Below are 60948 nucleotides of genomic sequence, written 5' to 3' on the forward strand. Positions count from 1 at the left end.
GAAAAACAACAACAAGAAAAAGAATGAGATCGATCTGTATATGCCAATACAAAATGATCTCTAAATACGTTAGTGGGAAAAAAAGCAAGGTTCAGAAGTTTGTCGAGTATGCTACCATTTATGTGGCAAAGTATATGCACTGAAAATGTCTAGAAAGATACATAAGAAACCGCTAACAGCGGTTTCCTCTGATAAGGAAACTAGAAATCTGGAGTGGAAGAATTACCTTTCATTTCATACCCACTAATGCTTGTTTTTTAACAGGTAAATACAATACTATTTCAATTATTTGATCCCCAGATCAGAATCTCTGGGCTAGAATCACCACGATGAAATCAGCAGAATCTCACAGAAACAGATGTAGCTCTTGTGTGTGGGATTTAAAAAAACTAGCAGGGAAGGGAAAGAGCCCCCCCTACCAATATTCAGTGACCTAAAGGATACATCTGGAGGGGCACTGAACTTTGGGAGAAGAGCAAGACTTTCAGAGTCAAGTCCACCGGTGCTTGAATCCTGACTTTGTCACTCACTAGCTGTGTGACCGCAGGCAAGTTCCTTCACCTCTCTGTGCCTGTTTCTTCATTCCTTAAAAAAGGAATTGTTACACTTGTCTTCTGTTATGATGATTAAATTACATAATACAGGTAAGGTGCTTAAAGCCCTGGCATGTAGCAAGCATTTAATTAGTAGTAGCAGGAGAAAGGTTAAATTATCGTACCCTGGTGCTCTGGAATATTATTATATGGCTTTTGAAAAGAATTACATAGGGCTACGCCTGATAACGTGCAAAGATCTCCAGGCACATTCTTACGCGAAGAAAGCAGTGAGAGACCAGAATGTATAACAGGACTGCAACTTGCGGGAGGGCGGGGGGCGGGGGGTGGGGTGGGGGGGTACCTATATTATTTATGTTTCGATTTTGAATTTTTTAAAAAATCAAATGGCTACGAGTATTCAAAAGTCTGGAAGGCTCCATACCGATCCGTAAACGGTGGTTATCTCTGGAGAGGAAGTTTGGAGAAGGAAGGCTTGGAGGAACTTTCGCTTTTTACTTTATGCATCGCTATGCTGTTTGAGCTTTTCACGACTAGCGTTGACCACTTTTGATTTTAAAAGAAGTAAAGTCTTTTTCGTTAGAAAATTAATGGGAATTAGGAATCTGGCGCACGCTTCCTCAGCAGCTGGGCCGGGGAACTGGGGTGGCAAAGCACCCACTCCCAGCTCTCCGCCCCAACCTCCCTAGCCTCCCACCCCCGCGCCCCGGGCCAGCCCGCTCCAGCCGTGGAGGGCCGCGGGGTGCACACGCGGGCACGGGGGCCGCAGGGACGGGGAGGGGGGAGGGGATCGAGGGGGGAGGGGCCCGCGGGGGTATCGGTGGTGGAGGGGGCGCAGGGCGGGGGCGCGCGGGGGCGGGGGGACTCGGAGCCACGGGGGCCACGGGGGGCGCGGGGCCCCGGGGCGCGCAGCCCGGGCAGGCCAGGCACCCGCTGAGCCCGCGGGCCTCGCTGCCGTGCCATCAGCGCCGCCATCAGCCGCGCCGCGTGCGGCCCCGCGTCCCCCGCTGCTCGCGGCCGCGGGCCCCCGGCAGCAATAATGAGGCAGAGCGCCGTGACTGCGGCCCCGGGCTGCGCCGCCGCCAGCCGCGCGGGCCCCGCATTAGTATTTTCGAGGCCTTCCTGTCTGTTCTTTTGTGCTCATTTTCCATCCCGAATGCTCGGCACATCCCGGGCCGCGTCCTTAGCAGCGGGGCCACCGAGGCAGAACGCGGCTGCCCAGGTTTTGGGAAACCAAGCCGGCCGCGGGCCCGGCAGCCTCCGGGGCACCCCTGCCTCCCGCCCTGCCCGGCCAGACCTCCTTGGGGCCGGCCCGCCAGGGAAGGAGAGGGTGGGAAGGGAACCGGGAAGGGGCGCAGGCTTCGCCCCAGAATATGCCCTGAGCGGGGTCTTCTCCCTGGAAAGCTCCCTGCCATCGTCTCTGCAACTCCGGCCGGGGTGACTGGAGTGGGCTTGGGTCCTGGCTCTGCCACGAAATGATATGCAGCCCTGGCCTACAACCTCTTCTCTGTGTGCCTCGATTTCCCCACCTTTAAAAATGAAGCTGGGTACCTATCTCATCGGAGTAAATGCTTGTAAAGCACTTATCTTCGTGCTTGACACATTATCTAATTTATTCTTCAACAATCCTGAGAGGTGGGTATTAATACTGTCACAGTAAATGAGGCTCAGAGGGGTGAAGTGGCAGAGGTCTTGACAGCTAGGGAGCTACCGCACTGCTCGAGGAAGCAGCCAAGAGCAGAAGTATTTGTCTCTGAGGTAGACCGAAGCGTGCACTTTGCGACTAAAGTTTTCTGGCCTAGGAAGCAGATCAGGAACAAATGAGCTCAAAGGAGGAGGCTGGAGAAGAAGGCTATGCTTGGGGTGGCACTTTTTAAGAAGGGGCTAAGAAGCCCTGCGGTTCAGATGTAAGTGTGCATGCACCTGCTGCCCCAGCATCAATCAAAAAGCGCTGCTGCCTCTTTCCACCATTCATGCACCAAGTATATGCTGAGCACCTGCAATTAGCCTGGGGAAAGGGATTGGGGGGGAGGGTGCAAAACCTACTACAAAGCTACAGTAATCAAGACAGCATGGCACTGGCATAAGGCTAGACATAGATCAATGGAATAGAATGAGAGTCCAGAAACACACCTTTACATTTATGGTCAATTGTTTTTTGACAAAGGTGTCAAGATAATTCTATGGGGAAAAACTAGTCCTTTCAACAAATGGTGCTGGTACAACTGGATAGCCACATCATCATACACAAAAATGAACTGAAAATAGATCATAGGCCTAAATGTAAGAGCTGAAACTATAGTATTCTTAGAAGAAAACATAGGAGTAAATCTTTGTAGCCTCGTGTTAAGCCATGGTTTCTTAGATATGACACCAAAAGTGTGTGTGCATACACACACAAAGAAAAATTGAGCTACATCAAAATTTAAAACATTTGACCCAAAAAAAGAAAAAGAAAAGACAATCCCCAAAACAGGAGAAAATATTTGCAAATCATATATTTAGTAAGGGACTTATATCTAGAATATATAAAGAACTCTTACAACTCAATAATAAAAAGATGCATACCTGATATTTTTTAATGGGGAAAGATTTGACTAGATATTTCTCCAAAAGAGATATACAAATGGCAAGTAAGCACATGAAAAGATGCTCAACATCATTCATTAGGGACATGCAATTCAAAAATACAATGAGCTACCACCTCAGACCCACTAGAATGGCTATAGCCAAAAAGGTATGATGTGGAGAAATTGGAGCCCTCATACACTACTGGTGGGAATGCAAAATGGTGCAGGGATTGGAAAACAGTTAAACATAGAATTACCATATGACTCAGCAATTCTACTCCTAGGTATATACCCAAGAGAACTGAAAACATAGGTCCACACAAAAACTTGTATATGAATGTTCACAGCATCATTATTCATAATAGCTAAAATGTATTAAAACCCAAATGTTCACCAACTGATGAATGGAAAAATAAAATATGGGTTATCAGTTCAATGAAATATTCAGTCAGCACTGTCCCTAAGTGTACGAAGTGCTCTGTATCTGTATTGAACGAGTGACCAAATGGAAGGTGAAAGAATGACTTCAGCTGAAAGCCGTCCATCTACATTCCCCTGGGTCCCTGGAAAACATCTCTAGGCACAAGCAAAGCCCTACACTGAAGCATCATAGTCACCGCAGAAGGAACCCTGGTTCCCCCACCTCCTGGCTGCGAGAGCTTGTGCTGCCCTCTTGGAGCACGCTTACTCACTTGTCACAGGGTCGTCAGTGCCTGCCCACTTCCCTCCCAGGGCTGTGCGACTCAAATGAAGTGTGGCAGGTATTAAGTGCAATCTTCAAACTCAAGTGGCCAAGGAATCTTTTTTATTTTCTTTAAGTAAATATAAGTCCAGCTCTGAAGACCCAGCCCTCTAAACCATCGGAAATTTAATCAGGCATGACTGGGGCTCTTCCTTGCCCCAGGGTTGTTCTGGGATCCTTGGGTCTTGGGCAGCACCAAGCCTCATAGAGGCCCTCTGGTCACTACCTGCCCTACTTGTTCCAAAGGACATGCCTGGGAGGCCCAGCCTCTCAGCCCCTTCGGCCAGACAGCTCTGCTACCCCCATGCCACATAGCCAGCCTTCTGAGGTTGTGTTGTCTCTCCTAGAAATGGGTCCCCAGGATCCCCTTGGAGGAACCCACTACCCTCTCCCATTCCAGGTTCATGAAGGCTCTGTCCTCTCTCTCTCTCTCTCTCTCTCTCTCTCTCTCTCTCTCTCTCTCTCTCTCTGTGCTTTCCAAGGCAATCCCTACTCTCTAAGATAGCCAGCATCACTTTTTCAAGGAGCTTTGGCTTTTACAGAACAGGAGCCCTCTCTGCAATCAGCTCCTGCTTTGCCCCGTGCAAGAGTCCCTGAGGCAGAGGAATTCGAAGGGCCAGGCTATTGGCTTGGAGCATAGGGATTGGAGAATAGGAAAAAAAAAAAAAAGTACAATGCATTCATATGTCAAAAATAGATCCTGCCACAAGCAGGCACCAAAAAAGCTCTAATAGATGGTGAAGGGCCATGCCTTGGGTAGGAGTTACACAGCTTAAGTGGGGCTTCAGTTACCTCCACGTGGGGACATCATTTGGGAAATGCCTGCCACGGTAGGCCATTAACAAATAATAATTTGTGGAAGGGATGAAAGAACAGAAAGGTCTGATTTCTTCAGTCTCAAGCAGCAAGCTTTTCTGACTTAAGCAGGGTCTTCAAAATCCAAAAATCTTCACACCCAGCATCAGCCTTTGGGCTCTCTTTGGTTTCTCTGTTGTTCTAGATCGGGGCAGGATCTTCAGCCTGAGTGCCAGTGCTGACTGCCCCAAATGAGCTGCTACTTAGGAGAAAACATCTTGCTGAGCCATCCTGGGAATACCCACACCCATCCTAACATTGAACTAGTGCTTCCAAATGCCAGGCACCCTCCTCCCTTCGAGATGGTATTTCACTTAATCTGCAAGAGAGTCCTACTGCACTCCTCTGTTGACACTGAGAAAACTATAGCACAAAGAGGTGGGTTCAACCTGCATCTGTCTGACTCCAGAGGCCGTGTTCCTAACCTCCTTCACACATACTACCTCCAGTTGTTTTTAAAAAGTCTGGAAATGTACCCATGATGGGAGAAGCACATTCAGTAGCTTCTAGCAGAAGTCTGGGGAGAGGGTCACTCAGCACAGGCCCACAGAGAACCAGTAGGGGGCTGAGTCACAACAGCCCTCGTGTGTGCGATACTGGCCCTCACGTCTCGGACTGCCCTGTGGTTCTGGGGCTCAGAATACAAGATCAAATGCCCAGGTAGTCCAAAGCATGTCATACTTCTGCTCAAACATCTTCAAGGCTTTCCCATCACCCCCACAACCAGACCCCTTGGCCTTTTCCAATCTGCTGTGGAACAAGCATTGGTCTGGACTTGGCTTCCTCCGCTGTGAAATGAGCGTCCGCATCCCTCGGCCCTTCCAGCTCAAATGGCTTGACTCCATGGGTATCTTTGCAGCCTCATCTCCCAGAACGTCCCTTTGCGTTTTAACCAAAGCACTTCCCTTGCCCTGGAATCCTCATGCCTTCTCTCCCCTGGGTCTTTGTTTATGATGACCCTTCCTGTAAAATCTTCTTCCCTCCCATCTCTGCCCACCCAAATCCTCCTCGTACTCCTAGCTCCAGCCCTAACATCTCTTCCTCCAAGAAGCCTGCTCCGATCCCCAGAGGAAGCATCCCCTCTGAACTCTCCCAGCACAATGTCTGGGGCTCTCCCTTCTTTTTATGGGGTTTTATGCCATTGCAAGAGGTACAGTATTTTTTGGGTCAAGGATGCAGGTTTGGGGACTTCCCTGGCAGTCCAGTGGTTAGGATTCCATGCTTCCGCTGCAGGGGTCCCTGGTTCAGTCTCTGGTGGAGGAACTAAGATCCCGAAAGCTGTGTGGGGCAGCCAAGAAAAAAAAAAAAAAAGATGCAGGTTTTGAGTCAAACAGACGTAGGTTCAAATGCCGGTTCCCCAGACTGTTATGATCTTGGGCAAGTGACTTAATGGTGCTGAATTTCACTTTCCTCGCATGTAAAATAGCAATAACACAGCATCTCCCTCAGAGGGTCATGGTGAGGGTTAAATAAAATGATGCACGTAAGAGCTCAATAAATAGTTGGTATTAGTATCGTCTTTCTCTTGATGCAAGCTCCTTGAGGGCAGACATAGCATCTTCCTCATCTCCTTAGAGCTCAGCACAGGGTCCTTCCTGAACGTGGTTAAACATTTTTAGAATAAATGAAACAATCAGAAGTAGTTTCAGGCTGTACACCTATGTTCATAGCAGCATTATTCACAACAGCCAAAAGGTGGAAGCAACCCAAGTGTCCATCAATAGATAAACGGATAAACAAAATGTGGTATTTACATAAAATAGAATATTATTCCGCCTTAAAATGGTAGGAAATTCTGACATATGGATGGATGAACCTTGAGGCCATCATGCTAAGTGAAATAAGACAGTCACAAAAAAAAATAACTATATGATTCCACTTATACAAGGTACCTAGAGTAGTCAAATTCATAGAAATGAAAGATGGAATGGTGGTATCCAGGGAGGAGGGGAGGAAGGAATGGGAAGCTGTTGTTTAATGGATACAGAGTTTCCATTTTGCAAGACAGACAGCATTCTAGAAATTGGTGGCACAACATTGTGAATGTACTTAACATTATTGAACTGTACACTTAAAAATGGTTAAGATGCTAAATTTTATGTTACGTGTATTTTATCACAATTAAAACTAAATAAGATAAAATAAAATCAATAACTTGTTCAGACCTTTAAAAAATAGTACATTTAGCCTGAATCCCTCAAGAGTCTCAGTAGGAACAGAGCAGCTGAAAAGATGCGCTTAAAGTTTAAAATGTTTGGGTATAAAATCTGTTTTAATGTCTGTGAGCCACTCATATATACATATGCTCCAAACGAGCCCATTTTTATTCTCCTTTCTGCTCCGAAGGGTGACATAGAGATCATCAGCACAGGAGGGCTCTGAATGACCTGCTGATTACAGGATAATATTCATACAATGGGGTTAAAAGCACTGGCTGAAAAGTTCTTTCATAAAACCTGCTACATGAGAAGAGAAAATAATTTATGAGAACATGAACAATTAGCACTTTGTAAAAAAGAAATAATGCACTTAACTTGATCCCTATATTTAACATCTATTACAGATTATCCTCATGAATGAAACTCGACCTGGAAATTAACAAGGGATTTAAATTACATTATGCAAGCGAAAGATAGAAACCAAGAAGCCAGTGCACCAGCTCAGGACTTCCAATATGCGGCTAGGATGGCATCTGTACAATGAAGCCTGACCATTTCTTCACATTTGTCTGAGCTGCAAGATGTTGCTGCAACATATAAGAGCATTTGTTTCAGCCCCAAAATCCCATGATAAAAATCCCTAGGTAGCTGCAAGCACAAGGTTGGCACCCTTCATTTTTAAAAATAACTTCTAGGTCATTTTTTTACTGATAAAGCTAACCAAGAGATTCCCTTTAAAAGGATGTCTGCACTGCTTCTAGATCTGACTCTGGATCATTTCCATAGAACCATTCAAGTGAATCTATAGGGCAAGGCTAGATCAGAAATTGTATTCTGGGTCACCTAGTTTCCTCCAAGTTACAGAGCATTTTATTCCCCAAAATGAGCAGCTCAAAAGGTGTGCAATGGGTCTTAGAAAACAAGTGCGGGCTATAGATATTTATGTGCGCTTTTTTAAAAATAGTTACCATGTACTGAGTCATACTCTGTGCTAAGCAACCCACAACCCACCAGGTCAGTTTTATTATCCCCATTTTACAAATGAGAAGACTGAGGCTCAGAGAGTTCACTTACGTTCACATGGGCACATCTGGGATTGGGACCCAGGTTCCTCTGTTTCCAGAGCTCACTGGCAGTCACTACCCTTTACCGTGGGGGGCAGAGATGATGGCAGAAGCATAGAAACCCTCAAAGAAGACAAGTACAAGTCCCCCCCGCCAACCCCTGGAATGCCCCAGAGCCTGTATCTAGAACCAGAGGCTGAGCTCTCTGTTTGTCTCCTGATACAAAGCATCCTGCTGCTTCCCAGGGGACATGTCAGGACCATGGGCTCTGATGCTGATTGCTAACAATTGCCCCATTGGGAGGAAGCAGAGAGCTTCCTGCCATCGTTCAGACCCCCTGCAAGATAGGGTCTTGTTCACAGCCTCATGGGAGATTTGGCTTTTTGTTGTTGTTGTTGTTGTTTTTTCTATCACTGTCACTCTTGCTACATCCAAGGTTTTCTGGTTATTGTTCCTAGTGCTGGATCTGGGCACAATTTACCTCTTTGCTGAGAGAAAAACTTGGCTCTTACAGTCCTGGCTTGGTGTGTGTGCATGCAGAGCCGAGCCTTCCCCATTGTTATCTTGGGAAAGAAAAAGTAGATGTTAACCGTTACCCCTTGAGAATTCACCTTGCTGTGCTGTAAAAGTCTGCATTATTAACATTCCAAAATCCTTCCACTCTTGTACGCATCTTAGATGGGAGTGAATTTTTGAGAATTCAAAAATGTGGAGAGGATGGAGGTGGCAGAATTTTATTAAATTGGCCCAGGGCAGTTTTGAAATTTGAAAGTTTCTCACTCTCCATGGCTCTGGGCCAACTCACAGCCAACTCGGCTGAGCAGCTTGTACAAAGGTTTCTCGTTGGGTAGCCCTCTCCATCCTCACAGAGGGTGAAGGGCAAGTACAGTGGGTACTCAGGGAGGACAGACTTGTCCAGCTCCAGCTGGGCACACTGGAAAGAGGGCACAGTGGCAAAGGAAGACACTCCATAAGACTTCACAGTAAGTGCATTAAATATTAGTTAAATTAATGGATCCTTTTTTAAGACAAATAATTCTAAGGCAACTTCTCTTTTATATAAGCCAGCAATGAAACTCAGCGGTTTCTTCCTCCTCTGATCTGGCTGACCCATTGGAAAGTAAGAGATGGGGTTTTTTTGTTTTTGTTTTTCACTCTATTTTGAAAAAAAGAGAAACAGGAAAACCAAACAGCCACTCATTGCAAAACTGTAAAATAATTGTAAAGGGTATTTCCCAACATACAAATGTGCTTTGCAGCAAAATAACTGCAAGTTTCTGTAACAATAGAGCAGAGTGATTAAGTCCAGGGCTTTAAAATCGGGAGGACCTAGGCTGAGTTCTGTCTCTGTTCCTTTCCAGCTGTGTCACCATAAGCAAGTTAATTAACCTCTCTGAGCCTCAGTTTCCTCCCCTGCCAAGTGGGGAATGACAATAGCACCTACTTTATAGGTCTGCTCAGAGGATTAAATAAGATAAGGGAGATAGAGTACACAGCACCTGGCACATACTAGGTGCCCAAGAAATGTTAGCTGCCTCATATTATTCTTTTCACCATCATTATTGTTGGTGAGGTCGTTTTTGAAGTACACTGGCCCCCAGATGCAGTAGCATCCATACATCCTGCCCTGAAGCCAACAGCTGGGATTTGGTTTTGCATCATGAACTAGACCCAAGCAACTGCAAAATAAAGGCCCCTTCCAACAGGAAGAGTTTCTCCTCCTCAGCCCTCACCCCCACCCCCCTGGTTTTGATCTCAGAATTCCCAGCTACTAAAGATTTACTAAGGACATTTCGGGGTAGGGAGAAAAGAAAGACAAAACAGAATCTATTCCTGTAATTAACTGCTTAACTAGAGCTTTCAATTAATGGAATATTTTAAAGAAGAGAGGAATGGATACCCACCATCTCTGATCTGTCTTCTCAGAGGTAAGTTGTTCCCTAGCCCAAGCGCAAAGTGCCACCTCAAGGAAACACAGGTGAGTCCTGGAAGGAAGACCCACGTGGGTTAGTTGTAAATGGCGGGGTTGGGGGGTGTCAGCGGAGCCCGGAGGGGGAGATGGAAGTTTTCGCAAGACTGCCACAGATCGGGATGAAACCGAAAAGGATGGTCTCATTAACGCGAAGTAACCGGCCAAATTAACTGACCCAGGGTCCATATTCCCCAAGCATTTGGGGAAAGAGAGTTTGCCAAAAGCCGCAGCGCCCGGTGTGGGAGGCTGAGCGCAGCTCCCTGCAGAGGGAGCTGTGCTGGCGCTCCCCCGCCCGAGTAGACAGCCATCCATCACTCCGGGAGAGGCAGCGGCGGGGACGTGAACTCGGTCACCTCCTCCCCCTCTCTCCTCCCCAGCAGGCTCCGAGGAGCCGAGGCGGTGGCGGCAGCGCGAGGAACAGAACGCGCTGCAAACTGCTTGGCTACCCCTTTGCAAGACTGACGCCGCCGACACAAGTTTTTCCATTTCCCCAAACAGCCTCTCCGGCTGCCAATAAAGACGGCGGCTCTAAGCCCAGGCACGCGGTCAAAGGGGGTTTTATCCAGCGGGTTCGGAGAGGCCCTCTCCGCCCGGAGCGTGCGCTGGGGCCTCCGGGGACACTCACCTTACCCCTCTGTCTGCTGGCGGCCACGCCGGGGACCCGGGCCGATTGGGCGGCTGTGCGGAATAATTACCGAGTCATTCGATGGCGGGTCTGATAGGTGCCAGGTCCAAGTCCCCTTCAAAATCGAATTCCGCAGCCTTCTGCGTCCGGCGTGGGCAAGGCACGGTTAACGCCCGGGATCCCACATTCACAAGGGTTCTGGGGCAGGTGTGCTCTGAGCCATTGTGGCCCAAGCCGAGTTGACAGGCTCTATTAGAGAGCGGCTCTCTCATGGAAATTGTGGTCTTAACAGAGGGGTATGTGGTGGATACCAATTATTCGCACCAATCTACACTGCCTGGCAGGCCCCTTTCCCTGCCTGACTGATGCGATCAGGGGATGTTCTCAACACCATTCTCTAACTCCACAGACCTGTCCTCATCAGACCTGACCTGCAGGGCCTGGATTGGGGAAGGCATGGCCTGGAGACCCACAGCGAGGAAAAACAATGCCCCTTCAATGCCTGACCCAACTCCTAGGACCTAATGACCCATGCATTCTACCCAGAAGCCTCAGATGCCTCTCAAAATCAATGCAAACTGCAGAACTTTGCAAGGACTGTCAGATCTAAAGTAGAAAAGTCATTTGAACAGGTCTTACGGCAGCAAGAGTCCTGGTGTGGGACACCTGGATGCCTGGGAGCGACCTTGACAAAGATCTTCCCCCTGGATCCTCAGTGTCCCCACCTCAAGTGCCATGATAAGGCCCAATTTCCCAGAACCTGAAGCAGATCAGGTCTGTCCCTGACCAGGGCATAAAGATGGCCGCTAAGCCAAGACAAATTCAGGTGGAGCCCCCTTCCTCCTAGAAAGCAGAGAAGCCACCTGGAGAGAAGGAACTTGACTGCAGAAGGGAGGAGAGAGGGTGTTTGTAAACCTCACCTGCCCAGGAGGCAGCTCCCAAAAGAGTAACACAGGACCCTGAAGGCAGAGCCCCTAGGACTAGGACTTGGATCCCCAAAGAAAGAGGCCAATGAAACAAATCCATGAATTCGTATCATACACTCCGGAGACATCAGGACGGACCCCAGCCCCCTGGGTCCCACCTCCCCCCTACTCTGGGAAGGACAGTGTTTGCCCCGTCACCACGGCCACCTCCTCTGCACAAACAAACCTCTCTCTCCAGTGGCTGGGCCCAGGTCCCGAGGTGTGCCAGCCAATCGCTTTTCCCCAGAGGTGCGGCCGTGGGGATGGGGAAAGGAGGGGTGACTCAGCCAGCCACTGTGCGTCTTGGGTGGGGGAGCGTCGCCGTGGCTAAGAGGCCGTCAATGACTGAGCCAGGGTCACTAGTGCGAGGCTCAGAACGCCCAAGTCTGGGGCCCAGAGAAGGGAGAAGGCTTAACCGTGGGCCACTTCTAAAGAGACCGGATCAGGATAGGTCCGGTGGCCCCCCTGCGGGCCCTGCACGCGCATCCCCGGCTGCCAGAGTTGAAAGCTCCGCCACCCTGCGGAGGTCCTGGAGCCCGGGCCGCTGCGCCCTCGCACCCCGCGCCGGGAGAGCCCGGAACAAGCCCCCGCTCATTCCAGGCAGGGGAGACTGGACTGCTTCCAGCAACCCTCTTCCTTTGGTCCCTTGGACTCTGTCACCCCGGGCTTGCGTGCCCACGGCGGCGCCTCCTACGGAGCAGCCCGCGGGGCCTCCGGCCGGACCCTCCTGAGCTTGGCTGCGGCCTCCGGTGAGGCCCCGCCGGCCGCGGGGCGCGGCGGAGACCAAGGCTGCCATCTAGCGGGCGCGGCGGGTGGGCGCCGTGAGGGACCCGAGCCGGGCCGGGGCGCCGAGGGCTCCCGGGGTCCACTGCAGCCGAGACGGGTTTGGAAGCCAAGCATTCGGAGCAAACTTCAGCACGAGCTGTGTGACCTTGGACAAGTCCCCGACCCTTCTTGAATCAAACCTGCTTTCCTGGTAAAACGGAGAGGGTACGATTTCTCCGCTCAGGGTCGTCGGGAAACACGAGACGGGGAGAGAGGCGCATCCCCCTTCCTCCAGGCCAGTCCTCCGCGCGCCCGCTCCACACCCCACTCCTGCCCTAATGAGTCTTGAGCAAACCCAGTCCCCCAAAGACGGCAGAAGAAGGCGGCGCCACGGAAAGCCAGCAAAGCAGGAATCCACACTGAACAGCAGGATCCTTTTCTAGGAACTGTAAACCCAGAATTGTAAATAAAATGCTAATGATTTATTCGTGCTCAAACTCCGGGGGCTGCGTCGCAGCTTTTGAAGACAATTCCAAGGGAAGCTTTCCAGGAAGGCGGGCCTCCCCGCGGCGCCTTCCAGGGCTCTCCCGGGGGCTTAACAGGCAGTAGTTCTCTGCGGAAAACTCTGAACTGCCCTTGACTGAGACCTGGATGGGGTTAAAGGAGGACTGGTCTTTTTCCTTCAGTCTACACCTGAGTCAGTCCCCCTCAGCACACATTCATCATTCATTCCACAAATATTTACCCATCACCAAGTACCCACCAAGCCCTTAGCTGAGTCCTGGTGGTCAGAACAGACGTAGAATTCACATCTGGTTGGGGAAGGTTGACTTAATAAATGATCCCAGAAATAACTCCATGCAAATTACAGTAAGTGCCTCAAAAAAAAAGAAAGAAAGAAAAGTATAGATTTTTAACTTCCAGGATGGATTCCATAAAAGTTCTGGAAGCTTCCAGGGGCTCTGGGGGGTGGGGCTGGGGGTTGATCCTGTAATGCGCTGTGAGGGTCCTAAATATTTTAAGATATTTCTTCAATGGATGGGCTTTAAAACAAATGAACAAACAAAAATAATTCAGCAAGATGCATATATACATCGGCTGCTGCCATGGTAGCCGTCGTGATGCCTGACCTGGCTGGGTAAGACGGGGGTCACTGAGCCCATCAGACCGCTGTCCAGCCAGCCCAACCCACGAAGCAGCACAGACAGCCTCACTTTCAGCTGCTTCTCCCACCAAAGCAGGAGGCTCAGAGCCAGCCAGAGAAGCTTCGGTGGCTACAAACCCTACAACTCAGAGCAGGAGACCTGGAGCAGCCCCACCCAGCTCTCCAGAGCTCTCTGCAAAAGCACATCGCAGGCTGTGTTTATTTTTAATAAGACCTCTCTTCCCCACATTCCTTTTTATGTAATTTCTTGAGAAATGGTGAGTTTCTGGTTAACACTGACCTTTCTAAGGTCTTTTTGAATATAAGACACAAACATTACTAAGGATGATCAAGATTCCTGCCTCCTTCACTAAGCTGGTTTTTGCATTTGGGAGACCTCCGTCAGCCCACCAAGGAAACAGTTCCTTCATGACTGGTCACTGAAGACCCTTTTGTAGAGGAGATTCAGGCATCCTGCAGAGGGCTGCTCTGAAGAACCTTTATTCTTCCCTTCAGTGGACAAATGTTATTGATATCCTGCTGTGGACTGACTCTATACTGGGTCCTGGGAATGTAAGACAGATAAAACAGCTCCTGCCCCTAGGGGGCTCGCAGTCTGTGTCACCCTCCTCCTTTGCAAAGCAAGGAATTCTGGGATTCCCTTCCCTGGCCTGGCTGTGTGGAGATCTGGACCCCAGCACAAACCTGTGTCCTTTAAATTAGTGTATGTTTTGAGGGAATTCATAAAACAATCAGGTCCCTAATGCTATTTTTTTAAATAAAGGATGGCATATAATCAGGAGAGCCAGAACCAAAGCCCAAAAAACAACCTCTCTGGGGCACACTTGTTCCAACTCCCACCCTCTAGGCTGAGCTATATCATGCTTATTTCACAGGGCTGGCTTCTAATAGGTTTCTTTAAGACAATTTCCATGTAAAAAAACATACGAGCAATGAAAACAAATGAAATTCAGCTACGGGAAACAACATGGATGAATCTCATAATGTTGGAGCCAAGAAACAAGACACAAAAGAACACATACATACAAGATGATTCCATCTATCCAAAGTTTAAAAGCAAGCAGCAATAAGCTATTTGAGTGGGAACATTATGCAAAAATGCAAGGACATGGTCAAGGTAGGATTACTTCTAGGAGGGAGGGGGTTGAGATAAGGAAGGGACATACAGTGGGCTTTGGGGGAGTGGGTAATACTCTAGTTCTTAACCTGGATTGTGGCTGCAATAGTATTTGCTTTATAAATTATTTGTCAAATCGTGTCTGTGTTTTATTCACTTTTCTATATATGTGTGATAGCTCACAATAAAAAACACATTCAAGAAAAAGGAAGAAAAGGAACGTCCAGCCTATTTTTTAAATGGATTATAATTTTTTCAAACAGAATTCTTCAGTTTGGGTGTCTCTACCCTGCCTGAATTCTCTATAACTGCTGTATCAACCTTCTGTTTGATTCTCTCATGTGACTGCAACAAGTTCTAATCCTGATTCAGCTTTATAGATACAGGGATGAGGAAGAGCTCAGCCCAGGAGACTTGACTTCTAGTTCTGACGTGTTACTAATTCACCATGTGACCCTGGGCAAGTCCCTTCCCTCTCTGGGCCTCAGTCTCTTCGAGGGCACAATGAGGGAGGTAGAGGAAATGATTTCCCCAGGCCTATAGTTATGTGAGAGGTACCTAGTATGTTGGATGAGGTTTTCTCTGTTCTAGAAACCCCCTTCCATCTCCCATGGGACCCGTACCCTGGAGCCAAGCAAATCCCACAGTGATGTCACATTGCAGAGGAAGTGAGTGGTGAGTGCACATCCTAAAAGCAAGGCCATCAAACACCCAAAGTGGCTGTCTGAAACTGCCACAAAGGCTGTTCCTGGGGGTTGGGCACCCCACCTCTCACCATGTCCCTGAATCCATACCCAGAGAATCACAGCACCGTCAGTTCTCAGATGCCTCCCCTTGGCGGAGGCAAGAGCTGCCTTTGGGCTTGATGGCCCTTGGGGACATGAACACCGCTAAAATCCCATTGATTAATCGTGTCCCACCCTTGGATCAATGGCTGGCATTAGGCGAGCTTAGCACAGTTTTATTACTCTGACTGGCCTCTTGCAGATGTTATAGATGAAGAAATAAAATGAGGAGGAGAGGGAAAAAGGACAAAATCATTAGTCTGAAAGGAGCAAAAGAGCATCTTCTCTATTTTGTATTCAGATTTAGAGCTGCACTGGGAGCACACACAACAATCCACTTTTATGCTGTTTCCAGAAGTTCAGTTCAGCCTCCTGACTTCCCACTTTACCTGATAGCTAAAATCCCAGGAGCATCTGGTCCATAGCAATGGCCAGCCTGGCCTCTGAAGCCATTCCAGGACCCCGCCAAACACCTACGTTCCCATTCATTCATTCGTTCATTCATTTCTCAAAAGGGCAGAAGGCTTTTGCCTGATGTAGAGAAACAGGCCTAACCCTCCACCAGATAATCCATCTTGAAAGGGTCTTATTTGCTCTGAAGGTACTGGTCCTTCCACAGGACTTGTAGAGAAACCTGCTACACACACAGTCGCCACCTTGCCAAAGCTTTGGTTCCAGCAGAGGAAACCCACGGCCTCTGCTCACTGAAGCCCTCCCGAGAGACGCTTTGAATTAAGACCAGAAATGCTTTTAAAAGACTTGGGTCCCTGGCTTCTAATGATGACCTCTTCCTTAATTTTGTGACGGCTTCATCTGCCTCCTTCCATCATCTAGGTAGCTATAAAAAGCTAAACACCTCCTACTAACCCCATTAGGATGAAAGCGGAGGATTTTATTATTCATATTTAATAGGAAGAGGCTCAAACTCCCCCAGGAAGTGTAAAAGGTAGGGTTTTGATGTATCTGATGTGGAGAGGTTGCAACAAAGCAGAACCCCGGAGAATGGGAAAGCCTTGTTGGAGGACGAACAGGAAAGACTGGGGTGACCGGCTCTGCATGGAAGGCAATGATCTCAGGCAGCGACCGACTCCTCCAAGATGCAGACTGATTTCAGAACCTGCCTGGGAATCCAGGAATAACCCGAATCCCCTAGAACACCATCTCCTGATAATTGTCTGTTAAACATTTGCAACTCACACACAAAGGTAACTAATCGGAATGGTTCCCTCCAGGACCACGCTGTTCATAACAGTAATAAAGCCCCTGCCACAGACAGCATCATTACCCAAACGCCATTAATGTCAATATTCATATCAAATGCCATCTGGCAAAGGAGCCTGCAAACCTAAACCCCTCCTACTCTGGGATTTTGCAGCCTGGTGGGGTGAGGGTGACCCACAACCTTCCTCCTCCGCAGCCTGATGCTTAGGACGGGCCTGCCTGGGAATCCAGGGCCCCGCCGGCAAGCTGATCCCAGGAGGGGACTGAGGTATACAAGGAAGAGCAGGACACGAAGGGTAAAAACATCTAATTTATTCACTGCCATTGACTTTTCTTCAAGTCTTAATTATGACGATGCAACCAACTGCTCCTTCACATTGTCATAATAGGAAACTGATTGAGTATTTATACAAACCTCAAAGGGATCATTGTTTGGAAGAGAAACAGAACTTAACCGCCCGCCAGTCCTCGGGGTTGCCTTGTAGACAGCGTCACATCCAGAACCCTATACTTAAGTTGAAAGAGCTTTCTGCAGGGAGTAATTAGGTGACCCCAGAACACAAGTTCTTCCTGGAGAGGGAGGCTGGGTGCTTCGGGCACAGCTCAGCTCCTCCTCTGGGCTGGATCCTGTTTCCCCAGCCACTGCATCCGTGTCACTGGGTGGCCTTCTGAGAACCAGGGACCACTGGGCCATGAGGCCATCATCCTTGAGCGTGGGCATGTGAAGGCAAGGGAGAAGGAGGGAGCCTTGTAGGTGTGGGCTTGTCAAAGTGGTGCTGAGCACAGGCAGAAAGAAATACAGGAGCAGGCTTCAAGGAGATCCTCACAAACCACGCTGAACCTCATTTTTCCCTCTGTCAACTGTATCTATTATGATTATAAATATGTATAACTGAATCAATGCATACCTGCTGCACAGGGTTATGGCGAGATTTTTTTTTTTTTAAACCCCACATTTGTTTTATTTATTTATTTTTGGCTGTGTTGGGTCTTCGTTTCTGTGCGAGGGCTTTCTCTAGCTGCGGCAAGCGGGGGCCACTCTTCATCGCGGTACGCGGGCCTCTCACTATCGCGGCCTCTCTTGTTGCGGAGCACAGGCTCCAGACGCGCAGGCTCAGTAGTTGTGGCTCACGGGCCTAGTCGCTCTGCGGCATGTGGGATCTTCCCAGACCAGGGCTCGAACCCGTGTCCCCTGCATTGGCAGGCAGATTCTCAACCACTGCGCTACCAGGGAAGCCCAACAGGCAGATTCTCAACCACTGCGCCACCAGGGAAGCCCCTATGGTGAGATTTTGAGTGAAACAGTAGTGGTGCTGATGATGATAGTGATGATGTTGATGGCTACCATTTATTGAGTTTAATATGTGCCAGGTACAAGGCTGAGTGCTTCATGTTTTATCTCATTTAATCCTCACCACAATCATGTGAGGTTAAAAAGTATTGATCTCCATTTTATACAAGATGAAACAGAGGTTCAGAGAAGTTAGGTAAGCTACCTAAGCTTACCCTAGCTAAATAACCTAGTAAGTAAGAGAGCTGGAGTTTGAGACCAAATCTACCCAGCTCTAGTGTCCAAGCACTTGCCCACTATTCTGCCCCCCTCCCAAAAGCATTTTGTAAGCTCTGATATACTGAGCACAGGATCTTGAGTGAGAAGGCCAGGTTTCCAGTCCTGGCTCCACCGATTCCTAGCCGTGTGACCTTGGGTTTGTCACTTTGCCTCTCTAGGTCACAGTGTATCTGCCTGCCTCACTGAGTGGCAGTGATGCTCTCAGGAGATGAGGTCTGAGACTAAGTGCTCTTCCTAAAGGGTAAAGCACCGCACAGATGAAAAAAGCAGCCACGACGAGCCTCGCTCCTAGGAGAGCAGCGTGGACCAGCAGGAAACAGCTGGGAAGCAGTGCAGCAACTGCAGAGAGGAGTGGCTTTGGGGAAGCACCAGGGAAGGAGGCTCTGTTTGAGCCCAGTGTCTGAGGCAGCCTGAAAGCAGAATGACCGTTTCCAGCCACTGCGGGCTCTCTAGAGAGCAGACAAGGGCCAGGGAGATGTGAACTGGGCCCCAGGCGAAGGACAGGCCTTTGGCCCCTCAAAAGCCTATCTGGGGACAACGCACTCCCAGAACCAGGGGCCTGGACAGCGGGAACGGGAACAGAATTGCCCTTAGCTGCAGCTGCAGCAGCTTTCATACTGAGACATGACTGGCTGGCAGCAGCATTTAGAACTGCTCTGACATGTACTGTCTCAGGGAAAGTGAAAAATGTATCACAAGGCAGGAAGCTCTTCTCTAACCCCACTTGTAAATCCTTTTGCAAGAGATACAGGACTCAATAAAATCAAAAGACAAAACAAAAAGAAGTGAGCTTCCCAACATTGGAAGCATCCATGCACAGCCCACCAGGGCTGTCCCAGGGAGGAATTCCTTCATTGAGAGGGAGGTCTTCAGTCCCAGAAATGTACTTCTATAGCCACCCTTTGTAATCACCCAGCACAAAGTCTTCATATGGGAGACGGGGACAGACTTGGAGAGGAGACACAGCTATTTTCTGGAAGAATCGAAGTCTTTGACACCACTACAGTACTGTTCCCACTCTATGTAGCTCGTATGATAAAGTCGAATCATCTCATATCCCCTCTCATTCCCTGCATGCCTCTTGGGGCCAGCATGGTGGACTCGTGCCAAGGATGGGGTAAGTTTGGAAGCCAGGACAGGACTGGGGTTCCCTGGCCTGGGAGAGCAGAAGACACCACTGCCAGAGGCGAGCAAAGTCAGAATGCAGCTCAGACTCCGGAGCAAAGAGACAGGTCCAGTGCAGCAGGTCAGGATCTAATGGGAAATCTGTGTAATTGCACCAAATGCCAGCCAGCATTTATAGCTCACCTTTACAGCCAATGAGGACGTGATTCGTGGCTTGGTCAGCCCTGTTCAAAAAAAGACCTGGGTAGGATGGGTGCTTGGAGTGAATAGGAGCAGTTCCTGCCACCAAGTACCCAGGTGCCAACACCCTGACCTTGACCACCCACTGGACCCTCTGAAAGCCTTGGGCACATCTTCTTTGACTCCAACCTAATACTGCAACCCTGGCAGAGGGAACTTTTTCCTTTTCTACTTCTCCCTAATGCATTCAGGCACAAAAGTCATTAATACTTCACAAAGAATGAAAAATCAAAGGAGGAAGACAATTTTTTACTGTATTTTTTAAACATTTGGGTAAGAAAAGTCAGATGTCAAAAAAAATCCCCATTTACATCTTTTAAAATACGAGCAATTAATATTTTCCACGGAGGTTCACGCTCCCTCTCTTCATTCTGTTTGCAGGGTATTGTTAAGCCATGCTTTGTAATTTGTTGCATGTTTAAATATTCAGTCTGTATTTCATTTGGGCTCCACATTTAATTCAGCCAACATGTTCATTTTAAGATCAATACTGTCATAACTATGTTGAAAAATTAAATTATTGTAACTTTATTTACATTTCTTAAAAGTACTGTGAAAATTATTCTTAACCAGGACCTAATCAATGTTAGAGTCTAAAAATATGCCACTCTGCATGAAGCTATAAAAAGATTAATGTACATTTTTTTACAAGAAATTAGTAGCTTAATGAAGTGGATAAAAACGCTGTCACAATTTTTATTGGATCTAAATTGCATAGTAGTGGAGGTACAGTAAGTGCCTTCTACATAATGACATAATGAGTCATGACTGGTGCTGGAAGGCTAATTTGCCCTTAACTGACACAAAACCAGGGAATTAACATCCCAGTCGCTCTACGCCAATAGCAGATGCATTATTTCATTGCACAGCAGGGTTTTTAACTAAACTCTTAACTGTAGAAATATTGATCTATTCTTCTGTGAAATGATGAAATTGGAATTTTTTAAAAGGACATCTTAAATTATGGCTGCTGCAGTGACATTTGTTTTCACAGTACCACATCTGCCGACAGAGCAGATGCAACAAGAGAAGTTTGATGAGGTTCCTACCTGTGTCACAGAGTCTTTAGTCAGAGGAGAGAGGAAGGGGAAATTTCGTATAAGAGCAAATGCTGGAGTTTGAGAAAATGACAGGCCGTCTACAGGAGCCCCAGTTCTGGAGAAAATGTTCTTGGGCATTGTCTCAGCCCATGAACTGGTTTACTTTGAAGAGTGTTTAGTGCTTGAAAGTTGTTTGGGGTAAAACATCATCAAAACAATGATATTCAACTTAAGTCTGAAATAATAATTTACTGGTTCAAGGTAGTCTGGGGGTAGTTGAAGGAGCTAGAGACCCTTGTAAGAGACAAGTATAAAGTTAGAGACACTGTACTTACCATGGTTTCAATTTTGTCATACATTCATTCATTCTGCCTATATTTATTGGGCACCTACCAAGTGCCAGAGATGGATAAATACAGTCACTTCCCTATGGGGGCTAATGATTGCTTCTGTCAAACAGTACAATGCAACATATTTCTTTGTTTAATCAAGTGAATTAAAATTCATCTTGCTTTGAAAGTTTTGCCATAAACCTGATACTAACGGCAGATACTTTGAGCTATCACAACCCAGGAATTTAAAAGAAAAAAGAACAGTGTACCGACCAGCAGATATACATCTGACACCTCTCACGTGTCTCTATTGACATTTTTGGTTAGCATCAAAAAATAATAATAAAGATTGGCAAAATCAGATTCTTTGTGACGGAGGAGCTGGGACACCAAACCTATTTATCTCAATTCAACAAGCTTACATTATGGTCATGACATAAGCCTGGGCACCCAAAGTAACTACATGTGGTTGGATCCAGTGGGTCTCAACAACACTATCGGACAGTGAGTCACAAGGGGACAGCCTTATTTAATTGGTTTGGGATGGACCTGGTATCGCTATTTTTTTAAATCAGCCTCAAGTGATTCTAGAGTGCAGCTGGGGTTCAGAACCACTGCTAAAAAGGCATACAACATAACAACAGCAGAGACTGCTCAGACCACACTAAGTTGGAGGACTTGACGATCAGGCTCTGACTAGGAGGGAAAAGGAAGAGAGCCACACGTGGGCCAGGTGAGGAAGCACAAAAGAGGAGCAATTTGATGCACTGGAAACTGCAGACAATCAATTTAGTCCCCCTACTCTGAGTCTAGGACCATGCTCTACTGCATGTTAAAAACCACTAAACTTCTCTTCCTCATCTTCCCTTCAATAATTATAGGATATTTTTAAATGCATATATATATATATATGGTTAATTATAAAAAGGATACATATTCATTGTAGAAAAATTGGAAAACACTGTTAAAAAGGTAAAAAAAGGAAGAGGCTTTTTAAATGTTATTTTAAAGATGTATAAGAATCAATCAATTTTAAACCATCCTAAAATTGACTGCTAAAGTATGGAAGATTCTGTCCTTACACTCTCATCCAGCATCATCCCTTGAAAAAAATGTCCATTTGATAAAGAGAAAGGGAAGCCCATTGTTTTTTTAATTTGCATTTCTTCTATTACTTGTGAGGTTTTATGGTTTGTCATGTTTTGGGCCTCTTCTTTGTGTGTGCATGCCACACACTAATATTTTTTCCTTGTTTTATTTTGGAATGTGTTTCTTACTGATTTGTAAAATTATATTAAGAATATTAACTTTGTTGAGAGTTTCCCTGGTGGTCTAGTGGTTAGGATTCAGTGCTTTCACTGCCGTGGCCTGGGTTCAGTCCCTAGTGATGGAACTGAGATTCCACAAGTCACTCAGCGAGGCCAAAATCTATATCTATATATATATATACATATATAAACTTTGTCTATTACACATTGGCAAGCATTTTTTCTGGTTTAATCCTGTTTTGTTTACAGTACATTTTGACATAAAGAAGCTTTCCATTCTTACGGGGCGGGGGGGAAACAATAAACAGAACTCCTTGTTAAAGGAGTTCTCTAATATCTTTCTTATTTCTCCTCCATACCCTCTTTGAGTGTCGACAAGCCCCTGGGACTTGGAATTAGAAGATCAACATTCCCTTACCAGCTGTGTAATTCAGGGCACCTGACTTCACTTCTCTCTGAACCTCTGTTTTCCTTCACCTGCATCCCAACTTCTGTCAGGATGAAATTCAGCCACCACTCTAATGGCAAGAACTTTGCTATCCTGTTCACTGATACATCCTCAGGACCTAGAACAGAGCCTTGTACTCAGTAGGCACTCAGTAAATATTTGTTAAATGAGTGGAAAGCATCTGGCCTGGACCCTGACCCAGGGCAGGCAATCAGTACATAGTGGTCACCCACAGCAAGCCCAGACATCACTGTCTTGAACGGGTCAGAATTTGTATCTCCTAGCCCTGCCATTTACATTTTTTCCATTATTCCCCAGCCCAGTAATGTATGTATTGAGTACATAGTCTAAGGACAGGCCTGTTTTGAGCACCCCTGGTGGATACGAAAGAGGGCTACTGCATAGACTCTGCCTTTAACTTAGTGATGGCTCTTGTAGGATTTCATTATACATATAGAATAATTAAAAGAGGAGATGAGATGGGCCAGAATGTGGGCCAGGAGTCTTACTGAGAAGTGAGATCAAGAAGGGAAAAGCAGGACCAGGGAAATCTTGTTAAAGGAGGAGGTCCCCAGCAAGGGATGTGAAGGATGAAGACACTTCCGACATACAGAGATGAGGAGGCTGGTAAGGCCAGGTGGTAAACCATGATCCAGGCTTGCTTTGTTTCCTAAGACTATTGGCCTAATGTGCTACTTGACCACAAGACAATTACATTTTATGTTCATGATTTCCCTCACCGGGACTATTTTACTCGCTCATTGGCACTCACACCATCTGCTAATGTACTGGTTTCAAGAAAAGCTCTCCTTTTCCACTTAGAATTGGAAACTCAGGGAAAAAATGTGAAATCCAGAACATTCAGCCTAGTCAGGTTTTCATTTCTGTTCTAAATCAGCCTCCTAAGTGGTTTGTGTTCAGACTCACAACTGTTCTTCACCTTTTTGAGTGCAAACCCATTGAAGAATGAGAAGAAAAGCCAGGTTCCTTCTGTCCAGTTGGTACATGTCATTTTGCACACAAATGCAGGAGCTCTCGAACCCCTGGTAGCCCATCCAATGACTCCTAGAGTCATACAGTGAACTCCTTGCATCAGAAGTTGGCCCCGAAGAGTATCCAGCAAACCCCAGGCTTCAAATTCTGTAATTATTATCATCTCCTTGGCCTGAAGAACATTATTTTTGGCATATTGCAACTGGCCACAAAATCTGAATCTTTCTGGTTCACTCCTTTCCAGAGATGATTTCCTTTCTCATTCACTACCTGCCTGAGTTCCTAGCTAAGAATCACAACCCACATAGTGTGTAGGTGTGTAAGTTAGGATAATACCAACTGCTATAACAAATCAAGTCCATTATCTCAAAGACTTCACATCAGGGACATTTATTCACAGTTTATGTAACATTCCAATGCAACTGTCTCTTGTCAGCAGATGAGCCTTGCACAGTGTGTCCGCGGGACCCAGGCTCCTTCCACATCAAGGCTCTGCATTTTCAGCATTGTTGCTGTGCTCATTGGCAGCCATCTGGCGGAAAGAAAGGATCTTGCACAGGGGATCGTGCATGAGAGGATTTTATGGGCTAGGCTTGGAGTGGTGTACACCACTTCACTCACATTCTTATGGCCAGAATTCAATCATAACCATCCATAATTGCAAGGGAAGCTGGAAATGTTATTCCTGTGCCCAAGAAGCGAAAGCTTGTTTGGTGAACAGGTATCCTGCCTCTGCCACAATGGATGACTACAGCTACTCTCAAATTGCTCTTGGGCAAGCTGTTCAGAGTCCCCATTAGCCATTTTCCTTCCTCCTTTTATAGACTCAGCCTCTAAGGAACTCTGTTACTACCAAGAAGGCAGGCCCTTGCTCTGGCATCAGATAGATGGGACTTCAAGTTCACGTTCTGCCAGTAACTAGCAAGAGGTTCTTGGAAGTTCCTCTCTGGGCCTCAGTTTTCTTACCTGTAAAGTGGACCACAACAATAGCTCCAACCGCATGACATTGGCGGATTGCGTGAGAAGGCACAAGTAAAGCTCTGAACACGATAGCTGGCAAGTTGTAAGCAGTCAAATAGTCTAATACCAATGCTACTGCTAATAATAATTATAACAAAAATAATGCTATTATTATTATAGGCTAGTCCAGATTTTGAAAAGGAAGAATCTAAGAGACAAGCCGAGGCTTCTGTAAGAATTGAGATAAAATGTGATACAGGTCTGGCCTGGGGTAAAATAAAAAAGAATACCAGTGTTCAACACGTACTTTTATAACCATTATCTTGAATCTGAAAGAAATCAAGAATAAATCATTTCAGGATTTAATAATACATTGGGAGAGGAGAGTAAAGGACCTATAGAGTTGAAAATGGTCCTGCTCTCCAGTTCAGAGGTTTTTCCCAAGTCTTCAATACTCCTAGGCAAAATTAAGGTCTATTTGTTCTCACCCGTCAGGTCTCTCACTGCATTTCACATTTCGGTCTACCTGGTTTTCCTCTCACTGCAAGGATCATTCTGACTTCCTCCCCAGCGATCCTCCTTCCACTGATCTACCGTGGCCTTTGCTTAGTCCTGCCCCCACCCGCTCAGCGTCCTCTCTCAACCCTCAGCTCAGCCTCCTTCCCCTCCTTCCAGCCTCATCACTCGAGTTGTCCAGAGAACATCCCCACTAAGATCCTGTGACCCCGACACTTAAATGAGTTCCTTTTTGCCAAATAGCCTGCCTTTCTCAATGATCCCATTCCCATCAATACCCTGCCACAGGGGTCATGTAGTGAAGAAACAGAGTCCAAGGAACCTTCAGTCCTAGAATCTTCTCTTCTAACCAGGAAGAACTACAATGCAGCAATAAAGCATCCTCCAAGCACAGAAATGGCAGGCAGCTCCAATTTCCAAACACAGCTATTGGGAAATGGTTAGGGCTCTAGGTTTACTTCTTAGCTCATCTTGAAAAACTGTAAAGCCAATGCCTTGCTGGGACAAGGCCCCAGTACAAAGAGTTCCACGATTGCTTTTCAGAATAAGATAGGCTCAAATAAATTAACATTCCCTTCTCAGCTGACTCATTACCTGGAACGCGAACTTTGCATGCCTATTTGAATAGAGACAGGAGAGAGGACAAAAGAAAGAGTATATACAACTTATCAAAATGAGTGTACCAGCACGTCTCTTAAAAAACAAAAACAAGGGACTTCCCTGGTGGTCCAGTGGTTAAGACTTGTGCTCCCACTGCAGGGGGCATAGGTTTGATCCCTGGTTGGGGAACTAAGATTCTGCATGCCGTGCAGGCGAAAAAAAAAAAAAAAAAAACAGCAAAAAGAACATTGTAGAAGATTAATATTCCATTTTTACAGACCAAGCTTCTGTCTGTTCTGCAGACTATGTTGTATTAAACCAAATTAATTGTCACATGTCTCCTGATATTTCATCACTTTAGCTCAAAAGATGCTTTTCTTAATTGAAGTGTAGTAGATTTACAATGTTGTATTTAAGGTACACAGTAAAGTGATTCAGTTATACATACATACATATATTTTTTTCAGATTCTTTTCCATTATAGGTTATTACAAGATATTGAATATAGTTCCCTGTGCTATACAGTACATCCTTGTTGTTTAATATATATATAGTAGTGTGTATCTGTTAATCCCAAACTCCTAATTTATCCCTCTTCCCCCTTCCCCTTTGTTAACCACAAGGTTGTTTTCTATGCCTGTGAGTCTGTTTCTGTTTTGTAAATAAGTTCATTTGTATCATTTTTTCAATTCTACATATAAGTGATATCACGTGATATTTGTCTTTCTCTGACTTACTTCACTTAGTATGATAATCTTTAGGTCCATTCATGTTTGCTGCAAATGGCATTATTTCATTCTTTTTTTATGGCTGAGTAATATTCCATTGTATATATGTATCATATCTTCATCCATTCCTCTGTCGATGGACATTAGGTTGCTTCCATGTCTTGGCTACTGTAAGTAGTGCTGCTATGAATATTGGGGTGCATGCATCTTTTTGAATTAGAGTTTTCTTCTTTTCTGAATATATGCCCTGGAGTGGGATTGCTGGTTCATATGGTAGCTCTACTTTTAGTTTTTTAAGGAACCTCCTTAAGGAGGTTTTCCACAGTGGCTGTTTCCACAGTGGCTGCAACAGTGTAAGAGGGTTGCCTTTTCTCCACACCCTCTCCAGCATTTAGTATTTGTACACATTTATTACTTGTACATTATTATTATTTGTAGACCATTCTAACCAGCATGAGGTGATACCTCATTGTAGTTTTGATTTGCATTTCTCTAATAATTAGCGATGTTGAACAAAAAGTTGCTTTTTAAAGTATAAGGATCTTACAGTGGAAGTTGCAGCACTTTTCCAGAGACACGTTGGTAGTAACGGCTACTTGGGGGGGTCAGGGGGTAACTAGTTTCCTTCCACTCAGTTCCTCATTATAACTGTCCTTTTGCAATTTTCTCAATTATATTTTAAACAGTTCTGAAGATGCATTGATGTATCTAGTTCTTTTTACATTAAAATTTGTCTTTGTAGAACAAAGTCACAGCTGGGGCTTGTGGAGAGATGATATGCCCGTGGAAGGATAATGTGCTGAAGCCTTTCCTTTGCAGTGTTTTAGCTCTCAAGTGTGAAATAATTACAACAAACCTCATCTGAGGCAAAAGAAAGTGATGAAAGCAGATATTATCATTCAAATATGTGGCATTTCCTTCCATGGGAGTCTTTAAGAGCATACACATCTACAGCAGATGGCTTAGGGAACAAGTCGTTCTGCCTGCTATAGGCATGAGGATGGTGTGGTCTTCTTAAAGCCCCTTTGTAACCCGTAATCCATGAAACAAAGGATGTTATGACCTTCATCCTATCCAACCCCTTGTTAAAAAGTTGATAATGAATAGAAAAAGTGAAAATCACAAACTGCTTCATTTCCGATACAATGTCTCAAATCATCACTGAATATGATTTCAGGAGAAATAATCTAAGCAATCCTTTGGATCTCTAAGTTAAGTGTACACTTGGGTGATACAGGTAATTTAAACTTTCAGAACGGAGCCAACGGGCAGGAGCCGGAAAGCTTGAGTTTAAATAATACAACACCGCCACCTAGAGGTCAAGCACTAAGGAAACGGACACTGCAGCCAGACCGGGTAAAAGGCTAGACAAGCTACTGCCCACACCAGAAAAGCATCTGCCTTCACATGAAAGCTGCAATGAGGGACATTTAAATGAGCATGGATTTTCTTCAACATACGGGATATTGGAGAAATGCTACAGATTAGAAAATATGCTTTCCCCATCACTACCTATAAGGACAGGTGATAAGCAAGTCACCAAGAAAGGGAGCAGAGAACAGACCCACCCATGTCAAGGTGCAGGGGAGGGGGAGTGGTTAGAGGGCTTTTGTAGAAGATATGGCATTTAAGCTGACCTTGGTAGGATGAACAGAATAAGCCAAGGGAAGCAGATTCCAGGCTGAAGGAACAGCATGAGCTACTCATCTCAATTGTGAAAATGCACAAGATTTCCTCTTATTTTACCACCAGTCCACTAATGGTTGTATTAAGACACTTGGGAAATGGAATAAAAATCCTATTTCCAATCCCACTGAAAATACTCCAGTAAAGTGTCCTTCGGTATATTTATTATATGCTGCTTGAATAGGCATTTCTTAAAACAGTCAAACTTAGGAACATGGGATATAAACCAAGGTAGATTTCTCTATTGCAGGTCTTTTCAGAGAATTTAATATTTGACTGTACATAGTAAATCTCCAAGAAGAGACTACAGAATGCTGTTTCCAAAATTTAACTATAGAATTCATTTTCTGCAAAACACCCCATGAGTAAACCCTCCCTCCCTACTAGGGAAGCAAGGTCAAGTGGTGATTTAAGGATGCAGGTTCTAGAATCAAACTGCATGGATTCCAATTCTAGCTCCACCACTCACTATTAGGCCTCTCCAGGCCTGTTTCCCCATCTGCAAATAGAACAGAGGACCTACCTCACCAGGTACTGTGAAGATTACGTGAGGTAATACACATAGAAACCACCTGAAATAATCTGTAGTAGTTGCTGTCCCTTCACGTCCCTCCTGCGTGCTCTTTACACGTCCAGACTCCCAACTCTGTAGGAGCAGTTTAAGGAAGATGCTATTAACAGAAATACGCTCCAGCTATGCCCAGCTGCCACCTATAGTCCCTTGGAAGACTGTGTTCCTTCAGGGTCTCTGGGGGAAAGAAGGGGAGTGTTTAAAGTTACTTTGCTAGCTTAGGTGAAAAACAATAATGATATCCACTAATGAACCTCTTCTGGATATAACTGGAAGAGCTGTCAGCATTTGCAAAACAAAACAGGACAGATAGAGAATCTTAACAAAGCCCACGAATCACACACATTAAACTTGTGACAATCGTAATTTTATCTTTAAAATCACTTGTTTCTCTGTGTACACAAAGAATGCTAAACGTAGGAGATAAATTAATACAATTCCAAATAACTTGAGCATTCTGTATTGGGACATCATTACATACGTGTCTGTGTGTGTACACACATGCATGTGTGGATGTGTGTATGTATGTGTGTGAACAGGAGAGGTAGTGGTATGTAAAACAGCTCAAACACCCTGCTGCAAAAGATTTAAAAGGTTTTATTTCACCATCTCTCCCAGCTCTCTGAGGTAGCCAGGTGCAGATAAACACCCATCGAGATGCAAAACATTTCAGGCAAACCCTCCTTGATAGTTTTCTGATTTTTCCATTTCCTTTTCCTGAGTTGTCCCCTTTCTTCATTCACTTTATTTCTATTCCACCAGTTTTCACCTGTTCTCCTTAATCACTCCCTGTATTTATAATTTTCCATAGTAGTAGGAAAAAATATTTCTTGGGCACCTATGTGCCACGGTACACTCATCTTGAGGCATCATCTCCATTGAGCCAATGGGAGCCTGAGGCTGGAGATGAGGCAGGCAGCACAGGCCCCCACTTCACCACTAACTAGATCTATGACTGGGTTGCCCCCTGGTTTACCCAGAACAGCGTAGTTTACACCCTTTGCTCTGGCATAATTATTAATGGCATCCCTTCCGCTCTCAACAGTACCCTGATTTGGAGTTTAAGTTAACATGTTCATCCCATCTATTACCCTAGACAATGTTCTTTACTCCTCTGGACTTCAGTTCCCATAATCTGAAAAAGGATACAGGATTAGATAGTATTTTAAGCTTTTTTTAAAATCTATTTTTGTGATTTCCAATTGTTTTAAAATTAACTAAAGTAATCCAATCATGAAATTAAAGATCTTTCAACCTCTACCTCCCTCCTTTCTATAAACTGATGTATACTTTACTCCAACCAGTTGAGACCCAACCTAACTATGTAAGCAGAACTTACACTGAAGGGTCAATAATGAGTATCTCAGAAACCGGAAGAAATGAAAAATGAGCTGGAATCGGTACAAATTTTGTATACTGTATTCTACTCATCTCATCCCCTGAACCGCTTCCTGGTTTGGATATCATACATCAATTATGCCAGGCCCTGGATACTCCCCACCATGAGGGAGATCTGTTGGTATGAAACACCATTTTTACCTAGACCTCCTACCCTAAACAGAAATGGGCCAGGAGACGGTACCTGGACACAAGGCATGAAATTCCTGCAACAGGACAGAACTTGGAAGTCCTGAAACATAAGGCATTTTAACCATATGAGGCAGCAAAAGAAGAAGAAGAAATGGATAATGACAGAGCAGGACAAGCCAATGTTCCATCACCCCAACCTTCTATTACCTTAGGCAAATAAAAAACTTATTCTGGAGTAAATACATTTATTGATACCCATTTTATATAGTTCAATGAAATAATCTATAAATATAAAAGCATTTTTTTTTTTGGATATCACCATGGTCCATGTAAATACTCAACAGTCAGAATCGTCTGCAGGAAGCACTCCAAGTCACACGGTTAGGTTTACAGACCTGAATATACATATTTCATTAAACAGTGGCACTTATGTACTCAAGTGGTCCAGTGGCTTTGGAATATATGACTACTGGGCATGTGGAGTAAAAATAACGTGTAAGTTTAAGTCAATGGAAAAGGGTATCAACCTTCAACAAAAAGAAACAATTATGAATTAATATCCTAGGTGAAGAAAGTACCACAGTTGACACTTGGCGTCAGAATACTGAAGACGAAGTATGTTTAACGACACGTCGTGGTGCCACGTGCTCTCTTCAAGTCCCAGTGGGCAGCCCACCAGCGCCTTAGGGTCATTCAGGATCAACGAAACAGCAATTCTTAAAGGATCTCGATAGCTCAGAATAAAAGGAATGTGGGGGCTGGTATCAAGTTTAAAGAAAAGTGAGCTACAGAATTCAGTGACATAATGAGTTTCCCTCCTAAGAGGAGGAGATTGCGGGGAAAACAAATTTTTTTTTAATTCCCTTTGTTACAGTGATCAGAATCATTTATCTAACGTGGGAGCAAGAACCCAGGTATCTGGTACCCAAAACACAGGTGCAAACATTTTCTTCTGTTTTAAAGTTTGTTCTTCAACACTTCCGAGGGAACTAATGCAGTGGCCACTGTTGAGCCTTGCTCTCGACTTGATGCAGCATAAAATTTTCTCATTTCTTCAGAAACAAATACAGGAATGTCCTTTGCTGCAGTCAGACCATGTGTCTTCTGAGTTAGCAAGCAAATGCATTTAGAAGGTCTGAGGTGTGCAAGGTCCAAAATTGAAATCTGAGAGGCAGTGTTAGAACTTAAGCAAGGCAGGATTTTCAGAGACTACTCAAATGAAAATCTAAGCGAAGCATATAAAAACTCAGTTCTTTCTATTATTTTCAACTGGTAATTGACAGCAACATTCTCTGGTAAGGATGGGTAAGTGATGTTATCTCCAGGTCCAAAATATCCCAACTACTTAAAGTAGGACCCCCAAGAGGAGAAAGACACTTGAGGTCTGTGGTCTATAGAATTCTTTTTTGCCATTTTTTTAAAAAAAAGAAATAGTAGCTTCAGTTGCACACCACTGGTTGAAGGGGTTTTCATCCAAATGAGAAACTCTACCCCTTGTCTCTAGTGCAACAGGCACCAGATTCCCACAAGCGGCAACTTCCATGTCCTGTAGCACGTGGCATCTGACCCTGCAGTGAAGAATAAGCTGGCACAGACCCTGACCACCGGCATTCAGGCTAGATGGCATTTCGTGGCGTGCCGTTGTGTGTCAACGCTTTCAGGCTGGGGGCACTGGTCTGGTGACCACAGCTCCTGTGAGAAGTCACACCCACCTCAAAAACCTCATGAATAGCTTTTCGGAAACAGTGGAAGTTGTAGTCTATTAAACCTGCAGGAGAGAAAAAGGAGATCAGGCCTCCTGAATGTCAACTGTGAGACTATCTGCTAGGAAACATTTGGTGACAGAAAAAAAATAATTGATATGTATTTAAAAACATATATCCAATTGAGGAATTCTTCACACTGGAAACATGATGAAGCGTATGCCCAAGTGTTAACACTGGTTACCTCTGGGGCCTGGAAGTGAACAGGGTAAATAAAAAAGCAATCAGGGGCTTCCCTGGTGGCGCAGTGGCTGAGAATCTGCCTGCCAATGCAAGGGACACGGGTTCGAGCCCTGGTCTGGGAAGATCCCACATGCCGCGGAGCAACTGGGCCCATGAGCCACAATTACTGAGCCTGTGCGTCTGGAGCCTGTGCTCCGCAACAAGAGAGGCCGCGATAGTGAGAGGCCTGAGCACCGTGATGAAGAGTGGCCCCCGCTTGCCACAACTAGAGAAAGCCCTCGCACAAGAAACGAAGACCCAACAGAGCCATAAATAAATAAATAAAAATTTTTAAAAAATTAAAAAAATTAAAAAATAAAAAAGCAATCAGGAAGACAAATTTGCTAAGAAAATTTACAATGAAATCTAAAGTGAAAGTAAAATACTTTTTGATTTATCAAGCTTTTCCTTTTACAAGTCTCTGAGGCAGCCAAAGAAAAGCTGAAGGAAACAGTTGGAACAACAGTTTTGCAAACTGCTCAGTAGAGCCATGGGGTTGGGAGGTGTCAGAGAGGCCCATCAGGCAGAGCCTCAGGAAGCCTGCTTCCCCTGTAGGGGAGGTAAGGCAGCTCCGTCCTCATCTGCTTTATGAACTGGCTTCCAAATAAGATTTCGGTCAAACAAAGGGCTCCCTACAGGTACATATGGACACATGACCAATTCTGGCCACTGAGATAAATTCAAGTGTGTGAGACTTCTGTGAAGTCTCCTTAAAAGGAAGACTTCCCTATTCCTCCCCATTCCTCCTTAATGTCCAGAATATGGATAAGATTGCTGGAGCTCCAGGAGCCATTCCAGATCACGAGGAGAACTTGAGAATAGAAGCCAGTGCTGAGAAGGGCAGAGCAGAAAGAGAGGACTTACGTCCTCGAGGATACTGGGATGTAAAGACAGCACACAAGAAAGAAATCACAACAATCTGATGTTAAAATGACTACTGTGAAAGAAGTCCAAAGGTGGGAGAGCCAAGTGCAGGGCAAGAGCAGCAATGAAAGCTTCAGGTGTGAGGCAGAGCTCTGAGGATACGGGCAGGATTTAATCAGGCAGGAAAGAAGAGCAGAATCTCAAGACAACAGCAGGGAGCTGGCAATGAGGAAACACAGCACACAGGTGGAAAACAGGAAAGACACTGGTCTGGCTGGAGATAGGGGCAGAGAATTTTGGGGAGAAGTACTGGGAATGGAGTCTGAATAAGCAGGTTAGAGTCAAATTACGGAGGTCCTTCAGATTCAGGAAAAAATAAAAGTTTTTATAAGTTCAACTACATTAAAATTGACTTCTATGCAAATGGTAAAATTAAACTGACAATCAAGGAAATGTGAACACTGGCTGGATATTTGATGATATTATGAAATCACTGTTAATTTTTTTTTTTAAACACATCTACTGATGGTAATACTGCTATGCTTTAAAAAGCGCACTACCTCTTACAGACGCCTGCTGAAATCTGTATAGACAAAATGATTTGATGTTAGAGATTTGCTTCAAAATAACCCAGTAGGGAAAAAGGTATAGCAAGCAAATAAGAATGGCTATGATTTTGATAACTGTTGAATCTGGGTGATAGATAAAAAGGGGTTCCTCACATTATTTTCTCTACTTTTTTATGTTTGACAGTTTCCACAACAAAAGAGCAAAAGATAATAATTTAGTTGTGAGGAGGATATACAGCAAATAAGATTGACCATGTCTTGATGACTGTGAAAACAGGGAGATGGGTACATGGAATTGCTGTGCTAGTCTACTTTTGTGTATATTTGAAAATTTCCATAACCAAAAGTTTTTTAAATTTTTAAAGATTAGAATGGAGAAAAATAAAGAACTCCTAAGAAGTACAAAAAACACACAGTACAAAAAAGATAAAAGTATATGAACAGATAAATAACCAGAGAAGACACCTGAACAGACATAAAAGGGTACCTGCAGTGAAAAAGATGCTTGCTCTAACCCGTAATTAAAGAAATAAAAACCAGAGCCAAATGAGATACCATTTCACACCTACCAGACTGACAATAACTAAACAGTCTAACAATATCAAACATTATCAAGGACCTGAAGTGACAAGAACTCCCACAATGCACTGTCTGGGGTGAAAATAAAGCCACTTTGGAGAGCAATTCAATAATGCCTTATAAAGCTGAAGACATATGTCCTCTATAAATTCCACTCCTAAATACTTATTACTCTTGAGAAATTCTCCATATGTGCAAAGGCAAACTTGTTCATGAGCATTTCTTGCAAAACTATTTGTAATCTTAAAAATCATCTACATGTCCAGCAAGAAGAATATAAATTGTGGTACATGCAATCCATAGACTACTGTGTGGCAGTGACAACTGAATGAACGAACTGGAGCTACATCTATCGATATGGATGAATCTCAAAAACAATCTTGAATGAAGAGAAACAAGCAAGTTGCAGAAGACAACTTACATTTGGACATTATTTACACAAAGATACATAATACCCTATATTGTTTAAGGATAGATATGAAGTGAAAGACTAAATCATGCACAGGAAAAAGAAAACACTACAACAGAGCACAAGAGGGGGTTTCAACTGAGAAACACACAGAAGACAAATATATATTTGTCATGTTTCAGTTCTTAAACTCAAAGGTGAATACTCACATTTTTCTTGTACCCAAAACACTTTGTATATCTAAAATATTTCATTAATATCAACATCAATGAAATAATATTAATTCATTCAATATTAATTAATATCACAAAAACCCAGGCAGAAGAGCAGGGACTTGTTGCAGTGAATAACAGAGAGTTACTATAGATCCTTGAGTAGTTAAATAACATGATGAAAGGAATTTTCTGAAAACTAGTCTGCCTTTAGAATAAAAGATGATACATGCTGAGCCCTTAATATATATGTTGAATGCAGCACCACAGGCTGGAGGAATGAGGACTCGGATTGGAGTCACCAACAGTGGAAATGGAAAGGACACCCGAGAAACAGTTCCCAGAAACAAATGGTAAGATTTGATGAAAATTGAATGTAAACACAGGAAAAGAATGGAAAAAGGAAAACACAGAATGCCCTCTGTGAGATGATCTGCAAGAGCCTCATGTGCAATTACACCATACGATTACCTGACTGCACATAGCTAAGCTTGGACACCAGAAAAATGGCATAATGAGTAACAGAAGTAGAGTAGCCGGGAGGGTCATGAAACAAAGGGGAAAATATTCATCAGTTTTTGACCCCATGGACAAGATAAAATATTTAAGTGAAGATGTCTTACTAACAGCTCCAAACACAGGATGGAAACACAGGCCCAAGCCAGAGTTGGAGAGGTGAATTTTTCAATCAACTACACAGAGAAGATTAACTGAAGGCACGGATGAGATGCGCTGACCAGGAGAATTAAGTGAAGAAGTGAGCAGGAGACCTGGCTCTGAAGAACACTCAGAAAAAGAAAAACAGAAGAAACAGGACAGGTGGTCAGAGAAACAAACACAGAGAAGAACCCGGCGAGTTCTGCTTTAGGGAAGCAGGGAGAAGAAAGCTTGAGGGAGGAGGGACTGACAGGGTCACATGCTTCAGAAGCCTGAAGAGGCCACAGAATGAGAAAAGGCCACTGAATGCAGCAAGAAGGAGACCAGGTAACCTCTCAAACAGCCTCAGCAGACTGGTTCAGGTGGAAGCCAAACTGTAGGCAGTTAGACAGGTAATGGAAGGATGTAAATTCAGAGAGGCTGGAATAAAAAACTTGATTTAAAATAAAAGACCAAAAAAAGGCAGGAGAAAGTCTGCACTGTACGTGGACGGGAAGGTACAAAAGTAGTCTGAGCTGGTAAATCCTCTAACACTGCAATATTGTTTTTTCTTGCTTTCAAGAACCTAAGAAATTATGACAAAGAACTTAAAGAAAGCTTTTTAAAATGCATTATTACCTTTTCGTTCAAAACTTTCTTCCCTAAGGATGCAGACCAGTGCCAAAAATTTAGTCACCTCCTTTAAATACAAGACCGTTGTGTTATTCAGCTTGATGATGGCCATAGATTCTTTGTCGTAAGCACTTCCACTTCCATCTTCCTTTAACCTGTTTTAAAACAAAGTATCATTCATTAGAGGTTTCCCAACTCAGCGTTTTGTCACATTTGCACAATAAGGCTTTCCACCCAGTTTCCTGAACATTTTTTTTTAACATCTTTATTGGAGTATAATTGCTTTACAATGGTGTGTTAGTTTCTGCTTTATAACAAACTGAATCAATTATACATATGTTCCCATATCTCTTCCCTCTTGCATCTCCCTCCCTCCCACCCTCCCACCCTCCCTATCCCACCCCTCTAGGTGGTCACAAAGCACCGAGCTGATCTCCCTGTGCTATGCAGCTGCTTCCCACTAGCTATCTATTTTACGTTTGGTAGTGTATATATGTCTTTTGAGAAAGGAGAATGCCGGCTCGCCCTTATTGGAACAGAAGCTGTGTTTAGCTATGGGTGCCCAGCCCATGCTGCAGTATTCATTCCATGCGCTCACATCACCTTGTTCACCTAGGATGCATGGAACACAGCAGGTTTCCAATCTTCCCTCACACTAATTGGTGCTGACACCCTCTACAAATAAAGAACGACCTGAAATATGAAAACTGCCATCAGTGAAAAAGGAGTAAATACAAAAACTAAAATAAGTAAATACGGTCCCGTTCAAAAAACGTAAATCAAGAGTCAAGTAAGCAGGACTTCCTGGTGGCACAGTGGTTAAGAATCCGCCTGCCAATTCAGGGGACACAGGTTCGATTCCTGGTCCAGAAAGATCCCACAATGCCACAGAGCAACTAAGCCTGTGCACCACAACTACTGAGGCTGTGCTCTAGACCCCGCAAGCCACAACTACTGAGCCCACGTGCCACAACTACTGAAGCCCGTGTACCTAGAGCCCATGCTCCGCAACAAGAGAAGCCACCGCAATGAGAAGCCCGCACACTGCAACAAAGAGTAGCCCTGCTCGCCACAACTAGAGAAAGCCCACGCGCAGCAATGAAGACCCAATGCAGGCAAAAAAAAAAAAAAAAAAATCAAATAAGCAGCAAACTGAACTTCAATAAAGCATACCGAATTGCACACATATATTGTGTTAAGAATAACGAAGTAGTAGCTATTTCTCTTTTTTATAATGTACTTTATCATATATAATGTAGTTTACAGTGTACCTTATACTGAAAATAAACTTTATAACTAAATTTGATTTTTTTAGTTATAAAAATTGGCTTATGAAAATTTGATTTGTTTTAAAGAAAAAGCGAATGTTCTATTCATCCATTTTTAAAATTAGGAATAGGAACATGAAACTTTTCTGCATAACCTACGGACAAAATCTCATTTTCACTGTGGAAAGAATAAAAACAAAGGAGAGCATATAATCACAAAACTGAAAGGGAGACAGGAATGCAAGACAAGGATAGACAGGTAAAGAAGAGGTAACACAAATGCATTCTCCTACCCAGAGGCAGCTGGACAAAGACACTGACAAGTCAGGCGGAGAGAGCAAGGTAAAGGGTAGGGACAGAGAGATGAAAGAGGAATTTAGACTAGGTGGAGCAGAGAGGAACAACAGATAAAGGACACAGGTATCAGAAAGCAAAGGTAATGTCAGAGCATCAAGAAAGTGCATTGTGAGGACTGACATTAATACATGAGATGAATCAGGGCTATTAGAGGCTGCAGAGGTTACTGGCTTTTGAAACACCAGTAAGTTCACCAAAGTTTTCACTTGTCCTCTGGGCTATTCTACAAAATCACTTCTTTGCCAGCTTTTACAAATTTCTGTATAGAGTGTGGTAAATTTGCATAAAACAAGAGTTTATATTTTAGAGACTTATTTTGGAAACTTAGATGTACAGGTCAAATGTTTGTAAGTTCTTCTGACATCCAGAATTCTGATTTCCTTGTTTCTGAGCTCTCTGAAAGATTAAGGATCCCTCAGTTCCACAAAACCTGAGATTAAATTAGGAACCAGTACATACTTTGTTATTCAGAGTGTTTTAAATAATTAATCTTATTTATTGATCTAGCTAAGTCGCAGTAGTGAGAAGACACAGTACAAACCCCCCAAATAATAGCGGGTGAAACTTTCAGTGATAGTAAGTCTGGCACTAGTCACACCGCTCTCATCCACCTATTCCGAAGGAGTAAGACCCAGCAGCCCACCCACACAGAAATCATGCTCCAAGTTGAAGCACTATGGTCAGAACAATTCTACTTCATACAGTACTTGCTAGACGCCTCAGAAATTAATCCCCCTGACAAATCAAGCTGGTGGTCTTCCCCATATCTGAGATCTTGCAGAAATATATATGTACAACTTACCCATATATACAAGACACATCAATTACAACATCAATCATGTCACAGCAAAGTTCATACGACTGCATATCCACAGGAGAACTGTCTGTTGCAATGTAGATTTTGCTGACAACATCGAAGAGAAAAGCTTTTTCAATACCTGAATTCTTGAAAAAACAAAATTGAGTGTTCATTTTTTTTTTAAGAATCACAATTTGTAAACTTATCAAAGATCTTGAATCACTGATTAACATCCAAGAGCATTTTTAATTATACAACCTAAAACCAAGAGCAAATAGTACTTGCTTAGGAGACACTTCTCTTATCCAAAGAATAAAAGTGGAATTATTTCTCTGCTCTGATTTACTGACATAATCGCACCAGTCAAATTTGTTTTTTCTTCATCCTCTTTACTTAAATGAATTATTTCCTAAGACGCCACACACACACCCAAAAAATTCTCCAAAAATCAAGCCATGCTACATTCTCAATAATCCTTTTTGTGGCAATAGTCAATCTTTGATTCAAATGACCTTGCTACCAGAAAGGCTTGATGTGGCAATTAGCAAACCATAAAAGAATGTTTCACGTCAACATCTAGCATAACCCAAAAAGCCCAAAGAATTGGGGATCACTACACATTGAGTCCTTCAAAGAAATGTTTGGGAAATATTGCTGAATATTCATATTGCTGAATATGGCTGAATGCTAAATTTATTGGAAGAATATCCTTTTTTATTAAGCTGAATCCTCAAAATAAGAAATGTGAAATATGACACAGATTATAGTTAGCAAGGAAAGGATCAATTTTTCAATGTGACCTCCAGTAAGGCAGAGATTAAGTCCAATTCCCAAAACCCAGTCTACCCTACTTTCTACTCTTCCTTCAGGAAACAGATACCATGAAGATATTAATTCAGAAAGCATGAGAAAATTTTTCATCAGGGCATTTTAAAACAAAAAAAGTGAGTATTAAGGAAAAAATTTAGAAAATAACTCAAGCCATTTTTTAAACGTTTTTATTACTTACTTTACATTTAATTGTATCATTAGTCCTTCAGCTTGATTCAGACTAATTCCAGCCATTTTTTGGAGAACTTGATAACACAAATATATTCAACAAAAACAGAACCAGAAACTACAGTGAATTAAATAGCTCACTTACTGATATAAAGATATTTAATAGATTTTCCAAGGTCGGTAGTTGTGGGATAAGTTTCTGCACCACCTTACTAAAGGCTTCAAATATTGAATGGTCATAGATACTAGTCAAATAAAAGCTGAAAAACACAACATAGTTTGATTAATTTGAAAAATCTTAAGTCCAGTGACAATTATCATGATACATAAAATTTTAAGTTTCTTAACATTTGATTTCCGTAAGTTCAAATAAAGCCTCTTTATCTTGTGTACCATCCCCATCATGCAAGATGACAAATGCAGTTTCCCCACCTGGCTTGTAGCTCTCCATCCCTTTATCGCATTTACACAGAGGGCAATTGAGGCAGTACTCAGGAAAGCATTTTCAGATGCAGAAACCTGAATATTCACCTAAGTCTTTGCAATCTGATCCAAAAACCTTGGTTTCTTAAGCCCATAACTGACAAAAACCAAGAGAAAAACCAAGAGAAAGCTCATAGGAGATAGGTGACATTTATTAAACAAGAATACAATACAGGTCTCTACTAAAATGTTACCGCTTCAGAAAGTTCCTTCCTGACCCCCCTACCTAAAATAGTACCCCTGTACCCATTACTTTCAACCCCTTTCCCCTAATTTGTTTTTCTTCACAGCACTGGTAAGTACTTAAAATTATACTATACATTTATTTATAAGTGCTTCTGAGCTGTCTCATTCATCAGAATATAAGCTCCATGAGGACAGAGACTCTGTCAGCCTTGCTCACAGCTGCAGGCCCACTACCCTGAAGAGTGCTCATAAACATCTGGTGAATAAATGAATGAATAAAACTGGAGCTTAGAATTTATGTAAATAACATATTAAGGAGGATGAGAGCAGGGGCTCTAGAGAGAATGGAACAGCTATCTGGAGGCCTAAGAGGATAGACAGTGAAGTAAATTTTGTAGATTTAACAAAACACGTATTTGAGAGAGAGACCTTTAACAATAACAGTGTGGTCTACTTTTACCTACTGTACCTACTTTTTCACTCAGGAAATACTTACTTTTTCACTCAGGAAATATACTCTTCGTTATAAAGTTGTATCCATTATATAATTATAAACACAAATTACAAAGTCAGAGACACATAACTGTTTATATCACACTTTGTACCTAATTTAAAGATACTTTCAAAGAGCTCACCTAAGAAGCTAACCTAGATGGGGCTCTAATCTAGATGTTAGAACAACGGCACAGGTGAGACCAAGATGATCCCCCCACAGGCACTAGGGTCAAAGGAATATTTTAGCAGTGTGAGAAGGTCCTGCAGGAACTATGAGGCTTGGAGGCGGATGGGGACAGGGAAGAACCTCCAAGCCACAGGGCATTTTATAGTAAGCTAAGTTTCTGGAAATTGGAAATCAAATACAGCCTCATCCATAGGCCTGCTAGTTACTAATAAAGCTTAATGCTGTTAACAAGGCCTAGCACCCCACAGAGAACTGGAAAAAGGGATGGTGCGTACCAGTGAGGTGGGATGCCCTGGAAAGGGACACAGACATGGTGTTAAGAGGATCAGAAGGGTTCCCATGGGCACTGGAGAACACAGGACAACCATGGCTTAAAATCCATCATTCATGGTGGAAGGATAAGATTGAAGAATTTTATGGGAAGATACTTTCACTTTCTCCTACAAATACTGCTGAATTTTTTTAAAGCCTGAATTACTTGCACATATTTTAATCCAGGCTAGAGGTCAATGAGACTTTTCTATGTGGTTTCCTAGGAGAATAACAGAAAGATCTTGGAGCCAGAGGCACTAGAGAATATTAGGGGTTGAAAAATGGGGGTTGGCTTGAGCCTATAGAAAAGTCATTATAACAGACCAGGGATAAGGAAATAGCTATGGTTTGTCTCTCGCCTGCTTCCCCTTTAAGCTGTTCATATCATCAAAAGAACATTTTCTTGGGTATTTTTTATTAGTCATTTCTACCTAAACCATAAAAAAATAAATAAATAAGATGTAGGAAGTATTTCTTATACACTTTCAGAACACAAGTACACAAATCATCAATCCTATCTAGTAGGTGTTCTTTAATAATTTCTTAATATTTACTTATGAATCGGCAGTTCTTTAAACTTGAGAGTTCTTTAAACTTGATAAGATACACTCACTTAACCCAATTTTTAGAGATTCATAAAAGCATAAAGTGTTTTAAAAAACATAAACAAGATACATTAGAGTCCAGACTTTAAAGTGTACCCTCTTTAAAAGGCTCTTCCTACTGAAAGAGATACTGTGGAAGCTCAAGCTACAGACTTTTACAACAAATGCGACAGAGATTCCTTGAACTGAGGCAAGAAGGAAAATAATAATAATAATAATAATGAAACCAAGAGAGGGGAGCCCCAAAGCAGATTTATGCCATGAGGAAACAGCCTGACTCCAGTCTCCTGAGATGAATTTGTAAACACGCCTACAGAAACACACTTCACCTCTGGGAAAATGCAAAAAAGGGGGAAAGTAACTTCTCAATAACATCAGGCTCCCAAACCTGCTTGAATTCAACAACAAAGAGATCAAAAACATTACAGATTTGGGAAGGGTATACCGGTAACAGAGAGCTACGTGTTTGTAATGACAGAGATGGGAATACATTTACACACTTTTCAGGGCTCTCATATCAAACACACAGGTTGTTACCTAAGGTGGAGTTTTTCTAGCCCAGCATCTGCAAGGTCATCATTGGCCCTTTGATGAATGTCCCTCTGTGTTTCTATTTTGTGATCATCAGACAGACCATCAACTTTGTGAATAAAAACCTCAAAATTCATGTCTGGGTTAACTTTGTAGGCTTTAGAAACAGTAATGTGAAGTCTTGTTAAAGCCTCCATGTAGTCATCCTGTAAGTCAGAACAAAATATTTTTTAAAAAGAAATCTTACGTTAAGAAAGCCTCAAACTACCTCTTTCCCCAACCACAGAAAATATTATTATCCTAATTATTCATAAATATTCAAACATCCAAATATATTAACTTATACCACTAAACAGATTTTCAATCGCTCAAGATAAAGAATTCAACTACCAAGTTAATGCTTGTAATTTTTAATACTGATAATATAAGGAAAGGAAATGGGAAATGGACACTTCTTCCCAAAAGAATTTTTAAAGTAATCCCAGCTCTGCCATTCATTAGATGTGTGACTTTAAGCAGGTTGCTTAAACTCTGTGATCTCAGTTTACTCATCCATAAAATCGGAATTACAGTACCTACCTCCCAGTTTTGTGAAGAAATTAATTAGGTCATGTATACGAAAGCACCCATTACAGAGCCTGTCACTCAGAAAGCATTCCTAACTAATGCTTAAGCTTAGAAAAAGTAAGATTCTTAAGGATGGAGACACGTCCCATCAGTCTGAGTGCCCGCCACATGCTAGGCCCTCAATAAGTGCTAGTTAGGCTAAACCCTACTTGGTCAACTAAAGAAACTATTCACTTTAATATTTACTGACTCAGTTCTCACATTCCTCCTTATATTATGGGCACTGATGAGACCTTTTCAGTGAGTGACATCACTACTGTAATAGTTAAGAGAGTACAGCCATATCTACTATTAACAAAAACGGAACGCTGCTCACTAACTAGAACTCAGGGATATAAACCGTATCTCCTAGTCATCTGATATTCTGTACTTGTACAATGGCATGCCTGTTCCCAAAGCACCTCTGCAGGTACATCTCTTGCACTGTTAGGGAATCTACTGGCCAAGAAATAAGCTGCAAGAAGCACATGACAAATAAACAACTTTCCTTTGTTCCTACATCTTCCGTCACCAGAGAAGAAAAGTAAACAGTATCATTTCTAACTACCTGTGCATCAATGACATATATCAAAGCTCCTGTTCCCCTGAAGATCATCTCGTAGTCAAAAGTAGGGTCGAAAAAGTCCATTTGCCCAGGAAAATCCCATATTTGGAAATTCACAAAGGAGCTATTTGAAATGTCATCTTTGTAAATCTTGTTGGTACTTTCCAAAAAGAGGGTCTCGTTGGGTGACATTTTATGAAACACCACCTGTCAAAAGAAAGAAAACAATTTAATGACTACTCCACTTTTTATTTACAATACAGAACTCCACCCTGAATTAACATAATTTAAAGAACTTGATCCTATAGCAAAAATTTTAAAAGAGGTAAAAAGTGAATGGTGTATCCACTGGAACCCACTATCCTTTAACTTCTAACAGAAGACACCAAATTATTGAAACCAAATCACCAGAAAAGCTGAAACGTTTCTGCTATTTTCTGTCTGTATTCAATACTAGCAGTAGCAATGTCTCTCATTTCAGTTTGATTTTTTTTTTCTGTAAAACTATCAATTCTGCCAAAATCTGCTTTAAGATTATGAAAACTTATAGCTAAAGTTTAAGCAGTTTTGTTCACTGAAAACTTATCGGAATGCCCACATCAGGCTGAGAAATAATCAGAAATGAAACTGACTGGACCCTGCCCTCAATGGGTTTGCAGCCTTGTGGAAAAAATGAAACAAAGGCAAATTATACCAAGCAGAAAGTGACATATTGAGGGAGGAGGACTATATGTGGGGAGGGGAAAGAATGGGGGTTGACAGGGAAAAGACAGCTCCCAAAGAAATGGTAAAGGCAATTGTTAAGAATCACAATTATCACAATCTATACAATTCTAACACAAAATTTGCCTCTCTGTTACTTTCTAGATGAGGAAAATGGATAGTTACTCCCAAGGCTTAGTGAATAACAAGTGAAAAGAATTAAAATCAGTTTGCTAAAAACCTACCATAAATGTACTCAGATTTTGCTGTAAAGGTAAAAGTAAGATAAATAAAACACAGTAATCCATTACACGTGGAAGAAGGTTACTTTTTAAAAACATCATGTCTACAGAATATCATGCAGAGATTTATTTTGGAGAGACCTCTGCAACAGAGTGGAAAGGGCAAAAGGCCAGGTATCTAGCATTTTGTCGCCAGCTCACTTTGTGTGTAAGAGCGATGGCTGATGAAGGTCAACCCTGCCTCTATTTCCCCCTCATTAAAAAGTGAGGAACCCTCCATCCGTTCCCGACATTCCCCAAGTGAAAGCACATGGACTGACAAAGGTCTGCAAATATTCTCCAGGTCTCAAGATTTTTGTAGCCACACACAAACGGGGGAAAATCACTAGTAATTACACTCACCGGGCCACAAGTACTAAAATAGGTGGAAGAACAGCCCCCAAATCCCACAAATGTCACAGTGAAGTCTCCTTCGTACTAGTAACAAGAGCAGGCACTACAAAGGCCAAAGAGTTAGTCACTACTCTTTCTGACGCTGCTCCCTGGGGCTCACCTGGGAAGCCCTGAAAACTCAGATCACCTGAAGTGAGAGACAAACACAACCGGGTCCGGGGAGGGAGTGTGGGAAGTTCTCCAAGTTAGAACCGGGGAGCAAGTCTCAGTTTCGTGAATGGCACAGGGGCTGGGTCCCAGGAGGCGAGGTCCCAGGCGGTGCCACGGGCACCTGCCTCGCTCCGGCCACTCGGGGAGCGCGGGGACCCAGTCGGCCTCGGCTGACCTGGGCGTGGACTCCAAGATCGGGGTCCCGGCGAGGGCCGCGCCCGGGCTCTGCTCCCCGGAGGAGAAGAGAAAGCGCGCTGGGACAGCCCGGCCGCCGCCCTCCTCGGGGCCTCCCCCCCGGCGGCCACCCACGCCCCCGGGGAGAGGAGGGAGGGGGAGGGGCGGAGGGGCCGGCGAGGCCCCACTCACCTTCTGGATGGAGGACTTGCCGCTGCGCCTGAGCCCCATGAGCAGAATCCTAGGCTTGGAGCTGTCAGCGCCCCCCGGGCCACAGCCTCCGCCGGCCCCCGCCCCAACCCCGCCGCCCGCGGCTGCCGCCTCCTCTTCTTCCTCCTCCACGCCGTAGCCGAAGTCCTTTGGGAACGAATCCGCCGGGCCGTAACTGCCGGCGAGGGGCGTCTCCTCCGCCCCGTACTGCAGGGACATGGTGCTGGAGCCGCCGCCGCCCGCGCCCTGACAGGCCACGCCAGGCCGAGCCAGGCCGCCGCCTCCCCAGGCCGCCGCCGCCACCGCCCCCGGCAGCCGCCACCGCCATGCGGCCCGCCCCCCGGAGCCCGTCTCTCATAGGCTCGGCGCCTGGACCCGGCCCCTCATTGGCCGCCCGAGCTGCCACTCGGGAGCAGCAAGGTAGGTGGTGCCCGTCACGTGCCCGGAATCACCTGACTCGGAGCCGTGGAGGGGGGAGGAGGAGTCACGAGGAGGGTGGCCCGGCCCGACCGAGCCCTGAGCCCTCTGCCCTCCGCCCCAGCCCGCATTTCGGTCCTGCCCAGCCACTTACCTTGCTCCTCACCGCTCTCCTGCTTTCTTCCGGGCTCCGGAGGCCATCACAATGGGAGATGCTCTCTGGGCACTTGGGAGAATTGACTGTCCTACTACTACTATTGTGCTCGCCCAACCAATATTTATTGATGCCCGCGAAGTCCTGGGGCACAAGGGGCAAAGAACTGGAACCGCCTTGGACCCTGCATGCCCTCAAGTTGCTTCAAGATTAATGGGGATCGGACCTCTGCGTAAGTAGTTTCCGTACGAGATATCAAATCGTAAGGTCAAAGGTACAGATTAAAATGCTCGGGAGTTGGGTGGATGGGAGCATCTCTAAGGAGCTGGCGTCTGAATAGTTCTAGAAGGAATGGATATGGTTGGGATGTGCAAAGGTATGGAGGAGGAGCCAGCCAGAGTGAGGGCAAAGCCTCAACCAAGGCAGAGTCATGGGTGAGATAGTTCGTTCTAGCAGGTAACTGGACCCTGATAGGAAAGCAAGTGCAAGCAAGGGAGAATATCTTATCCTCTTTCTTCAGCAAATCACTGACAGTGAATACTCCTGCCACTTCACACTCATCAGGACCAGATTCCCCCTCCTCCCCACCCAAAGCCTACTTCTTCAGTAATTCTGTCCACCCATAGAACATTGCATCTTCTATGACCTCCTTCAGATCAGAAACCAAAGGAATGAATAAAGCAAGAAAACCAAAGCAAATGCTTATCACCAATATGTTTGGGAAAGCTAGAGGAATTTTTACTCTTTGGTCAGGCTTTAGAATTGGAAATTTGACAAAAGAGGATCCTCTTCCTGAAGGGGGCGTGGGTGGTGGTACTGATCTTCCAAGGAAACTAACTTCTTGATTATGAAGGGAAAGCATGTATGCAAATCTGGGACTTGGTTCTGTCTGAATGTCGAAGTTAGAGGTAGGACACATACTTAGAGGTCATCTAGTCCAACCTCTCACCTAAAGAGAATCCACTCTACAGTGTCTCTGACTGATAGACATGCAGCATACACTTCAATAGATCCCAGGGAAGAGAGCTCACTATCTCAATAGGCATCCAATTCCACTGTGGTAAAATTTTGTTTAAAAGTCTCTTATTCAGGCCAAAAATCACACTCCCTGGAGCTTATATACCAGAGTCTATAAGCAGTGGTCTTCATCTTTTTCACGACAGCATCTCAAATATTAGATTACAGTCTTCATTACCCACTGTCTTCTTTGTTCCACATTAAACATACTCAGTTCCTTCAGCCATTCCTTCTACAGTAACGTCCAATAGCACTTCCTCTGATGATAGAAATGTTCTACATCTACACTGCTCGATTGTTGCCAGTGTGACTGAGGAACTGAATTTTTAATTTTGGTTAATTTTAATTGCCAGATGTGGCTAGTGGCTACCGTAATGGACAACACAGCCTTATAGTTTCAAACGCACTCTCCTTTATATGCAACTGAGCTTGTCAACATCCATCAAATGTCTGACACCTACAATGCAGTACTGACCAATACAGCCTTCAGAGTGACTGTTTAGCACCTGGACAATATTAATGCTTTCCAGAATGGAATTTTTTTTTTTAATATCCATGAAGTATAAGTGGTTCACACTGATAGTCACTGGAACTAGTACTTTGTCAGCAATCCTAGTGCCTAAACTTGTATAGCTACTTTTTTTAACCTAAATGTAAGACTTGACATTTCAACTTTTTGGCTTAGGCTGTGAAGTTTAGGTACTTCAAGTTGTTGATCATTTTCAAGCTCATTTCAATATAGTCTACCAACCAGCCCTTCCAACTTTGTGGCACTTAGAGAATTAGCATTACTACCATCTGACCCATATGTAGTCCTTTACAATTTGCAAGGTACTTTTACATCCATTATGTTTAATTTGATCCTTACAATACCTTGTGAGGTAGGCAAGATAACGAAATCTACATTTTATAGGTAAGGCAGCTGAAACAAACAGGAACTAAACGGATCGGATCCTTTTTTACTCCATTGAGCATCTTCTTGTATACTGTCTTCATCCAGATCCTTGATAGAAATGTTCAAGAGGACCTCCAGAGGCCAGGCTGACCCTGAATTCATAGCACTGACTGATACAGCAGTTTAAGCAGGTCAGTTCCCCCAAAAGGTCTGATTATCCAACCCACAGGTTGCCATTCTGTTCAAAAGGATGGTACAAGAGACAGTCATCTGACTTACATAAATATTAATACCAGTCCCATTGGGAAAAAAGCAAATGAGGGTTGGCTGCCAGAAAAAATTTCTACTTGCCTGTCCACAAAGGGACTGTCATACCAATTGCTTAAGGAAGCCAAGTCTCCCTGTCTTCCAAAACCCCCATGGGGCCATGTTTTATTATTATTTGTGGTTCTTAGCACATCCTGTCCCACACTGTAGTTGGTTATATACGTGGCTGATAGCTAACTACAAGTCGTTCACCTTTATAACACCTAGCACTCAGCCCACTGCTGTCCATGTAGGAGGCACTTGAACGGGTAAAACATAAACCAATTCAAGTAAATGTTCTTCCAACTGTATCTGACTCCCCTCCAAAAACAAACTTGTGACTAGAAGAGGCACAGACCATTGCCACATTTCTGCCAACATGACTGATTAAAATGCCCTTATGATTGGCTTGGTCACAGTTTCCAGCAGGTGCTGAGGCTTTTGCTAGTTAAGCCAGCTTTCATTGGATTTTGTTTTCTGTGTGTTTTCACCAAAAAATAAAGATATTTCTCTAACAATTGGGACAGAATACATGAAATAGGACTACTTCTTAATAATGCTAGTCAATCAATAAGGAAAATAAGTGATCAGTAACACAAAACATCTGACTGTAGGTCTTCCAAGAAAGGAAAAAGGACTAACAAACAAGAATATAGTGCTTTACCATTTACAAATCTTTCACATACATTCCATTTGACCCTCACAACAACCCTGTGAGGTAGGCAGCACAGATATTATTCCCATTTAACAGATGAGGAAAGTGAATCTCAGAGCAATTAACTGATGTGCCCAAGGTTCTACAATTAGTAAATAATTTGTATTCATATCAGTCTTTGGCCTAAAAATTCAGCACCCCACCTCCCCTCATACTTGCCTACCTACTTCACAGGGATAATGAAGATAAAATGAATTCAAGGCTAGAAAAATACTTTGAGGGGAAAAAAGCACTATATAATTATACCCGCAAACTATAATTTTCCACGATATATGGCTCATTCCCCTTCTTGTCCCAGCTTGTGCGTGAACCCAGAATTTTATATTGCCTCTGTTCTGTGTTCAGCTAAGCAACAAGTAAGGCAGGGGAAGAGTGTGATTCTCTTTAAAGTTATATAAATTACAATCAGGATAACTGCTATTATAGCAAGTTGAAAAACAACACAGAAAGGCCAATGTGCAACTGGGACCCACGGAAGCACACAGGAAAGCAAGGCAACATTATCAGATAGGGCATGATTGCATAGAAGGAAACGTGGTGTCAGAGTTCACACTGGCACACACACAGTTATCTAAGGCAAAGTGGTGGCAAAGAAGAGTCATTTGTTCCGCATTATATAAACAAGAGCAGAAGATTCATGAGACCCCATGCAACAGTATCTTATGTCACACAGATCTCTCCAGCTGCCTACAGAGAATATAAACAACACTGTCATCTTCATTTTAAAGAATGACTGTACCTGTGTTCATATCCTGAACTAAACCAAGGAATAGCTCCATGCTAAACTTCCTCGGCTAAAATACAACCAGTACCATCATTCCTAGTCAGACTAATAAACAGAATGTCTTTTAAGGTAATGAATTAGATGGCTGTGTTTAGATTTTTTTTCAGGATTCCCTTTTGATTCTCCTGCTTTTAAGACCCAAAGAAAGTTATATTGAGTTTTTATTGGTGATTCTAAGTATATGTGTTTATAACAGTTAAAGTGTGATAGGTGAATTTAACATATTAAAAGAGTGCTATAGCATCTGTTCGGAAAAGATTATATACTATACAAACTATTCAAGTCATACAAAACCATTTTTCAGTGTCTTTTCAACTGAGAAGAATCCTATTCAGCACGCTTCTCCTCCTGAGGTGGTTCATACTGAGCAAGCTATGGGGCAAAGACAGAGGAGTTTAGGTGAATTTGATTCTAAATTGGGTAAAAAACTTAATAGTAACAAAATGCGTTAACTATTATATTCAATTTAATTACTGAATCAGTAAGTTTATATTAAAATCCTATGCTTTTTAAACCACTCAGTGATTTTAATATTTAATATAATCAAACCTAGTGAAAGTTCTTTTAAAATAAACCTTTAAAATTACTGGGAAACTAAAACTTAATTCCCATTCATGACTGCACTACACAAATACTTGATATGCAATAATCTATATCTTCCCAAAGATGTTGTGGCTTATAGTAAGGTACTTTCTTCCTCTCCACCGTAAGTTTACTGAACTTTCTCCTAAAAAGCAGAAAAAAAGAATTATGTGACATATATTAATCTAGCCAGTCAATGAGGAGCAGCTAACGCTTTTGACTTAAAAGGTGCCAAAAAGTTGTGTGGCATCTACGCACTGTGGGATCTCAGATAATTTCAGACACTGAATTTTCTGTTATGCCGAGCTGGGGTCTGCTGCAACACTGCGCTAAGATTTGAGTTGTTCCAGTTAGCTGTCAGATTTGAGAAGCTAATTAGACTTCACTGTGCATTAGTTTCCTCACCTACAAAATGGTCTGTGCACCTGTGTCACTTATCTCACAAAGCTGAGAAGATAAAACACATCATGAGAAATGCCTAGAGTCAAGTGAAATGCATCATGTGATTCAGATGTGGTAAAACCTCAAAGACTTAAGAGCTGACTAGTTTGAACTTTATGAAAATTCTCACGGGAGCTTAAACAAAGAAAAAACTTCAGCACTAGACAAAATTAAGGGCAAGCAAATGTAGCGAGGTTAAGTGCAAACAAGTTTACAGAGTTAACACATTACAGGGCCACCACGTGACTACGCAGATCGTGCACTGCACAATCTAAGGGGTTCCATTAGCAAAGCAGTGGCCCTGTATTGACCTATTAAGTCAACTACCTAAGACTCTTTAAGAAATCTCCATTTACTTATAAGCCACTAATCATTAACCAATATTTTCACCTTTTTGTTGATGAAGGTTCCCAAGAACCTCTTCTTGACCACACTTTGCTCATCCTATTTACAGTCTGCTCGTGGTTTTCTAGACAGGACATCAGCTTGGCCTTGCAGTTAACTGAGATTGATATTCACCCGCCTCCCTCCCCTACTGTCCATTTTAGTGAGGTTTTGGTCATATAATCATTAAAGGTGACATTATTTTTAATATGAATTCTTTCAAAAATTTTACCTTTGTTTTCAGTTTTTTATTTTCTTCTACAATAGCTTCATATTTCTCTTTCATTTCTGCCAATTCTAGGCGAAGCAGCTCTATTTCTGGATTTTCTGGGGTAGCAGCTCCTAAGTGATGCTTTAAAAAACTAATATAAAAGTTAAGAATTTACTTGAGCTCAATGAAACTAATGAAATAGCCTTCTGAAATAATTCTCTGATGAGAGTTACCCCACCCTACCACAAATATTACCCAGAGATCAAAATCCAAATACTCAAAGAAAGTAATTTTTTCAATAATCAAAAGTATTTTAAAGGTTAATATCTATGTGAAAAAATACGAGTTCAAAAAAATAAAGGCCTTTTTCTGACTTGAAAAATGAAAAGGATACTCCAAAGCACTATTAGGTTTCTCTGGTTCTTCATATAAGGCTACCAAAACTGCAAATCAAAAAGCAGAAACAAACAACAATTAAAGTCTTAAATTAAAATGGCTGAAATTATATTCCATACCCCAGTAAATACTGAGTGTCTATTATACACCACGCACATTGCTAGGACTGTCCATACCACGGTGAACAAGACAGACAAGGTCGCTGCTCAATGAATTTACAGTCTAGTGCAAAAGATAAACACGGAACTAGACAAAAAAAGACTATCAAGCAGCAATATAGGGTAATGGGTTATAGGAGCACATTGGAAGAACACCTAACTCAGCCCAGGGCACCAGGGAAGGCGTCCCCAAGAAAGAGAAATAAGACCTGAGACCTAGGCAATGGTTTCAGATAAAAAGGGAAGGCCAGGGGCAAAAGAACAACATATTGAGGAACTGAAAATTCAAGTGTGTCTAGATGGAGTTGTGAAAAGGGGGGCAGGAAAGGAAGCTGGAAAGGTGGTTAGGGAGGAGACTAGAGGATCCTGCAAGTTCAGTCGGGCCTTGGTCCTAAGAACAAAATAGCATGTAATTAAACAGTTATAAGCAGGGGAGTGACAGGATCACTCTTGACTCCTGTGTGGAAGATTGACACGTGGGACAAGGGTTTAAGGGCAGGAAGAGCAATTAAGAGGCTGATATGGTAATCCAGTTTAAAGAGGGTGACCTGGGAATTCCCTGGCGGTCCAGTGGTTAGGACTCTGCGCTTCCACTGCAGGAGGCACGGGCTCAATCCCTGGTCGGGGAACTAAGATCCCACGTGCGCCTCGTGGCGCAGCCAAAAAAAAAAGGGGGGAGAGAGTGACCTGCACTACAGTGATAGAGGGATGAAAACAAGGTAGATACGTTTGAGATAAACTCTGTAGAGAATCAACCGGGCTATGGTTAACTGTTGGAAGGAAGAAGCTCTGAATTCAAAATGTTCTTCAAGAATGAAGTTTCACACACAACATGCTAAACAACCACCAACCAAAAACTTTACCAGTAATCAACATGCTCAAATCCGTATTAAAATATATACTTTAGTGGTTTCATATCCAATAGTTCATGTCAGCACTACCTTTTCCATCTTATTATTGAACACATTCCTTCTAGGATATACGACTCAAGTAAAAATCTCTCTAAACCAGTGGTTAATTTTTTTGTGCACGGAACTCCTTGAAAACTCTGATCAAAGACAAAAAACTATCTACACACAAAAAAATGTGCATATCTAGACCCCAGTTTAAGGACACCTCATAAACCAACTTACATGCTTCCCTTTTATTTTTTTAGAGTTGTAATAACCCTTCAAATATAGACAGTATTTAAAAAATCAAATGGGCAACTAATACTAACAACTTACGTTAAGTTCTGATACTCTTCTAAACGTACTTACAGCACTGTTTTTTGAGAAATTGGCATATTTACACATCACTACCCTCTCCTCTCCTTCCCTCTTCTTTCAGTGTTACAGTACACTTTAATTCCTCTACTTACTACCTTTTTCTTGAAACTATGTACTCAAGCTTCTGTTTCTTCTTCCATTAATTTCCACTGATCTCTACCAAATTCTAACTTTATAAGACATGAATACTCTTACCTTTTCTTCCCTTCTTCCCCTACCCTTTCTTTTAGCTTCTAAATTTCTGTCAGTGGTAGTTACAAGGTTGATGATTACAGAACATAATGTAAATGTCAAGTTTCCTGTGCTTTTCTATAGATGAAATATACTTCCTTTTAAACAGACAAGAAATCTACACCCAGTGTTTCCCTTTTTGCCTTAGCAGCCAGGATTTTTAGAGGTTGATACAGTGCTCAAAATAACTAAAATGCCTCTTCTTCCAAATGACTTATCTTTATCTTTAGCCATCCCTATAGCGTTTTAATGTTAGCGTTTTAATGTGGAAATAAGCTGGATAAAAATTATAAGTTAAATCTGTGTAAAGTACACAAAATCAAACTTTAAATAGATCATGTCAGTAGATACTCTGTTGTCTGATGTTACTTAGGAGACTGGAAATCTGGGAAAGTTGAGGGGGAATACCAGTAGATGTCAGTAAGGGAAAAGAAGCCTCTAGTGGTTTCCAGTCTCTCATGAAGGAAAATCCATGTATGGCCACAAGGCTGAATATCTTCATTTACCTCCCACTATCGTCACTTCTCTGTCCTTAACAGTGTATGTTTCATTCACTCCATCCAGCCACTGTGGCCTCCTTACACTTCCTGAAACTCAACATCACACTTCATTCAGCTCTCTGCTCAAATGTTCTTAAGAGAGGCCTTGCCTCACCACCCTATATAAAATGGCACACGCATCCTCCTTATCCCCTTACTTCGCTATGTTTTTTTCATAACACTTACCACTGGTTGACACTATGGTTTATCTGTCTCCCCCAACTAGGATATAAGTTCATTTAGAGCAGGGACTTTTGTTTTCCCCCACTGTTGTATCCCGGTGCCTAGAAAAGACACCTGAATAAAATGGTTAAATAAATGAAAGAAGTGCGCTTGTGGAGTTTTTTGAGGTGGAGGAGGTCGATGAAATTCCAAGAGTCTGTGATACCTCCCCAGATGACAGCACAAGTGCTTTCACGTAGTCCCTTAAATGTTTACTGAAACTTATTTGCAAAGAGATAGGAAACTGGTACCTGAACCTAAGGTAGCAACTCAAAATTACCAGCCCATGCTTGGGAATTAAAAGCCCTGCATTCTGCTAAGACCCAGAGTTGTTATTCTCTCAGAATTTTCTCCTAACTTTTGCTTCTGGACAAAGAGCGGTTTCCAAATTATTTCCCAGATACTTCCTGTACTTCTCATGTGGACCCAGATCATCATCCCTGCCAACTCCTCTGTTCTGCACCCTTGAAAGTTCCAGCCAGTGAGTTGAGTGATACCTAACAGGCATTCGCCTTACTGCTTAGCTAATGAAATAAGCAGTACCCACACTACTTCTTGGAACCCCCCAGTTTCAAGCACCTTATTCATCTACTTAGATCTTAAACCCCAAAGGAAGAGATACAGTGTAACAGCTTCCATTTTTAAAAGTGAAAACAATATAACCGTTTTGATGTGCCCTCAAGCTCTTTAAACTGTGGTTCTACTTTAATTGTGAAATCTGCACAAAGTAGGAATTGATATAGACTACGAAACGGGGTTCGGTTGAAAAGCCACAGCCAAACCGCTACTTCAGGGATTAGGTTCACTTAGCTACTTTATAGCCCGCTTTCAAACCTGGTCATTTCCCCACTTGCCCTTTGTTCGAAGGAAAATGTTTCTGTACAGGATTTTGAGGGCTCCGAAAAAAGTGTCAGGAGGGAGGAGTTGGGCTCTCAAGGTCTTTAGCAAACATGCTCACTGCGGCTGCTCAAGGCAAAGCAACGGAAGTTGGAGGGACTTCGCAACAGCTGCAAGAGTTTCACTCCCTGCGGCGAGAGCGGTAGCGAGAGCGAGGCTACCCGACCCCGGCGGCGGCCGGCAGCCAGGTGTGAGCCGGTCCCCGCTGAACCCCGAGGCCCACCTCGCTGGACCCGGGACGGGTCCCACCTGTTCCCCTCCTGCCCCACGCCACGGCCCGTCTGGGGCGCAGCGCCGAGGAGCACGACAAGGTCACGAGGAACCCTCTCCTGGCCCATGCTCACCCTTGGTCAGCGTATCCAGCACCCCCGACTTCTCCAAGTACCTCCGGAACTGCTCGCGCTTCGAGTCGGCGGCCTGAGGAGACACGGCGGGTCAGTGGCCGAAGCCCGGGAGCCGGAGCAGGAAGAAGGCGCTGGGAGTCCGGCAACGCCGCCTCCGCCTCGCCACCTCAAGCCCCCCAGATCTGCGCGCGCGCCCCCACTCCCACCCGAGCCGACCAGCGGCTGGCTACCGCCCGCCCCCAGCCACGCCGCGCCCCCCTCACTTTGTAATGGGCCATAGTGACAGCGGCAGCGGCGTAGCTGGCGCCGGAGACCGTGGCGGGCGGGCTCGGAGCAGCACTGCTCATGCGCGGAAGGGTGCGTGCGCCTGCGCACTTGCGAACCACGGTCCGGGACCGCCGGGGTGCGGCCCGTTTTCATGGCGACCAGGACGCTCTGAATGCCCCACAGTGAGCTGAGCCAAAGGAGGCTGCGTACGCCCGCCCCTCTGTCTAGCAAAGCAGCACTTCTCCTTCCTCTTCCGGTTCTCGCAGAGATTCGGTTACTTAGTAGGAGGCTGGGTTTTGGTAACTCCGGACAAGTGTCCAGGTGGGGCCAAAGATGGGCGTGGCGCCAGGGGGCGGGGCCTACTGAGCCCTGGAGCACTAGAACTCATTCCAGAGACTGGGGTCTCTTGACACCGGGAGTGGGCGGACCTGTCTCAACTAGGACCTCAGAAGCTCTGGCAGCGTGTGTGTGCTGGCTTGTCGACTCCCATCTTGAAAAAGGGCGCACTAACGAGGGCAACCCTTGGATTTCCAATGGCTGGAGGACTGCTTAGAATCGTCTGTTTGGGCTCCAGCTCTTATATTTGGAGTCTCCTTGTTTTGTGGCCAACTTGATGTGGGCCTCCGGAGGGTGAGCAGTAATGTGCTAATAATAACTAGCACTTTTGAGCGCTTACTGTGTGCCTGGCAGTGCATTAAACACATATGTTTCTTATTTTAATTCTCACACCGTCCCTGTAAGATACGTACTGTTAGTAAACTGTCAGGGATAGATAACCAGTGAGTAGTAGAGCCAAGACTCCGATCCTGGCACTAAATCACGATGCTAACTATAAACTGGTGAAAGAAAGCGACCAATCTTTTTAGAATTTTATTTACCTAGATAGCAACATTATGATTATCTTCAAGACAGATCAGGTTGCAGTCTATAAAGAAACTGCGTTAAGTCCCAGGGGCAAAGTTTAATCAGTGTCCAGAAGTAAAAGATTAATAACCAAAAGAGGGAATTACATAGATTAAGAACAATCTCTGAAGGCTGTGCTCCCTTCAAGGAAAAACCTGGTTCCATTTAGCTTCGATTCTGACATGTGATTTTCCCAAAATTAGTGTTATTCTGAAGGGAGCCTGTAGAAAAGTAGTCCTGACTTGGTAATTCTATGTCTTTGAACTTGAAACTACTCCTTCCCAATTCAGAATTAGAGCCATTTTCCCTTTTTTAGATGGGTTTGCAGTTGTCTGTCTGAACAGCTGGTCTGTAGAGCTGCCCTATCTGTTTTTTCTGTGCTCGACCATCATTAAGCTACTTCTTTGATAATGTAATACACAGAATGTCTAAAAGCCAACAGCTGTTCAGATCTGAAGGTCTGTAGGAGCCCGCCTACCAATGAGATTGTTTGTCAGCGACACTAAATGATTTGGAGGACAAGCAGTAGGGTTACCGCAGGTTCTGACCAACTCGGATTCAAAGGACAACCCTCCCAAAGAATCAGGAGTGTCTGGAATATCAAGTGGATGGAAGTCTCCCTGTGAAGGAGGAAGGGTTCTGATTGTGCTCTCTCTGAGCTGGCCCTTGAGGTTACCTTTAGGAGGTAATGCCTGGTTTTCATTTTCTGCAGAGGGACCCCAGGCAGCACGAAGCCATTTCGGTTTCCAGGTGTAGTTAGCTGGCAGAGAGAAAGCTGTTTGGGGTGACTGCCCCGTGTGGTTGTTCAGATCTATAGCATCACCTGGAATAGAACAGTGACCTTTAGAGTAGTGGTTCCTTTTGCTGTCTTTGCCATCAGTTTCTCTTTTTCCCCTCAACTGGTTACCATTAACTTCTTTTCCAGATATTTTGTGAGTGTCTTCTTTATTACTTGAGTTGATGTTTTGAAGATGACCACAGGTAGTACTAAGCATGCACATCTCAGAAAGTAGCGTTTCCTGTTCATCCAAAATGCCTTTGTCATCATTTCCACTGTGATTATCAGGATCTGTCTGAAATGCAGGTGGATTTAAACCAGGATACGCTGCTGTGTGTGTTTGCTTTTCCACTAACAGACTGTAATCAGGTGCAAAAGAGAATCGTTTCAGTGAATTTGCAGATGTGTTTTGATATTTGGCAAAGTTTTGTTTTGACTTGGTGGTACAAAATTCATTATGTTCATCCTTCAATTTATATTGTCCCCAAAGCCCTCTTTTAATCTTTTTAAAACCTAGATGGAATATTTCTAGAACATTTAAGAAAAGTGAAACAGTAGCTATGGATTGCATAAATAATAGGAATATTGTCTTTTCTGTGGGTCTTGAGACAAAACAATCAATTATATTTGGACACGGGTGGCCGTGGCATTTAAATAGAGGGTCTAAATGAAATCCATATAAAAGATACTGTCCAATCATGAACCCAACTTCAACCACAGAGCGAGTGAAAATGTGTATCACATAAGTGCAAAGCAAGGTTCCTCTGAGTGGAGCTTTATTTAGTTTCCTTTGCTCAAGCTGACGCAGTTCTTCCTCCAATCTCCTCCGATCCCCAGGCATTTCAAGCTCTGCCTCCTCCAGTTCACCCCTCAGTTGAGCTTTCTTCATCTGCCTCTCCTTCTCCAGAACTCTCAGTTGATACAAAGCATGGCCCATGTAGACCAGGGATGGTGAAGACACAAATATCACCTGCAAAACCCAGTATCTAATGAGGGAGATAGGAAAGGCCTGATCATAGCATACATTTCTGCAGCCGGGTTGTTCTGTATTACAGATGAAGTCAGACTGCTCATCATTCCAGACATCTTCAGCAGCTACACCCAGAACAAGCATTCGAAATATGAACAGGACGGTGAGCCACATCTTTCCAATCATGGTGGAGTGGACGTGAACTTCCTCCAGAAAGCCTCCAAGGAAATTCCAGTCCCCCATGTTTATTTAGTCAGCCATCTTAGCTCTGAACCCCATCAAATAGGAGGCAGATAAATTCTTCCATTCTGAAGGGTGTGCTATTTCTTAAGGCAAACCTATGGCCAAAATATGAACAAAGCATCACTCGTTCAGCATGCTGGTTGCTCTACTTTTTTCCCTAGAAAGTTGTAATAATCTGTTACCAAGAATATGTTTAAGATGTCAGGAATATAAAATCATTTATGTTTAGACCTTACAATGCAATGAGAAAAAAAAAGATACCTGGAGGAGGGGTGTATATATTCCCTCCTATGAAGAACAGAATTATAGGAATTCCTGTAAGAAAAGAGTCTTCTTACTCAGCTGAAGTTTGTTGTTTTATTTTTTTTAACTGAGAACTTTTGGAGAGGTTCCTAAAACTACTGACTTGATCTTACAAACCTGTTAAGATTATTTTATATAAAAACTATAACCAAAGTCAATGATTTTAAAACTCATTTATGCACAAAGGAAAAGGCATGTTTCATTTCATAATCCAGTAAGATACAGCATTTAAAGAAACCAAAAGAAACAAATCTGGCTCTCGCTATAAGAATGTAGATTAGTTTTTTAATCCACACTTAAATGTCTAAATTCTAGTTTCTTTCTGGCAGTTTTTGAGCATTTTCAGAAATCATTTCAGTAATATATTTATGAATATTTATGAAATTATTGCTAACTTTGCTGTGAAAATTTTCCAAAAATTCTCAACTATTTTGTACTACCAGGTTGTTATTAGATATTGCTTGAAATAAATGGATCATTGGTATGGTGGTAGTATTATAGAAATTTTCATTATAACAGTATTTGACCTTTTTAAGACATGTAGCTTGCTTTGTGGAGGGAGCAGTGGGGCGAGTTATAATATAGATGCTTGGATTATGAGCCAGTAGGTTCCATATTAGAGTTGATACCCTAGGATATCTAAGAGAAAATATATCCCAAAGGAAAGAAAAAAAGAGTGAATGTTTTCATTCACTTTCATTTAACATATAAATGTATGTCCTATATCCCTTATAGAAAGGGAAATGTTACACAATCAAACAACATACTGGGATATTATAGCTACAAGATATGTTCATCACAAAAATCCTATGAGGTAGGTATGTTGTTCCCCCATTTTACAGATCAGGAAACTGAGGCACACCTTAAATTACCCAAGATCACACAGCTAGAACTGGTATTCAAACTCAATCACTGTGGCTCTAAAGTCAGCTCGTAACTGTTTTACTAAACTGTTATTTTTCCTCTCTAAGCACACTTGAAATTTTCATGAAAGAGATATTAAGAAATCATCTGTTTTCTCTTACAAGTTTAATTATTTAAATTAGGTATGTCAAATAGTGAAAGTTTTGACTTTTTAAATAACAGGTTCTAGAGTCTTTAGTTCCTCTTTGAAAGCTTTATATAGTTCAAAAGACTTGCAGAAGCATCAAACTTCTAAAATTGTGTTGTATTCCTGAGATAGAGAAAATTTCTATTTGACTTTATTATGTTAATAGTACTATACTCTTTGACCCAACAATCCAAAGCATTTTAAAGTGTAAGCAAAGATATTATTCTTGTTGTTTATAATAATCATAACTTGAAAATATCCAAAATAATTATCAATACAAGAAAGACTGTTTTGTACATATAAATAATAGTACATCCACAGTGTGGTACTATGCAACCAATAGAAATAATAAATATATACTAATATAAAAAGACATTGATATATCGTTTCAGTAACATTCACATTATAAAATATAGAATAATATGGCCCCATTATTGTAAGTTTATTTATATGTAGAGATGCATCCAATAAAGCCTAGGATATTCATCAAAATATTAACTATGATTATCTCAGGGTAGTGTGATTACAATTGACTTAATTTTTTATAATTATATATATTTTAATTTTTTCTTTTACCATGAGCACTTTACTGTTAAAATCACCAAAAGAAATTAAAGGGTTTTTTTTTTCCTTAAAGGACAAGTGCATGGTATTTCCTGAAAGAAGAAGTACTATTATTTAGCTTCAAATCTTAGGTCCTAAAGCTTTCATAGCAAATGACACAAATACTAATATACACAGATACAGTACTATAGAGTTCAAAAGAAAAGAAAAAATTTCAAATGACTCTTAATTAGCTAAGACAGAGAGATTAACACAGACCTTTCTCAGTTTAGGTAAATCTGAAGCAGATCATGCTTAAAAGTTATACCACAGCCATCTTCAGCTTAATCTCTGAATGTGTCCCTTTGCAGATGTAGAGCAGATTCAGTTTGGTTCAGTGCAGTGAGTGAGTCAGGCATCAGCTAAAATCCATCTCCCTGTCTTCATTCCTGCTTCTAAAACAGCGCTACCCAATGGAACTTTTTTTTTTAAATCCGGTGGAACTTTTTGCAGCAATGTTGGAATAGACTCCATCTGCACTGTCCAATAAGA

General features: G+C 43.2%; 3 protein-coding genes across 3 annotated transcripts; all 3 read right to left on the reverse strand.

The window, feature by feature from the left end:
- Positions 1-29213: 29213 nt before the first annotated feature.
- On the reverse strand, positions 29214-45815 carry RRAGC (Ras related GTP binding C). Its single transcript, XM_007182561.2, has 7 exons — positions 45360-45815; positions 43450-43653; positions 42282-42481; positions 39622-39736; positions 38481-38623; positions 36060-36208; positions 29214-31934 (listed from the first exon to the last, which is right to left on the reverse strand). Exons 1-7 carry the CDS (start codon positions 45594-45596, stop codon positions 31783-31785), a joined length of 1200 nt encoding a protein of 399 aa, XP_007182623.2. The 5' UTR covers positions 45597-45815; the 3' UTR covers positions 29214-31782.
- A 2989-nt stretch (positions 45816-48804) lies between these two features.
- On the reverse strand, positions 48805-55748 carry MYCBP (MYC binding protein). The gene is made up of 5 exons (XM_057540681.1): positions 55602-55748; positions 55339-55411; positions 51678-51726; positions 51305-51434; positions 48805-50037 (listed from the first exon to the last, which is right to left on the reverse strand). Exons 1-5 carry the CDS (start codon positions 55683-55685, stop codon positions 49993-49995), a joined length of 381 nt encoding a protein of 126 aa, XP_057396664.1. The 5' UTR covers positions 55686-55748; the 3' UTR covers positions 48805-49992.
- Positions 55749-56564: 816 nt separating this feature from the next.
- Positions 56565-58555, reverse strand: GJA9 (gap junction protein alpha 9). The gene has a single exon (XM_007164738.2). It carries the CDS (start codon positions 58497-58499, stop codon positions 56955-56957), a length of 1545 nt encoding a protein of 514 aa, XP_007164800.1. The 5' UTR covers positions 58500-58555; the 3' UTR covers positions 56565-56954.
- Positions 58556-60948: the final 2393 nt, after the last annotated feature.

The sequence above is a fragment of the Balaenoptera acutorostrata genome, chromosome 1 (genome assembly GCF_949987535.1).
Source record: "Balaenoptera acutorostrata chromosome 1, mBalAcu1.1, whole genome shotgun sequence".
In the NCBI taxonomy this organism is placed as follows: domain Eukaryota; kingdom Metazoa; phylum Chordata; class Mammalia; order Artiodactyla; family Balaenopteridae; genus Balaenoptera; species Balaenoptera acutorostrata.

Excerpts from the sequence above, each read along its gene's own strand:
- RRAGC (XM_007182561.2), bottom strand. The coding sequence starts at position 45,596 with ATGTCCCTGCAGTACGGGGCGGAGGAGACGCCCCTCGCCGGCAGTTAC. Across the intron at positions 43,654-45,359 it reads GCAAGTCCTCCATCCAGAAG|GTGGTGTTTCATAAAATGTC; the intron begins GTGAGTGGGGCC and ends TTCTTTTGACAG. Across the intron at positions 31,935-36,059 it reads AGAAAGTTTTGAACGAAAAG|GTTTAATAGACTACAACTTC; the intron begins GTAATAATGCAT and ends TCTCTCCTGCAG.
- MYCBP (XM_057540681.1), bottom strand. The coding sequence starts at position 55,685 with ATGAGCAGTGCTGCTCCGAGCCCGCCCGCCACGGTCTCCGGCGCCAGC. Across the intron at positions 55,412-55,601 it reads TCACTATGGCCCATTACAAA|GCCGCCGACTCGAAGCGCGA; the intron begins GTGAGGGGGGCG and ends GTGTCTCCTCAG. Across the intron at positions 51,727-55,338 it reads GCTGGATACGCTGACCAAGG|TTTTGGTAGCCTTATATGAA; the intron begins GTGAGCATGGGC and ends TTTGATTTGCAG.
- GJA9 (XM_007164738.2), bottom strand. The coding sequence starts at position 58,499 with ATGGGGGACTGGAATTTCCTTGGAGGCTTTCTGGAGGAAGTTCACGTC.